Raw genomic sequence first — 72,089 nt, 5'->3', positions numbered from 1 at the left:
AGATATTAACTCACCCGTGAACCACTTGTTTTGGGGCTTTAACGTAGAAGTTGCCTGTAGTTAGTTACATGCCTAATACTTACTTTATGGGCTTGCGCCAACTATTCATAAGTCTTACTTTTACTCAGAGAAAAAAAGACAAAAGGCTTAAGGACTGGGTTGGATTTATGAAACTATTTCTTAATTGAATAATATAATATTTTTAATATTATATTATTATTTTGGCCAAAATAAAATTTTTATCACATTTATATTTTAAGTTTTAGGTTAATTATGTAAGTTTAAAATGTTTCACTTTGATCTTTTATAGTGTCTCTATTAGACCAAAATGATGTTTTTCATCATTGTTGTGGAACTAAGAATGTCAATTTTAATTTATATAGCATCTTTCACAATTTGCTATGTATCATCAATTAAATTAATTTGATAAATTAAAGAACTGATCAATTTGATCTAATAGAAAAAATTTAAAGATCAAAGTGAAACCGATCAATCTAAATCCTAAAAGGTAAATAAGAGATCAAAATTTTATTTTAGTCTATTATTTTTAATTGTATTGTATTATTTAATTATAAATTATTATTTTATCTTCTATTATACCTAAAAATATATTTATCATTACTTATTTCTACTAATAAAATCAACAACTTCATTATGCTAATTTAATGATATGTCAGATTTTAAATGCATTGATTATAAATACACACATATATACACTAAATTTAAAATTATAGAATTTAACTTATTGATTTTTAATTAATACTTATAATTAGATATGTTATTTTTTAGGATGCTCCTTAGTGCTTAACCTTAATGAATGATAAAAAAATACTAACAGTAATTACTTTTATATCTTATTTTAAAATTTATAATTAATATTTTACTCTATGTAATGCATAAAATAATAAATAACCATGTCTAAAAATTATATTATAATTAAAATTGACTATTTTTAATATATATTGTATTTTACGACAAATATTTGATTCCATGAGTGTACGTATGAAGAAGATTTTGTTATAATCATTGTTTTGAAAATTGGAACGGACAGGTTGGTTCGACTGGGAACGGGCCATGTGTGTGGTCCATTGTTTACTGAAAATCAGGGGAATTGCTACGTGCACCCAGTATTATTGCTGGGGCACCCAGCAAACAGTGAAGTGATGAAAATGCCCTTCAGAGAAATCCATTTCCAGAAGAAGCTTTTTCCGGAAACATTCCGGAAGACTATTTTTCTTGAAACTTTCCGGAAGAACCTTCTTCCGGAAGAAGAATCAGTGATTCCGGAAGTACTCAGAAACCCTTTCCGAAAGAACGTCATCCGGAATTTTTCTGGAAGAAGCTTCTTCTGGAAGATATCCTTTTACTTCCAGAAGAAGGATCTTCCGAAAAGTTAGTTTTTTTAAAAAATGATTTATTTTGTAATAATTTACCTTTAATGAATAAACTAAATTATAAAATAATTAATATTATTATACATAAATAATTAAATAATTAGTGAATGTAATTATGACTAATATTTATAATTTTTTTACGCGCATGTAAAATATTAATTTGTGTGACAATTTAGTATAATTTAAACCATAAAAATTAATTAATTCGTAAATTTTATTTAAAATATAAAATTTTTATTATGATAACATTTAATTTCTATTACAAAAGTTAATATATAATAAAAAAATGATAATTATTTTATAACAAAGTGAAGAAAAAATAATTTTCATTTTATAATAATAAGTATAAATAAAATAATATTTAATGCATATGTAATGACTATTTTGCCCCTGTGTAATTTTCTTTAAAGTTACGCGTTGCATGCTTCGATTTCACGCTTCCTTTACTCACTTTTTTTACTGCGCCTTCTTCCTTCTTTGCTTTCTTTCTTTCGTTTTGGTTGCTGTTGCTTTCGGTGGTGGTCCCTTTTGCGCTTTCCATTGGTGGTCTCGTGAAGTATTTGAAGATTTGGTGGTCCCCGTGTTCCGTATTTGAAGTTTTGTTAGTCGTTGTTCTTCCTATTTGTCGGAGGTACGCATTTATGAGTATTTTTTTCGTTTTCCGACTAGTTTTTAGAGAAGAAAAACAGTAAAAAGCTGTATCCGGAAGAAATTTTAGGCACAGCAGGAGGAAGTGCCGGAATGAGAATGTTAGTAACTTCCGAAAGAAGTGCTTCCGGAAGTTACTATGGTCCATTCCGGAAGAAGGTGTTCCGGAAGTGTTTTCCGGAATCACTTCTTCCGGAATAGGCCTTAGTAACTTCCGGAAGCACTTCTTCCGGAAGTTACTAAGGTCCATTCCGGAAGAAGGTCTTCCGGAAGTGTTTTCCGGAATAACTTCTTCCGGAATAGGCCTTAGTAACTTCCGGAAGAACTTCTTCCGGAATGTTAAATTATTAACAAATTTTTTATTTCTGTTTTAAAATTTATATATATATATGTTGTGAATTATTGGTTTAATTAGGTATAATGGTATAATATTAAATGATTTAGGTAAGTTAATTGTATTTTGTTGTAGTAGAAAAATGTTTTATTAGTTGTTTATTATAGTGATAAGTTTAGTTTAAGTAAATAATATAGTTATAAATTTAGAATATATTTGTATTAGTTGTTAGTATGTTTGTTAGTTAATAAGTAGTCAATTTATGGATGTGGTTATATGATAATTTGAATATACTTGTGTATGATGCATATGTGCTGTTAATATGTTTGTTATTTAATGTGTAGTAAATTTTTGGATGTGGTTATATGATAATTTGAATGTACTTGTGTATGATGCATATGTCCTTAAGATGGACGAAGATCAATGGAGGTATGACTTTGCGATGTCACAAGAAGTTCATATGGATTATGATTATGATAATCAAGAAGAATGTGGAATGAATGAACCACATGTGGATTGTTCAAATGCTTTTAATACGTCTCAGGTAATCATAGATAATTTGAGTCATTTGGTTGAATTGATGTTTTGTATGAAAATTAATATGTTAGGGTTGCGTTGTAGGTATTCGCTACTCGAGATGATGTTTTGCAATGGGCTCGAACAGTTGCCCATGAAAATGGATTTGTTGTAGTGATTATGAGGTCTGACACAGAGACCGGTAGCAGAGGAAGAAGTTCATTTGTCTTAATTGGATGTGAAAGGAGTGGTATGTACAAGTGTAGAAATAAAGAATTCGTTAGAAAAGACACTGGGAGTAGGAAATGTGGTTGTCCCTTCAGGCTTCGTGGGAAACCAGTGCGTGGAGGGGAAGGTTGGATGGTGAAGTTGATCTGTGGGATTCACAATCATGAATTGGCGAAGTCCTTAGTTAGACATCCATACGCCGGGCGATTGACTAAGGAAGAAAAGAAAATTATTGCTGATATGACAAAGTCGATGGTGAAACCGAAAAACATCTTGCTAACGTTGAAGGAACACAATGCCAACAGTTGCACCACAATAAAGAAAATTTACAATGCAAGAAGTGCATATCGTTCTTCAATAAGAGGAGCTGATACCGAAATGCAGCATCTGATGAAGCTTCTTGAACATGATCAATACATTCATTGGCATAGATTGAAGGATGAAGTTGTGGTGCGTGATCTGTTTTGGTATCACCCAGATGCAGTAAAGTTATGCAATGCATGTCATCTGGTGTTTTTTATAGACAGTACCTACAAAACAAACAGGTACAGACTCCCACTACTTGACTTTGTTGGAGTGACACCAACGGTGATGACATTCTCTGCTGGGTTTGCATATCTGGAGACTGAGCGTGTTAATAATATTGTATGGGTTTTGGAACGATTTCGAGGCCTATTTTTAAGAAACGATCGCCTCCCTCTTGTTATTGCCACTGACAGAGACCTAGCACTGATGAATGCAGTGAAAACTGTGTTTCCCGAGTCTACTAATTTGTTGTGCAGGTTTCATATCGATAAGAATGTGAAAGCGAAGTGTAAATCTTTAATCGGGGAAAAAATGCGTGGGACTATGTAATGGATAACTGGGGTACTTTGGTTGATTGTCTGTCCAAACACCAGTTCCATGAGTCACATCAGAAGTTTCAAGTTGCTTGTTCGCCTTGGCCGATGTTCATTGACTATGTTAACGACACATGGATTATCCCCCACAAGGAAAAATTTATTACAGCATGGACGAATAAGGTCATGCACCTAGGCAACACAACAACAAACAAGTATTAAGAACTGATTTTATTTGTTAGTAAGGATTATTAATAAATGGTATTTAATTGTTGTATATTTTCATGTTTGTTGTGTATTTTAAATGTAGGGTTGAATCAGCTCATTGGGCTCTCAAAAGAGTACTACAAAATAGCGTTGGAGACCTATGTAGTGTTTGGGATGCCATGAACAACATGATCACGCTGCAACACGTCGAAATTAAAGCATCCTTTGAAACCAGTACGCATGTGGTTGGGCATGTATTTAAAAAAACCTTATACAAGAGGCTTCTTGGGATGGTTTCAAGGGATGCTTTAAATCAGATTGCTTCTGAGGTTGACCGTCTACGTTATCTTGACAACAATCTCTCTTCTTGTGGTTGTGTGATGAGAAACACGCACGGTCTTCCTTGTGCATGTGAGCTTTCTAGGTATACTGCTGGCAACATCCTATTGGAGTCAGTCCATCTTTTCTGGAGGAGACTTTGCTTTTCAGACCAAGGGTTATGTGAGACGGAAGTCACCATCAAGGAAGATATAGAGATCATATCTAAAAGGTTTGATGAACTTGATATGGCTGGCAAAGTAACTCTGAAGAGTAAACTTTGAGAAATTGCATACCCTGATCATAACTCTATGTGCCCTCCTCCGTCAAAGGTCAACACTAAAGGTGCACCGAAGAAATCGATGAAAATAAGTCAAAGATCCACAAAGCGTGATCCGTCTTACTGGGAGTATGTTGATGCTCTTCATTCTGTTCAAAGCAGCAACTCTCTAGTGAAACGAAGTGCATCATGTTCTCAACCGCCTCAGCCAACAAGGATCATCCCGATGTTGGATAAATTTGCGCCATTCTTTCAAGGTTTCATTCGTGACGTTGTGGATGTGAAAGCGGACGGTAACTGTGGATATCGGTACATTGCCACTTTTTTAGGTATGGGGGGAAGATTCGTGGCCGTTAGTGCGTAATGAATTGATTAAAGAACTTGGCAGGTGGTCGCATGAGTACATGAACCTCTTCGGTGGCACAGAGAGATTTGAACAATTAAAGTTGTCCCTACTTGTTGATGGGTTTTCAAAGGTATGTTTTTAGGTTAATTTTTTTTTAATAACAATGTTTAAATTACTTACATGTGTATGTTTGGTTCATTCAGGTTAGTGTGGACAAGTGGATGGATATAACGAACATGGGATATGTGATTGCTTCACGGTATAACGTAATCCTTGTATCGTTGTCCCGACAACAAAGCATGACATTTTTCCCTCTTAGAAGTCAACTACCACCTGATTCTTCTGGCCACCACATGATATGTGTCGGTCACGTGTTTGGAAATCATTTTGTTCAGGTACATTGAATATAGTTAGTATAACAATTATGCAATGACTTCGCTGGTTCGTTTGACACGGTCATCGCATGATATAATGTTTGTTCATGTAAAACAGGTTTATTTGAAAGACCATTGTCCCTTGCCGTCTCCAGCGTTGTTGTGGTCAAGCAATTGTTATTCTCAGGCAAAATAGTGGACAATTCCATATATTAGTAGAATGCAACAATACACAAGCTTGATGTCATTCAAAACACACTATGTAGACCTAAATGAAGACTAAACATGCATTGTTTATGTAATTGTATTCATTATGCGATATAATTTGTTGTAACCCGTTACTAACCAATTAATATTATTAAGTACTCATTTGGTTAAGCAAGAAAATTTTTGGTCCAACAAAAATCATTTACGCGTGCAGCATACATCATTGTCATCATTGACAACACATAATGACATGCATGCATATTACAGTTTGAGCGCGACAACACATTGGCTGACTCTACACATTCTGAAGGAAACATAATCACGAAACATGTTCACGCGTGTCTATTTTTTTGTAAACAAAGTTAAGCAATCGCTCGGTCACAACCATCTATATATATGGCAGACTAGGCTAATAAATCACACATTATCATGATTTCAAATAGTCTCCCAATTGATACACAAAGTATGGCATTTTTAGGAGAAACTAGCAGTCAGACGATTGTCAACTCAAGGTTGGCTTTTATTTTTCCAAATGGATCGATTATTCACAATGATACTAGGGTTTACTTCCAAACTTCATCTCCGGTGCCCATTCGAGTATCAAATAGCTGTGATTTTGCAAGCCTAAAAACCAGAATACATAATACCCTTCAGCTATCCGACAAACAATTTTTGGATGAAATTCATTACCGGAAGCCATTCACCGATACAGGTAACCAAATTCGCTTTGAGTGTATGAAATTGATAAATGATGACGATGTCAACACAATGTTAATGTGTAATGATCAATTTTCTTGTGTTGGTCCGATTGAGTTATTATGCACTGTTGGAAGAACACCAGATGCAATAATAAACTTACTTGAACGCACTATGTCCCGTACTCATGACGCGATCCTGTATTACAACGGGAAATGGAACATGTCACCGCAGAACAAATTTTTTGGATGTGCGTTCACAGGAAAAAATCCTAAGAAATTTCAAATTCCTTCAACATGTACCATCGATGAACTGAAGAATTTAATCAAGCAAGTTGCACCTAAAGGGATTCCCTCTCTTGGAATTCACGAATCATAAACGGTAAGATGATTGTTTTTCTGCCAACCAGCTCGCTTTGAGTATTCAGATACGGTTATAAAATATGAAATAAATGAGCTGATGACCAACGAAGAACTGCTGAAGGTGTTAGTACAATCTAACTACTGGAAAAAATATGGACCAATAGAAATTTTAGCTATCTTTACTAAATGTGATGTTTATTTTTTTGCTTTTTCGTTGATGTAACCGTTATCTGTTTACGGCGTGTTTAATTCCCATAATAAAGTTGAATGTGTTGTTTCAGTGGTCCAAAAAATTAATTGTTAGAAGGGTCGATTTCCTTTTTTTTTTATTTTCAGGCTTTGTTTTTAGGTGTTAGTTGACGGAACCGGGGAACGAGACTATTTTTTTTGGTTCTTTGATGTCCAAACATGAGAAATGGCCGCCCTCCATTGTCTCACGGCACTGGCACACCCACGCAAAAAAATCCCAAACATGGGTACTTGAATATGGAAAAGGGTCGATTTCCTATTTTTTTGGATTTTCAGGATTTGTTTTTAGGTGTTAGTTGACGGAACCGGGAAACGGGACTATTTTTTTTGGGTTCTTTGACGTCCAAACATGAGAAATGGCTGCCCTCCATTGTCTCACGGCACTGGCACACCCACGCAAAAAAATCCCAAACATGGGTACTTGAACATGGAAAAGGGTCGATTTCCTATTATTTTTTTTATTTTCAGGCTTTGTTTTTAAGTGTTAGTTTACGGAACCGGGGAACGGGACTATTTTTTTTTGGTTCTTTGACGTCCAAACATGAGAAATGGCCGCCCTCCATTGTCTCACGGCACTGGCACACCCACGCAAAAAAATCCCAAACATGGGTACTTGAACATGAATTCTTTTTAAAGTCATCCTTGTAGTATCTTATATGGCGATTTCATTGTCATGTAATTTTTTTTTTAATATTTTGTTTTTGGTACGACCTTATTTATTAATGGTGCAAATTATGATCGAATCATAATTTATTATATATCATAATTACTTTAAAAATCTTACTAACACATAATTATGAATTATGAATGATTTTAAAAACATTTATTTTTTATGTAATTTTTACAAACAAAACTCATGATTTTAGGTTCACTTTTTTAAAAAATAAATTTAAAACACTCGTAAACTTCGCTTAACGACCACAAACAATCGGAATAATAAACTATATTATAAAATAATAAACCGTGCAAAACACGTCAACTATTAAACAAAAAACTGTAATAATTACAAATATTCATGTCAACTACAACACAAAATAAATACAATGATCAATGATCCGTGCGGCGTCTCTGACGAGCCCTGACAGTCCCATCAGCACTGGGTCCCCCTCTCGCGATCGTCAGACAATCCTGCATAATGTCATATAACTCTGTGCCTGCAGTGACTATCCTAAGGTTGAGCACACGCTCCAACCTCTATGCAATTGCCTCATATCCCTCGTAATCATCCTGCCAAAGTCATTAAAAACATTTATTATGAAATTTAAAATAAATAACAACTCATAAAACATTAAACGCACAAATAATCTTACCACATGTGGAGGGGGGTCAAATGCTACTCGAACCTGGGGGCTGGGCGGTTGTATGTAGTCCTCAGGGTCTGCAGCTGGTGCATCTCTCGGCTGGTCACCTTCCTGGGTCGGTATCATGAATGAGTGAGATATGCGGAAAAACCACTCCATGTAATCCGCAGATACCTGCCCAGGCACTAGACAAAGCTGACCCGCAGGTAGTAAGTGATCTGCAAACTGCATCCACCTGTCATCTATCTGATCGTGTGACAATCGTGCACTAATAGGCGGCAGAGGGATGCTCTGGATGTAACCGAACTGGCGTACCACCCTCTCCGGTCGAGTTGTGACAATTATAGGACCTCATCTCAGCTGACCCTGGAAAGATGAAATCTCCTGAAACGTCCTAACCCCCCGATGCTCCGTGTACGGCAACCAGGACACATCTGTGACGGTCAAACCATCACAACGTGCCCTGTAGGGTGCTCCTGTGATTCCCTTCATGTGCACCTTCAACGTCAACCACCGGGAAGCACGTGGGGACATCTCCTGGTATGTATCGTCAGTCACGCACTGGTGCACACTAGGGAAGTGCTCATAGATCCAGCACTACACAATAATTGAAGTTAACATAACATAAAAACATGTTTAAATCATAATCAAACGTAACATATTAATAAACACAAAATTTACCTGAAGTAGCGTCAAGTACCCTGCAAGCTGTCGGGTGGTGGTCCTACAAGCCTCATCTAACTGGTCATACATATGAACCAGTGCGGCAACTCCCCAAGCGTAACCACCACTATGAGTGAGGTCCCGGAAAGCGTCAAGGTGAACCACATGCACGTATGTTGCACTCTTATTAGCAAAAAGAGTGCAACCGACAAGGTGCAACAGATAAACGCGAGCTACGACAATCCACTGCTTGGCCTGACATCTCGTCTCATAAATGTCTCGAACCCATCCTAATCGTACATATGCCCCACGCATGAGTGTTGTCTCGGCTCTGGCCTCCTCAGCAGACACCTCCAGCAAATCCGTCAGCAAAAATCTGGCCTCCTCCGTAGAAAGAGCGTGGAAACTGTGCAAGGCGCCAGTGATGAGCAAATGTAGGATTGACGACACATCATCCAATGTGATCGTCAGCTCTCCTACAGGAAGGTGAAAGGTGCTAGTCTCACCGTGCCACCTCTCCACAAATGCGGATATCAGTCCAGGATCGCCAGTAATAACTGAATAATCTATCAGTGGACTTAATCCTGTGGCAGCCACCAAGCCTTCAATCTCAGGCACTGGCCTCCCAATCAGTGTCACCTTCCTCCCATGTGACACTAACTTCAAATCAGGACGTTCTTGATTTGAAGTACAAATTATACAATTATTAAATAAAATTAATCACAAACAAATAAATCAACAATGATAAATAATTAACAAATTAAAATATATGTCCACTCCAAACAGCATGTGCAACATGCTCGACAAATGATGTGAGCACTGACGGGTCACGTGGACCACTAGGGAATTCCTCAGCAGCATCATCACCATCTGACCCCTCACCACTATCAGCACCCTGTGCGTCCGCACGCATCTCAGGTGCCTCCGTAGCCTGCTCAGGGACATCGTCAGTCATGTCAGCGACGTCCTCAGCCATATCACGTCCCTCCGTAGTCATCTGATGAACGCGTAACCTACGGGCTGAGGCAGTAGGCCTACACCTCTCGGGAACATCAGCAGCATCCTGGTCAACAGGTTTATCTCTGACTACAAGTCTACCTATGGCACGACCTAAACCTCGTGTTCTGGCCATGATTTGCAAATCATGTCGAACACGTATTTTTTTCGGTCAAAATATACACAATTTTCTTTATAAAAAAAACAACTTTATTTATAAACAAATAAAACTAACTTAAATCAAATTATTTTCTTTATATAAAAAAATAAGAAACTTCATTTCTAAAAAAAAACACAACTAAATTATTTAGTAAACATCCACAACTTAATTTAAAAAAATAATAAGCAACTTCATTTATAAAAAAAACACAACTAATATAAAAATAATTCATTACTAAACATCCACAACTTAATTTTAAAAAAAAAAACTTCATTTATAAAAAACCACAACTAATGTAAAAACAAATTCATTAGTAAACATCCACAACTTAATTTAAATAACAATTTAAAAAACTTCATTTATAAAAAAAACACAACTAATGTAAAAATAATTAATTAGTAAACATCCACAACTTAGTTTAAAAAAACAACTTCATTTATAAAAATATCCACAACTTAATTTTAAAAAAAACAAACAACTTCATTTATAAAAATATCCACAACTTAATTTTTAAAAAAAAATAAAAAACTTCATTTATAAAATAAACACAACTAATGTAAAAAAAATTAATTAGTAAACATCCACAACTTTTTTTTAAAAAAAAAATACTTCATTTATAATAAAATAAACAACTTAATTTATATCATTTATAAAAAAAATTAGTATTTTTTAAAAATTTCCAAAACACGCACAACTTTATTTATAAAAATAAACAACTTCATTTATAAAGAAAAAACACTAATTTTAAAAAATAAACAATAAACAAAAACAAACACAACTACTTTTATAAACAAAAAAATAAATAATTTACAAATTAATATTTAGTAAAAATACACAATTTAAATTATAAAAAAAACATGACATCAAAAACCCAAACCTCATTTTTCATAAAATCTCAAAAACAAAATAACCAAAAAAAATATAATAATTCATTTTAAAAAAAAACAAAACAATTTCTGTTTTAAAAAAAAAAACACACTTTCCGGAAGAAATGGTTCTTCCGGAACAATTTCGGAAGAACCACTTCTTCCGGAAATTTGAAAGGTCATCCGGAAGAGCCCTTCTTCCGGAAGAACTACTTCTTCCAGAAAGTATCCGGAAGAGGTGTTCCGGGAGACTTCCGGAAGAAGACGTTTGGTTACTTCCGGAAGAACACTTCTTCCAGAAACTTTCCGGAACAGGTTCTTCCAGAACTTCCGGAACAACCCCTAACGGGTCTTCCGGAAGCCTCCGCCGTCAGCCATTTTCCCCATTTTTTTCGGCGTCTCCTGCTCTCGTCTTCTACCCTAAGGTTCCGCTAACCTAAGGTTCTTCTAACCTACCCTAAATGCTACAACTACAGTGCATAATAAAAGCAGAGGGAAGGTTAGGGACACCTACCTCGAACGGAAATGGCGTCCAACCGAAAGAAGCAGCAGCTGGGCTCGCGGTGGAGGAGAAGGCTTGCGGAAGAGGGAAGAAAAGGAAGAGAAGCAGAAGCAAGAAGAAGAGGCTGAGTGATTCCGGGAGAGGAGAGGGAAAGCTATTTAAATGTTTTAAACTTTTTTAATGAAGGGTAAAATGGTAGTTTCAATAAATTGCTGGGTGCACCAGCAATATTGCTGGGTGCACCTAGCATATCCCGAAAATCAGTGCATGCTAAATCGACTCAAAGCTGGTTTAACCTTCATCAGTTTAATGATTGATCCAATTTTAAGAACATTAGTTAGAATAATCAAAATTTACTTTCATTTATCTATATGCTTCATAGACAGTCTAGTAACTTTCAATTATAAGTATTTTTAAATATATCAAAAATAAATTAATGCATAAAATATAATATTACTATTAGATATGTAACTCGACAAGAGAGATACTAACTCTAAAAGTATTTTGATTGAAAAATAATTCCTAAAATTACTATTGCTCAAGATGATGATCGAAATTTATAGTATTGAAATAGCTTACCTTAATATATACTATATTTTTAAATTTATTTTATTATCTCATAAATTTTGGTTATAATATTGTTCTCTTCATAAATTTGATTTGAAAACACATAAATTGGAGAGTGAGACTTTCATCCTCACTCAATATTATCTTTCTCTCTTCTTTAGATGTACAATATTTCTGCAACAGTTTTAGAGAAAAATCTCTTAATTATTTCAAACTAGCATTCATTTTTTTATCTGTATATTTGATTCTTTTTTATTTTTTTATTGTTTATTTGTTTCAATCTACCCCTTTTTTTTAATCTTTAACTCCAAATTAAATTTTAGAAGGCTTTATTAAAGTAGTTATTGATAACTAATAATTCCATATCACAGTTAAATTATTTATGATAAAAAAATTAAATTTCAATTTATATGATTAAAAGTATTTTCAATGTAAAAATAGATATATTTTTCTGCATATATCTTGAAGGGATTCTTAAGATAATACTAAAATATAACCTTATAAAGATAATAATCTGGCTCAAAGAATCTCTGCACTTAATCTCCTCCATTTGTTGCGGACGAATCTGACCCTTGCCTCTTTGTTGACTATCTAGATCCCTTTTCCGAATTAGCCAAAATTTAGAGAGGAGCGTAATTTCTCTCTCCTTCTGTTCCTCTCTCTCATTCTTTTCTTGGCTACTTACAAACCCTAATTTTCCAAATCACGTTTTTTTTCTAACTATTTCTGCCTAACTTTCTTCTACCTCCTCTAGATCCACCCCCATTCCGCATCAACAACAACAACAACACATTGTTATCTCAATGATCCATTTGGTCCATACTCCACTTGGTTTTTTTTATCAATTCCCTTCATAAAAATATTCCCCTCTTTTTTCTGCAGCGATCTATTTGTGCGTTGGAGGTGCGTGTTTTTGTGATTTCCTCCAACCCAATTGAGAGAAAAAAAATGAGAAATTGGGCATTGCGGATTGATGGGGTTGTTCTTTTGAATCTCTGTTATTCTTTGTAGGGTTTGTGTTTCTCTCTGTTACAGTGACTTTTGATAGAACAAAAAAAAAAAGAATGGATTCTGTTGGGGAATCGAGCTTTTTGGTTCCTCAGGAGAAGGGTTCGTGCCCCTCTATTGGGTCAGTGTTGGATGGCTATTTGATCAATTGTTGCAGCCTGTGTGGTTTCAATGAGAAATTGGAAGGAGAGACATGTTTTGAGATGATCAATGCTTTGTTGGGTGATTTGGATGATACAGAAGAAGTCGTAATTGAAGATGATGTTCTTGATCGGTTGCCAATGGATCCCTTTGGAATGAACATAACGGCATTCTCAGATTGGATTGAGGATTTTGAATGGGGTTTCCGACCCCTGGATGTTGAGTTTGAGGTGGATGAAACGCATGAAAAGATTGGTGATCATGATCATCTCCACTTTTTGGGTCTTAGTTGGGATTTTAATGGCCCTGAGAATTTGCAGCCTCAGACGGTTGATGCTAAGGGGAACGATATGTTGGTTTCTGGTGATGTTTTCAATGGATATCAAAATTTTGATGTGGTGTTTGATGAGGGCATTGTGGCCGATGGAAGCACAAGGGGGTTTCTGAGTGTTAGCCAACGTCATGGGGACTATAGGGTTCAAAGCAAGGAAGCCGAGGAATCGCGAAACTACACCAAAATTGAATGTGATGCTGAAGGAGGTTTTCCACATGATGCTTTGTTTTTTGTGTTGGGTTATCTAGGTGTGAGGGACCTTCTCTCTGTTGAAGGGGTTTGCAAATCTTTGTGTGATGCTGTTAGAGGTGATCCTTTGTTATGGAGAACCATGCACATTGATCAGCCATTAAATGAGAGGATTACGGATGATTCACTAGTAAAGTTAACCAACAGGGCTCAAGGTACTCTTCAGCATCTGGCCCTAGTGAACTGCTTATGGATCACTGACAGTGGTCTTGGACGAGTTTTACAAAGTAACCCGAGATTGATGAAGGTTAGCATTTGTAACATGATCCAAAACCTAGCACGTACATATTTATTTATTGCTGTTGTTTTAACTTAAGAACTTATGCTAGGATGTTGAGTCATGTTTAGTCATATTAATCTCCTCCTTTTTATCAAACACCATACAAGAATATATGTTTGAGAACTATGATTTTTGTAAGTGTGGTGCTTGTATATTTTAGGTTTGTATTTATATGTTGTAAATATAATGGTGCCAATATACAATATCTTATCATGCCAAGGCCAAGCAAAGCTCAGCTGGATTGTTATTTTTATTTTAGCTTGTTATAAGAAACATAAAGATGAATGTGCTACTGTGCAAATGTGCTCTTTAGCTTCTGGTCTATAATGAAAAAGTGAACTGGTGTAGACCAGACTACCACTTCCTTTGCAGTGTTTATTAAAACATAGTTTTGTTTATGTACATGATGTTTTGATAGCTTAATTTATGTTGAAATAATATATCTTATAATTATGCTTGTATATGTGTACTTTTTAAACTGATAAATTTGCATGTACCTTTTTCAGCTAAGTGTGCCAGATTGTATTAGACTCACAATTGAGGGCATCTTATTCAACCTAAGGGCTCTAAAATCATCTGGAAAACTTGGTATAAAGCACTTGCGAATTGGTGGGCTTGCTGGTGTGTGTCATGTGACCGATCAGCAGTTTGAAGAGTTGAAGGAATTACTGGATGCAAGCAAGTATTTGCAACAGCAAGACCAGAAGCCACAATTCTACGGAGAGTATTCACATATCACATGTGAGGATGACCGTGCAATTGACATAGAGGTGTGTCCAAGATGCGAGAAACTGAGACCTGTTTATGATTGCCCCGCCGAGAGTTGTCAACCGAAACATCAGGCTTCTCAGCTGTGTAGGGGTTGCACAATATGCATAGCACGTTGCCTCCATTGTGGAAGATGCATTAAGGACTTTGATTATGAAGAGACATTTTGTTTGGACTTGCTTTGTTTAAATTGTTGGAACCAGTTCCTGCATTGTCCGGAAAAAGGGGGAAAGGAAGCTACAAAGTGTACTATTATTAGTCAGACAACCATGTATCAGTTTTGTCTCTATGGCTAGGAGTGCCCCTGGTCTGCATGGTCTTTTGACATACATTGGATCAGAATCTGCACATTTGGTTGTCTGGTAGTTTTTGATGTGCAAATTGAGCTGAGTGTGCATGGTAGAACATTCGTGGTGGTATTTTAATTACTCAACTGCTGAGCTTGAGTTGCATAACGTGTGGCTGAGCTTTTCTAAACTGTGATGAGGAAGAAGAAAAAAGGATTTTGGAGGTGAAAAATTATTGAGATCGAATAAGAAAAACAATTAAAAAAATACTTGGTGTTGAATATATGGGTGGATTAATGGAAAAAGAGAAGTGGGGGGTGGTCTCATGTATAGCATTTTCTGACCAAGCCCAGCTTCATGTTGTGACATCTTCTGCAGTGGAATCTGAGTTCATTTAAGTGAAGCATGTTAATTTTGCTTCATTTAATGATGTGGCATGTGTATAGATTTTTCCTAACATGAGTAGCTTTGTGACACACGGTGCCACTATCTCCTGCAGGTTTCAATGAAATCGCATTCATTGAAGTGAGAACGAACAATGTGTTTTACTTGATGTTTGATGTAGTGGTGATGCTGAAGAAGGGCATATGGTGGTGCTTGCAGTGGATCTTTTATCTTCTGTTCATTGCGTCAAGGAAAATGTTGCCATTGTTGGTTAGTGTGCTATTCTGCTTACAATAAATCATCTCAAAGAGAAGCTACATTGTCGAGCACAGTGGTCTGGCTTGTCTGGGGTTCTAGGAGAATAATTGAAGGTTTTTCTGCAGCTGTGTAATAATGGCTGAAGCAATAAGTTCAACCATTCTACGATATGATCATACGCAATAAGCCAGCCTGATTCAATGAAGAAAGATTCCCCTCCAATAAAAATAAATAAATGTACCTTTTCCCCAGTTGAGTCAATGTAAATACTGGTCTCAGGAAATTGAGACAATGTCACATTATCCTTGTTGCTAGAAACGGTTGATGTTTCATGTTTGACTCTTTATGATAAAGAAAAGGGGAAGAAAAATTCCAAATTTTAGTTGTGACTATTTGTTGCATTGTTTATTTGTTTTATTCAAGAGTTCTTTGCTTGTCATGTAAGTTTCTTGTCTTTTACCTCCTTCCATATATTGTCTTCTTTTGGTTCACGTGCATATGCTACACAACATGGGGCATTTCTTTTCTCAAAAATGTGGAAGAAGGAAGTGTGGCATCTTTTATTTTCCTGTTTTCATCAATCCGTGGATAAAAGCATGGCCACGTGTGTGTTCTGTCCTTTTTTGTTCACATATTCAAAACTTTAGGTCAATAATTTTTATTTGATGATTTTATGATATCAATTGTGTGTACCAAACAGGCAAGATTATCTTGTAATTTGTCATCCAATGAGGCAAATTGGTCTCAGGGGGTCAGTTTTATAAACTTTTTCCGTAATTGGGTCTGTTTTGAAAGTAATTATCAAGGGGGTCTATTTTTTCAAAGGTTTCCGTCATTATTATAAGCGAAACACAATGTGGCAGAGACAACATGGCATTTCGTCAGTGGGGTTGGCAAAACAGTCACCCATCACGTCGCAGGACAGCAGGCACGACAGTAGTGGGTTTCACTGGTGGTATTAGTGAAATAGGCTAGGTTGCATGGGTTTCGCCATTGTCACTGGCGAAACACGTGGTGCAGGTGAGGGTTTTGCTGTTGACGTGGCGCGCATGCAGTGGCCAAACAGGAAAGCTTTCACGTGAACGTGCATGCAGGCCTAAACGTTTCAGAAGTGTAGGATAGGATGTAGCCTTTCAGAAGGGTGTTGTGGAAAATTAATCCGGGTACCCTCTCCCCCTTTATATAATACCCTTCCCCACTCCCCCCCTTATGTGCATTTCAACATTTTTCTATAAGCATTTCAAAATTCTGGTGGTGGTTCCGCTTGTGGTGGTGGCAGTGAAAGGCTTCACAAATGTGAGTTTTTTTTGTTAAATATTTACAACAAGGAAATGAGAATATATATTTCAATTTTTGTTAGAAGATAATTAAAAAATCTTTTTTATTGCTAAGAAAATGAAATTCTCCTATTTATAATGATTTTATGTTGATTGATTTTATTTACATAAAATAAGATAAGGATGAGAGTATATTTTTTTTTATTCAATACTAAGAATATGAATTTGTTATAATGTGGTAGAAATTATATTTATTGTATAAAAATATTATAATGCGGTAGAAATTATATATAAATAAAGTAATAATATTTGGTATTAGTTTATTATTAATATGTTAATATTATAAAAATATTTATGCTAAATTATTAGTTTATATATATATATATATATATATATATATATATATATATTATATTATTTTTTTATTAATTTTTTGCATATATTAAATTTAGCTTTTATAATTTTTATCATGTTATTATTTGTTTAACTTCTTTGCATGCATTTTAATTTATTTTGTATAATATATTTATTGTGTCATTAATATTTTTGATATATATTTAATTTAATTTTTATAAATATACTTAATGGCATCTTCTAACAAAAATTGAAATATTTATTGTGTCGTTAATATTTGTGAAGTATATTTTAATTTAATTTTTGATATAAATATTTATTGTGTCGTTAATATTTGTGATATATATTTTAATTTTAATTTAATTTTTATTATATTATGTACAAAAATTTTAGAAACTTTTTTGTCACATATTATATTATATTGTATTTTGCAGTATTAATGATATCTTCTTCATCATATTCATCAAATATAAAAATTAAATCTAGTCCAATTGATGGGGACGTGTTATGGATGCAAGATAAACATGTCTCAGAACATACTTAAAATGAGGAAGAAGATAGAAAATTACATGTTAGACGAGCTGTCCCCACATATCAGGGTGAAGAACAAATACCAGAAGAAATTATTCCTCTAATTCGGCAATCTGATTTGAACTGAATTATGAAAATGAGATATTTAAAAATAAATGCAGCATTAATTAGCGCCTTGATAGAAAGATGGAGGCCAGAAACACATACTTTTCACATGAGATGCGGAGAGTGCACTATTACTCTTCAAGATGTATCTGTTTTATTAGGTCTCCGTGTGGATGGGTCACAATTAATTGGTCCAACAAATCTTATTTGGGTTGATTTATGTGAATAATTGTTAAGGATAACGCCAGAAGAAGGTGAACTTCAAGGTAGTTTGATTAAATTAAGTTATCTAGTTCAGTATTTTCCAGAAGTAAATAACCATGACGGTAACAAGTAGAAAGGTTTACACATGCATGACTCTTAAGATTCATTGGAGGTGTCTTATTTGTTGACAAAGGTAGTAGCAAGGTTTCACTAAGGTACCTACAATTTTTACGGGACTTTAGGAAGTGCAGCACGTATGCATGAGGGCCTGCCGTATTTGCTTATTTATATAGAGAGATGTGCAGCGCCACTGATTATAAAATTAAATCAATTGGAGATATGCGCATCTTAATACAAATGTGGACATGAGAACTATGTACAACTTTGGCTCCAAAGAAGACTCATCCCCTAATAGAAAATAAATCACTTGGACACAGGTTAGTCGTTTAAAAAATTAGATTTTATTTCAAAATAATTAATAATGTAACTTAATTAATTTATTATTTTTTTCAGGTGACTGTGACATGGAAATCAACATATCGGCAATGATGATTTGACAATTTTTCATCACAAATTAGATATTATGAAACAACATGAGGTAACCACATGTTAATGTATTGCTTAAATAATAAATAATATGTCATATTTCACTGAAAATAAACAATATTGAAATTATATCCAGTTTGTGTGGGAACCTTACACAACTAATGTTATGTCAGTATTGCCTCCAATTTGTTTAGTTCGAAGTGTAGCGTGGTGTGCGATGGTGCCACTAATTTGTTTTCAAGTTATTGAGTGGCACTAACCTGATAGAGTGTTGAGGGTTTTTATAATTAAATAAATAATGAGAAATAGTTTTATTAATTAAAATAATGGTTTGAAAAAAAATAAAAATAAAAGTATTTTATTTATTCATTTGATAGGGAATAAAATAGGATTTGTTTTTATAAAATAATAAAAATAAATAAATAGATTAAATAATAGGTTGTGAGTATCCAAGATATAAATAAGGAAATGTTAGGCCAGTATGACGCTTCTCAGCCTTCTCTTCCTCTCAATTTCGTTTTCTCTTATCTTTCTCCCAAAATCCTCTCTTTCTCGCAGACCACCAAACCTGTCTCAGAAAAATGATGATCTCTGACTCATTCACTGTTGGATCGTCGTGAAATTTAAGCACCAGGTTCGCAACTCAATTCTGAGGCTTTTAACCATTGAGAATTACGAGAAAATGTTGGAGCTGAGAGAAATACACTTCTCATTGTAGCCTTTTCTTTTTCCGCAGAAACCCATAATTGTCTCGGTAAACCTATGATCCCGGATTTTTTAACCGTTGGATTGTCATAAAAGTTTGGTACGTTGTTTGAGATTTAATTCCGCACACCTTCACTGTTGGGATTTGGCGATATAATATTCATGGAGGGAGATAACGGAATCGCACGAAGATAGTACAAATGGAGGCTTCAATCTCTTTCCCTTCTCTCTAACGTTTGGGAACCCTATCAGAGCAATCAAAGGAAAAAATTGAGGAATCTCAGGAAATTGCTAGAGATGCCGCTATCGCTGTCGGAAGACACGTGAGCCCGCTTAGAGATAAGAGATAAGTTATTCACAATTGGAGATTAGCGAGAACATGTATAGAGATACTTAGAGGATTAAATTGAGGTTTATTTTGGGGTGTTTATTAAATTATAATTTTTCCTTTACAATTATAAATAGAATATTATTTTCCTTACGTACCAATTGATGTTCTGATAATAATTAATTGATAAACCTTTTTGTATAAATTGTTATAGTGAGATTATGAAATGGTGATTCAAATTGTGAGTATGTAATAAATTAAACCTGTGATGAATGGTGAAATAAATGTGTATTGAGATGTGTGTATTGAGTTGTGAGTTATGAACTATGCAATCACACAATTGTAAGACCCTTTAAGGACGACGAGTATTGTGATGGGATCCACTGTGGAAACCCGACGAGATAAAATAATTTTGAAAAACAATTGAGTAGTTCTGTGTATTGCATAGTTTATAGGTAAAGTATATATGATTCATGAGGTGTGATAACGTGTTAAATTGAGATTATACCATTGTGATTGAGATCGAATGTAAGTGATAAATTGAGTATGCATATGATTGAGATATATATGTGCATTGAGATGTTGTGTGCATTGAGTTGTGAACTATGAATTGTACAATCATATGACCATAAGACCTTTTAAGGGCGATGAGTTAATGCTAAGATCCTTTAAGGGCGATGAGTTAATGCTAAGTCCTTTTTAGGGCGACGAGTTAATGCTAAGACCCTTTAAGGGAGACGAGTTAATGCTAAGACCCTTAAAGGGCGACAAGTTAAAATTATTTTGAGAACAACTGAGGAGTTGTGTGCTTTGTACAATTCATAGATAGAGTTTGTATGCTAAAATGTTTTTTGGGTTGGACTTGAATCAGGAGGGAGAGGCCCTGATGGACTCTTCAGAGTGTAGGCCTTGAGGGTCACCCGGTTTGAGTGCTCCTTTAAGCCTGTGTTGATCCCATATGATTGGAGCATTCTTGCAAAATACTGTGACCCTGACTGGTCTCCCTATGATCTTACCTAGTGAGAGTGACCTGACTTGCTAGTGTGTGATTTGTCTTGTCATGTACTCCTATGCGCCCGACGAGGTTTTTCACTGACATGGTACCACATTGCATATAGGATTGAGTCTTAGTGTATATGTTGCATAATGCTTGTGTATTGATCAATATTGATTTACTTGGTGATATTGTGTGTTGATCCTTGAGTACGTGAATGTTGTGAAAATGAATGAGACGTGTTGTGTTATGATGTGATGTTGGGTGACAAAGTGGCGAAATAATGTGAGCTATGTTTAAGTAAGTTTTATTTTGTTTTTATGATATTTATATCTACATGTTGTCTCGTCACTCTTCATTAGTTAGGAATGTGATAACTCACTCCCGGTGTGCTATTTGTGCTTGGATCCTATGATGATCTCGAACCTTGTGTTCGTGGGAGCAGATGAATAGGTGGATGACTATAAAGAACCTGATGCTAGAGGACACGGGAACACAATGTTCTGATAGGATGTGACATTAGGGTATAGGTTCTATATTAATTATATAAAGTTTTATACGACCTTGTTTTGAGCCGAAGTGCATTTATTATTTATTTAGACAAGTTTTATTATGATGTTAGAAAGGTGAATGTGAGCCTTCTATCCTCTTGAAAGGCTTGTATTTAAATGTGTTTTAAAAAAAATAATTAAGTTTGATTTCTTATTTCTTTTATTATTAGTACATATATGTATGGGGTGGAGGGTGTCACACAACAACCAATTCCACGGTGTCCTTCGCAGCCCTTTAATATTCATGACATAACATTGAAAGGAAAACATGATGAAAATTGGGGGCAACTGTTAGGCCCAATGATCAATCAATGGAACAATCGGGCTGATTTTAGGGTTGACGGTTATCCTCGACAAGAAGGCCTACTGAGCTTTAACTCTGACTATATGGTGTGGTATAGGCGAAAAACGAAGATGTTTGTTGACCCTAAAAATGCAAACACAGCTACATTTGTATTTTTTTTAATATTTAAGTTCAAATTATTTATGAAATTTTTTTCCATTAATTTGAACACATAATAATTGCAGGCTGAAGTTGCAGAGACATTACAGTATATGGTGTCTCCACAAGGGGGAAATACATGGACAGTGGATGATCTAGTGCCGTATGTGGAGAAAATAACCATTTTATCTGAAGAGCAAGAGCGAATCAGTAAACCTATGTCACATGGTCCAACAACAGAACATCAATTTGTAGCACAAGAGTTTAATATTAAAGGGAGACTGTTGAAGCGGAACCATATTTGTACCCATAGATGGTAGAGCGTGGGCATGGAATGTATTACACACCACAAGCATTTTCCTAATATCCGACACAGATGTATCAGTATCCATTCGAAGGTCATGAAAGTGATACCTCTGCAACCGAATTAAGTGGTGTTGCGGAAACATATCTCAATTTTTCATGGCCTACTATGACTCCTTCACAGCAACATGATGCTCCAATTCTAACACCTAATGCCCCATTAGCTACTCAATGGAATGTACCCGGAACAATACCTGATATGGGTGAATTATTAGGTGTTGATTTACGTCACCGATTTTCTGTTGAGGCTGACCAAGTTGAAGAAGGGAGACATCATGGCAGAAAAAATCTTGATAGACAAGCGCAGAGATGGGAACGCCCATGCGGCACATCCTCACGTCATCACGGACATTGAATATTACTATTTAAAATGCTATTTAAATTGCTTATTGTATGTTTTGAATTTAACTTGTAGACATGTACTATCGTTTATGTTATGAATATTTAGTGATAGATGTTGTTTATGTCGAAGGTCATCAAATTTAGTAATCAATAATTAAGAAAACAAATTGATCATGGATAGCTACAATTTCATTGAAGTAGACAAACAAAATACATAAATCAATTAATTTAACAACTTCCACATCTACTACATTTTTGTCGGTTCTGAGATGGTTCGACCCAATCTATCTCATTCCTTATCCTTATTGATTTTAGGCGACCTTTCACACGAATTGTACTTGGATCAGGTATAAGTGTCCATGAGTCATCAGAAGGAGGAATTGTCGCTTCATTCACAAGGGCCACCATTGTGCGGAGTACGCTTTTAAGATGTGTTCATTTGTGTAAATAACATCTACATATTGGAAGTAGTTGATGCTGACGTAACAACCACAAATAGCAATAATGTGTGAACATGGATAGTGAAGTGTAGAATACTTTCCGCATTGACAATAATGATCATTCAAGTTAACTGCCCACTTTTGTCCGTCACGTTGCGTTATAGGATTGAAGGTCTCCTTTACTTCAAATCATGTGGAGTGGATATCATAGATGCGGACAATGTGTGAACAAGCTTGTTCTTGATTTTTTTCAAAGTTCTTTAACAACCTTAGAACAATATACTTGTCCTTCTTTTAATTGTCTTTGGGCTTGGCGACCACAATCAACAAAGTACTTTCGACACCTACTATACGTTGATTTCATCAAAGTTGTTATCGGTATGTTGTGACAATCCTTCAATACCTTATTTACACATTCAGAGAGGTTGGTTGTCATGTGACCATATCTATGTCCTTCTTTATCATAAGCCATGGTCCATTTTTCCTTTGAAATGCAATCAATCCATGTTGCTATGACTGGACTCAATTGACGAAATTTTTCTAAATTTTGATCAAATGTATGCTTGCAAGGAGTGTAGGCTGCATGCATCAAATTAGTTAGCAACAACAATTTTAAGTATATATGATACATAAATTAACATTATATTAGAAATTAAATCTTACCCAATTTCTTCAACATTTCTTTTTGTTTGGCATTGTTGAATTTGTGATTGAAATTGCTTGCTATGTGTCGGACGCAGTAAACATGATCAGCGTGGGGAGGTTGCCAACCAAGTACTTCGTTAGCAACAACAGACTTTATACTCGCATGACGATCAAATATGAGATAAATACCATTTTTATCTGTCACGTGTTCATGTAAATGTGTCAAAAACCATGACCACGCTGTTAACGTTTCACCTTCGACTACGACGAATGCTAGAGGAAGAACACCACCATTTCTATCTTGTGATGTGGCCATTAACTGGGTCCCACGATATTTCCCGTATAAATGTGTGTCGTCAACTTGTATGATTGACTTACAATAATTAAAAGTCTTTTTACATTGACCGAATGCCCAAAATACTTTATGAAATTGACGGTGTTCACGACTCACCCGATTCCCAACAATAAAATCATCATGCAATATTTGAAAATAGGGTCCAGAAGAATTATTTTGCATGTGTTTTAGCCACAATGAAAGTTTGGCATATGACTCTTCCCAATCTCCATATTCAATTGAAATAGCTTTTTGCTTCGTCATCATGCTTTTTTGTACGAAACCTTATAGCCAAATCCACTGTTTATCCTTTCTTGAATCAAAGAAACTTTTATTGATGGATCTTCTCTAACCATGCCTTTTAATAAAATAAAATAAATTAAATAACAAAAAATGCAAAACTATGATAATATGAACATTAAAAATGTACCTATTACACAAGTGGAAATTAAATATAAATCAAGCTTGTCATGGTCTTGTATCACACTCATATTCAGACATGTGTGTGGTCCACCCCATTGTGTCAGTTTCCATGAATCAGTTTTTTAAGATAAAATTGCCCTCATATAAAAAGGGCAAGGACACTCTGCGCTTCTATTCGGGCAACAAACAATATATTTTTGCGATTTGATTTCAAGAACTTTAAAACTTTGATGCACCTTCATAACATATTGTTTCACTTCATTTTTTGCTGCATCTTTACTATCAAAATTCATACCAACATATAATTCTTGCCCAACATTAAAACTCGATGACATCTCTAAACCGTAAATGTCCTCCTCATCAGGATGACTCCAATTGATATTATTATAATGCAAAACATCATTCCAAAATGGATTATGAATTCCTTCGACACCTAATAGTTAAAAAAATAAAATTCAACTCAATGTGACAAGAATAACTATTTACCATTAAATAAAATTAATTAAATATACATTTTCTTGGTTGAACAATTGTAAGTGGTTCAATCATGTGGTTGACTTCTTCATCTATATCAGATATATCATCAACACTATTATCTTCATCTAAAGACTCTTCAACGTATGAATTAGACACAAGATGATCATCATCATCTAAATTGCTTACATTTCTTGGGGGTTCCGACTCATTATTAGATAAATTATTTCCACATGATCTAACAGCATTTGCAAAATGAAACGTAGAACCACCGGCAATATCCTTTTCTATGTACAATTCTATAACTGACATTTTTTCTTGTTGTTAAAAACTTTCGATCATAGTTTCAACATCTTCGTCATCACAAATTTGCAACGCAACATATTTTCCTGAAACTAAAAATCTACAAGTTGTACAAGAAATCATTTCATTATTTTCTAACTTTACCTTATCTCCAATTTTTTTTCAAAGCATTAAAACTTATTCCCCGTTTAATTTGAACCGTTTTTTTTACTGCCTTCAAATATTACACCATCATTCTCTTCATATACCCTTCCATTGAAATATAAGACTGTTATAACCGAATTCATCATATACCAAAATATACCTACAAAAAATATTATAAATAATTAATCATAACAACAAAAACTTCAAAATATAAAAATCTAATTATAAAAAATACTTCAGTTAAACTTCAGATTAAAAATTAATTCTAAAAAAAAATATTACTTGAAACAAAATCTATGAATTGAAGCGAGGATTCAAAGGGAGACATACCAAGATGAGAGATACTGCGGAGAAAGAATACTTGAATTGAAAGTGGTGCGAAACAATTTTCAAGCAATTTTCGGCAGAGGCAGAACAATTTTTTTTTATTATATACCCAACCATTTTCGCTGTTAGGGATAGCGGAATTGTTTTTAATTACAAGTATTTCGCCATCCGTACTGGCGAAATACACTATACCCAAAATCTCCTGCAAAAAGCTGAAGCACGCATCCCAATGCCATGGTTGTTTCGCCAACACCACTGGCGAAATGCCATGCTGTCCTGCCATGTGGTTGATTCACTTATGCTAATGGCGGAAAGCTTTGAAAACAGACCCCCTTCGTAATTACTTCCAAAACAGACCCATTTTGGGAATAACTTATTAAAACCAACCCAGTGGGGTCAAATTGCCCATCCAATGATCTTATAGCAAAAAGTTGGCATCATCTATGCTACATTTTATCTTTTGCCTAAGCGAATTGTGAGAATTGGGTAATGTTGCAATGATAAACACCGAAGTAACGACGACTTTCAGAAGTCACTTAAAGAATATACTGTATTCTTGCCTAAAAAGATTATTGGAAGTGAAATGTGAGTTTTAAGTGTGTATGATTTTTTGAATAATGTAACTCGTGAATTGTACATGATATTTTATCGTTTTATACTCTTTCATGTAATGGAATTTACATTTGTTACTTTAAGTATTTCAAGTAATTTTTTTTGCTAACCCATCAACTCTTGAATGTTTTCTGAAGGAAACCCACAATTTTTTTTAAAGCATTTTGATAGAACATTGAAATTTGAGATTTAGACACACACAAACCAAAAAATTACAATAGAAGTTGTCCCAAAGTTGTAATAACCTATATAACTCCTACAAATTATATGTAACTTGTAATTTTTTATCCAATTTTTATAAGAAAAATGATTGATTGATATTTCAAATTTAAAATTTTATTTCAAAAATTGTATTTTGCAAGGCGGCAAGTGCTACTTCCTGTTAGACGAAGCTTAATGTGTTTTCTATTGGACTTGGTTGAGTTGAAGAAGAAAAGAGAGTGAGTTTTATTCCTTTCCAAGGTTGAGGATTAAATATTTTTTAGTCATTGTAATTTAATATGTTTTTTGTCTTTTGTTCTTACAATTTTTTATTTTGTTTTAATTATTGTAAATTATGTTTGTTTTTCATTCTTAAATCGGTTTGGATTTGAATAATAATAAAAATGTTATCTAAATCACTTAAAAGATGAAAAATAAACAAATATAATTTATAATAACTGAAATTAAATTTTCTTAGCAAGAACGAAAAACAAAAAATATTAAATTATAAGGACTAAAAAGTATTTAATTCCAATCTTTACCAATAACTAGTCTTAATCTTGACTTTATTGTCACTTTGTTAGTTGAAAAATTAGTCTTGTTCTCAAGGTTGAATGCAAGAAATTGGTTCTTCCACATATGTTTATCTACTTAAGTAGCATTTATTTCATCATCTTTGTTTAAAGCTTCATCAACTCCTAATACTCATTCTTTACACATTTATGAAAATGATGAAACATTTCTCCCCACCTAAACCAAAACTCTTCATTTTATTCTTTCCATCACTTCTTGACATGTTAGATGTGGTAAACCTCTATTTTTTTTTTGTTGTTGTAGAGTTCATGATGCAATCCTCCCTAGGAAGGGACCAGTCACTAGAGCCATGAGCAAGAGGCTCCAAGAGGATTGAGCTAGAGCTGCTAAAGAAGGCCCTAGGGTTCTTATGAACCTCAGGGTAGATTTCTGAGCCCATGGGCCAAGTTTGGGTCCAATTCTCTTTATACATATTAGACTAGGATGCCATCATATTTGATCCTTGTATTTAGGGCTCCATATTGTAGGTAGGGTACCCTAGAAATATACGATTTTTCAGCCCTTGTATTTTAGGGCACCTAGACTAGTTTTTGTATTAGGGGTAGTTTTGTAATTTCACATGCACTAAGTGAATATTTGACGTGTGTGGTTAGAAATAAATTTAATTGAATTGGTAGAAACCCAATCCAATTAAATTTTAGAGGGGGAGGTGAGCATTTGCTTACTACACCCCATTGTCACATCATATAGTCACACTTTGTGCATGTCATTCATGCTTTACATGCCTCATGACACCTAAGCACACTTAGTGGAGAATCTTGGAATTGATCTTGGATTAGTGGGTTGAACCATAACTAAAATTCACTAATCATAATTAGTGAAATTTTGGCTCCAAAGTTTGGCTCCACAAATTCAATTTCAAATTCAAGTGAAATTTGAATAGAAATTTAAATTTCCCTCCAATTTTGTGTGACACTTAGGCTATAAATAGATGTCATGTGTGTGCATTTTTTTCAACTTTGATCATTTGAAAATTAAAGTTCATATTTCAGAGCTCTTTTAGAGCACAAAATTTCGTGCTCTTCTCTTCCTCTCCCTTCATTCATCTCCTTCTTCCTCCTAGCTCTTATCTGTGGCCTCCTATGGTGGTGAGCTTCTTCTAGACTCATCTTCTCTTTGAAGTGGCGTATCCTCTCTCTCTTCCTTCTCCATTCCGCTGCCATTCATCTTCCAAGAAGCAAAGGAATCCATTGATGAAGAAGATCCTAGGCCTACAAGCTCCAATGGAGCTTACATCATGTGGTATCAAGAGCATCTTCATCTAGGTGATGTTCTTTTGCTTCCTCTATCTTTTTGTTTGGTGAATTCTCTTTAATTCCTTGTTCTCCATCTTATTCTCCTTGTATATCCTCCATTGTCTTATGGTTTGGTGCTGTTTAGAGTAGATTCAAAAAAATAAACCGATTAAATCTTAGATCTACACTTGTTCTTGCATTTCTATGGTTCAAATTTTGTAGATCTACTCTTGAATCATGTTTTTTGTGTTGATTTTAGGTTATATCATTTTTCATTCATAATATTATTGTGCTGAACCTTTAGATCTAAATTTTCTTCCAAAATATTGATTAGAAAAAAAAACACAAAAATCTAAGTGTAAATCACTTAATCCAAGTTGTCTTAGAGTCATGTTTAGTCATAGTAATTGCCACATTATGTTCTAAGTTTGTGTTGAATTTTTATTTTGTTGATTGAATTCTAGATACATTTGTTCATGTATTCTTGTCATTCTTAGCCTATATTTTGAATTTTGAGTCTAATTCATGCATGTTATTTAGTTCATAACATGTTCTAAATCAATTCCTAGAAGTAGTCTTGTTCTTGAACTTTTTTTTGTTTTCAAAGTTTCCTACATGATGCCTATGATGAAGTTGAGTTGTGGTGCTAAGTTGTGGCTGGATTTGTGAATCAAAATAATTCTTAAGCTCTCCTGAATTGTGTTATTCAAGATAATTGAGCATAAGCAAACACAAATTGTAACTATCCAAGCCTTAAGCAACATAAACACTACTCTTGATTTCTAGGTTGAAATCGATGGTGCTGGCAGCTTGAACATACGAACTTGTATAAATTACTGGGAATTGGTCACTACGTTTTTTGAGCTGAAAGTTTTACTGAATTTTCTAGACATCTGGACCAAAATTATAAAAAAAGAACCAAGCGATTTGGATTAAAGGAAGAAATAATAAAAATCGCACAAGTTAGCATAAAAATCAGTGTCCAGTAAAAAAAAAAAGTGAAAGGAAAGTGTGCTTGTTGTTTTGGCTCAAAATTTGCTCTATAATTGGTGCCTATTTTATACCAATCCTAGTTCTGAAATTTCAATTGAAAATTATTGTGAAAACAAGTGCCAAAACTAGAGGTTTCTTGAGTCTGTTTTTTTAGTTTTTCTACTCTACTCTAGAGCCATTCTAGGTTTCTCTTTGAGTCCTAACTTGCTTTTTTTGTGCTTTTCATTGCTTTAATTGTTGAGTAATCCTTGGAAATTTGTCTTGTTAAAACTCTATTGGTTTAGCTTTCATTTCATTTTTTTTTGTCTTTGGTTATTGCTTGTCTCCTTGTTTCCTTGCTTGTGAGTTGCCATATAGGGAATTGGAAAGGAGTATTGGTGCCATATCTTGAAGAATTTGAGTAAAGAAGCAAGGGGCCAACCACCTTAAGAGCTATTGGACTAAGAAGCACTCCAAATTGAGTGAAACACTAAAGAGAGAATAACCACCACAATTGAGGACTTTTTTTTTTGTAATTGGCAATTTGTTTTGCTTTCAAATTTTGTAACAAAAAGGCCTTTCATTGGAAGTAAGTTGGGAGCCTCCAATAGGTCACCCTACTTCCATTTGTGTAATAATTTTAGGCAATTTTCCCTTAGGATAGTGAGTGTTTTGTTGGGAACCTTAAATGAGGTCATCCAAACACTCTTAGGATTCACCTAGTTTGCATTTCTTGCACTTTAATTTCTTGCTTACTTTCATAGCTTATTTCCTTTACCCTCCATTGTCAAACCGCCTAGATAACTTGCCTTTTACCAATTAGTTTTTACCTTATCTTTCACACCTCTTTTAGTGTTTATTTTGGCTAGTTTCAACCATAGTTTCTTTTACCTTTTTTTCAAACCCCCAACAAGAAAGAACCATAACTTAGGAACCAACTTGAGTCTTCATTCTTCATCTAGTGCTAATGGTGAGAGTTCTACTCCTAAGGACCCCTTGTATAAGATATTAGATGAGTTGAGATCCCTTAAGTTGTGGAAAGAAAAACAAGAGAGAAAAGAAAAAGGTAAAAAAAGAGTTGAAGAAATAAGTCAAGATGAAAGAGAGAAAATAAGAGAGGAAGAAAGAAGAAAAATAATGAAAGAAATGAAAAGAGAAAAGCATTCCTCCTATAGCGAAGAACATAGCGACTATTATAGAGGGCGTCATAGTTCACATACTAAACATCACTCGCAAAGAAGAGAAAAGGATAGAAGGCCTCAAGAGGTTAACATTAGCCTCCCATATTTCTATGGAAAAGATAATGTTGAGGCCTACTTAGATTGGGAAATGAAGGTTGAACAACTCTTTGCTTGCCATCATATTAGCGAAGAGAGAAAAGTTCCATTGGCTACCCTTAGCTTTCAAGGGTATGCCCTCTATTGGTGGACTTTCCTTGTTAGGGAACGAAGGATTCATGGGGATCCTCCAGTAGAGTATTGGAATGATCTTAAGAGTTCCCTTAGGAAGAGACACATTCCCTCCTACTATGAGAGGGAGCTTATGGACAAGCTCCAAAGGCTTAGATAAGGGAGTATGAGTGTTGAAGAATATAGACAACAAATGGAACTACTCCTTTTAAGAGCTGGACTTAGGGAGGAGGAAAGAACAAGCATAGCTAGGTTCCTTAGTGGGCTTAATATGGAAGTGAGGGACAAGGTTGAACTCCTTCCATATAGGGACCTAGATGAGCTAGTCCAACTTTGTATAAGAGTGGAGCAACAACTTAAAAGAAAGCCTTCTTCAAAATCTTATGACTCTCACTCTTATCCATGGAAGGACCAAGCCCATGGAATTTTAGGGGCTGCACCTTCAAAACCCAAGGAAGATAAGGGTAAGACCATAGAGAAATACACCCCTAAGACTAGTTCCCAAGAAAGGACTAGCAACATTAAATGCTTCAAATGTCTTGGGAGAGGTCACATTCCCTCTCAATGCCCCACAAAGAAAACCATGATCATGAGGGGTCAAGACATTTATAGTAGTCAAGAGGAGACTACTTCTTGCCCTTCCTCTAGTGGAAGTGAAGATGAAGTAAGGGGTGAAGAGTCTAGTGAGGAAGTCTACCCACATGAAGAAGGTGACCTCTTAATGGTTAGAAGGCTCCTTGGAGGTCAATCTTGTGATCTATCTCAATCCCAAAGAGAGAGCATCTTTCATACAAGATGCAAAATTTTAGATAAAACTTGTTCTCTCATTGTGGATAGTGGATCTTGTTGCAATTGTTGTAGCACAAGATTAGTTTCCAAGTTGAACCTCACTATCATTCCCCACCCAAAACCTTATAAACTTCAATGGCTCAATGAGCAAGGGGAAATGATAGTTAACCAACAAGTGAAGGTACCTTTCTCCATTGGGACATATAAGGATGAAGTTAATTGTGATATAGTTCCTATGGAGGCAGGACATATTCTTTTAGGAAGGTCGTGGCAATTTGATAGGAAGATCATTTATAATGGCCTAACTAATGAGATTACCCTCACCCATCTTGGCACTAAATTTTTGTTGCATCCTAAAACACCTTCACAGGTGGCCAAAGATCAACTAACTATGAAAGATAAGAGGGATGAGGAAGAAAAATTAGAAAAACAAAAGAAAAAGAAGGATAGTAAGGCCTTGTCTTCAAAGGCTAGGGGGAAGGAAAAAGAGGAAAAGGATTCCTCCAAGAAGATTGTTAAGAAGGAAAATCATTTTGCAACAAAAGGTGATATTAAAAGAGCACTCCTTCTTAAACAATCTTTCTACCTTCTCCTATCAAGGGAAACATCCCTTAGCACTGCCACAATTCCTACATTTGAGACCTTACCCCCAAAGGTCCAAGAACTCTTACATGAATTTGGTGATATATTTCCCAAAGAGATACCCCCTGGGCTACCTCCTTTAAGGGGAATAGAATACCAAATAGATTTAGTCCCAGGAGCAAGCCTTCCTAATAGGCCAGCCTATAGGACTAACCCTCAGGAGACTAAGGAGATAGAGTCTCAAGTTAAAGAATTGTTGGAGAAGGGCTGGGTCCAAGAGAGCCTAAGCCCATGTGTTGTGCCAGTGTTGTTGGTGCCCAAAAAGGATGGTACGTGGAGAATGTGTACAGATTGCAGGGTCATCAACAACATCACTGTAAAGTATAGGCACCCCATTCCTAGACTTGATGATTTGCTTGATGAGTTGCATGGTGCCAATATCTTTTCAAAAATTGATCTTAAAAGTGGTTATCACCAAATCAGGATGAAAAAGGGTGATGAGTGGAAAACCGCTTTTAAGACCAAGTTTGGTTTGTATGAATGGCTAGTGATGCCTTTTGGGCTCACTAATGCACCAAGCACCTTTATGAGGCTTATGCATCATGTCTTAAGGGATTTCATAGGTAGATTTGTAGTTGTTTATTTTGATGATATTTTAGTGTACAGTAGGAGCCTAGATGATCACTTAGGACATCTCCGGCAAGTTCTTTCAGTCCTTAGGAAAAACACCCTCTATGCAAATATACAGAAGTGTACCTTTTGTGTAGATAATATAGTCTTCTTAGGTTTTGTAGTTGGTAGAAATGGGGTCCAAGTGGACCCTGAGAAAATCAAGGTCATCCAAGAATGGCCCACCCCAAAAAAGTGTGGGAGATATTAGGAGCTTCCATGGGTTAGCAAGCTTCTATAGAAGGTTCGTTCCTAATTTCTCTACAATTGCATCACCTCTCAATGAGCTGGTGAAGAAGAATGTGGCATTTACCTGGGGTGAAAAACAAGAGCAAGCCTTTGCTTTGCTCAAAGAAAAGCTTACTAAGGCACCTGTTCTAGCTCTTCCTGACTTTTCTAAAACTTTTGAGCTAGAATGTGATGCCTCTGGTGTGGGAGTTGGAGCTGTATTGTTACAAGGTGGGCACCCTATTGCTTATTTTAGTGAAAAACTTCATAGTGCCACCCTTAACTACCCCACCTATGATAAAGAGCTTTATGCCTTAATAAGAGCCCTCCAAACTTGGGAACATTACCTTGTTTCCAAGGAATTTGTCATTCATAGTGATCATCAATCACTTAAGTACATTAGAGGGCAAAGCAAGTTAAACAAGAGGCATGCAAAATGGGTAGAGTACCTAGAGCAATTTCCATATGTTATCAAATACAAAAAGGGAGAAACAAATGTGGTAGCTGATGCCCTCTCTAGGAGACACACATTGTTTTACTCCCTAGGAGCTCAAATTTTAGGATTTGATAATATTAGGGACTTGTATGCTTTAGATGAACATTTCTCTCCCATTTATGAGAGTTGTGGGAAAAAGGCCCAAGATGGATTCTATTTGGCTGAGGGGTATTTGTTCAAAGAGGGAAAGCTTTGCATACCCCAAGGATCCATTAGATAATTACTTGTGAAAGAGAGCCATGAGGGTGGGCTCATGGGCCACTTTGGGATAGATAAGACCCTTGTCTTACTCAAAGAAAAGTTTTATTGGCCCCATATGAAGAAAGATGTCCATAAGCATTGCACTAGATGTGTGGCTTGTTTACAAGCCAAGTCTAGGGTGATGCCTCATGGGCTATACACACCCTTACCCATCCATCTGCACCTTGGGTAGACATTAGTATGGACTTTGTCCTTGGGCTTCCTAGAACCCAAAGAGGTGTAGACTCTATCTTTGTGGTGGTGGATAGGTTTAGCAAGATGGCACACTTTATACCATGCCACAAGGTGGATTATGCTTCCTATATCTCAAAACTCTTTTTTAGGGAAGTTGTGAGACTCCATGGTTTGCCTAGGACCATTGTGTCAGATAGAGATGCTAAGTTCCTTAGCCACTTTTGGAAAACCCTATGGGCTAAGCTAGGAACTAAACTTCTTTTCTATACCACTTGTCATCCACAAACTGATGGGCAAACATAGGTAGTGAATAGGTATTTATCCACCTTTTTAAGGGTTCTTCTGAAAGGCAACCATAAGTCTTGGGATGAGTGTCTTCCTCAGGTAGAATTTGCCTACAACAGGGGGGTTCATAGAACCACCAAGCAGTCCCCTTTTGAGGTTGTCTATGGGTTCAATCCCCTAACACCGTTAGACCTCATTCCCCTCCCACTAGACACTTCTTTTATACATAAAGAAGAGGAATCTAGGTCAGAGTTTGTAAAGAAGTTGCATGAGAGGGTTAAGAACCAAATAGAGAACCAAACAAAGGTGTATTCAACTAAAGGCAATAGAGGAAGAAAAGAGCTAGTTCTTAATAAGGGTGACTGGGTTTGGCTCCATCTTAGGAAGGATAGATTCCCTACTAAAAGAAAATCCAAGCTTATCCCTAGAGGGGATGGACCTTTTCAGGTTTTGGAGAGGATCAATAACAATGCCTATAGGTTGGACCTCCCAGAAGAGTATGGAGTCAGCACCACTTTTAACATTTCTGATTTAATTCCTTTTGCAGGTGGAGCTGATATTGAGGAGGAGGAACTAATAGATTTGAGGTCAAATCCTTTTCAAGGGGAAGGGGATGATGCAATCCTCCCTAGGAAGGGACCAGTCACTAGAGCCATGAGCAAGAGGCTCCAAGAGGATTGGGCTAGAGCTGTTGAAGAAGGCCCTAGGGTTCTTATGAACCTCAGGGTAGATTTTTGAGCCCATGGGCCAAGTTTGGGTCCAATTCTCTTTGTACATATTAGACTAGGATATCATTATATTTGATCCTTGTATTTAGGGCTCCATATTGTAGATAGGATACCCTAGAAATATAGGATTTTTCAGCCCTTGTATTTTAGGGCACCTAAACTAGTTTTTGTATTAGGGGTAGTTTTGTAATTTCACATGCGCTAAGTGAATATTTGATGTGTGTGGTTGGAAATAAATTTAATTGAATTGGTAGAAGCCCAATCCAATTAAATTTTAGAGGGGGAGGTGAGCATTTGCTTACTACACCCCATTGCCACATCATATAGTCACACTTTGTGCATGTCCTTCATGCTTTACATGCCTCATGACACCTAAGCACATTTAGTGGAGAATCTTGGAATTGATCTTGGATTAGTGGGCTAAACCATAACTAAAATTCACTAATCATAATTAGTGAAATTTTGGCTCCAAAGTTTGGCTCCACAAATTCAATTTCAAATTCAAGTGAAATTTGAATTGAAATTCAAATTTCCCTCCAATTTTGTGTGACACTTAGGCTATAAATAGAGGTCATGTGTGTGCATTTTTTTCAACTTTGATCATTTGAAAATTAAACTTCAGATTTCAGAGCTCTTTTAGAGTACAAAATTTTGTGCTCTTCTCTTCCTCTCCCTTCATTCATCTCCTTCTTCCTCCAAGCTCTTATCCGTGGCCTCCTATGGTGGTGAGCTTCTTCTAGACTCATCTTCTCTTTGAAGTGGCATCTCCTCTCTCTCTTCCTTCTCCATTCCGCTGCCATTCATCTTCCAAGAAGCAAAGGAATCCATTGATGAAGAAGATCTTAGGCCTACAAGCTCCAATGGAGCTTACATCAGTTCAATCCTTTTCTAGTTTTACTCAGTGTGGACATATTGGAAGGGGACCATTATGATTCCCTAAAGAGTTAACCAAACCTTACCCATAACTATTTTGATTTTACCCATTGCTCTAACCTCCTCCCTATGATTTAGAAGAAACACCTCTAATACAGGACTTCCATGATATTTCCTTCGTTCTTATGTATAAGACTCAATTATTTAATAAATCAAGATCAAGAAAATTGGTTAATTTAATTGGTAGCAATAAATTTATTTTAAATTGATAAATTTTTTTCAAGATTATCCCTATAACTAATATTTCTCTTTCTCTCTCTCTCTCTTCTAATTATTAACCAACACATTCTCTCTTTTCTTTAAATTAGGGCTATTTCTAGTCTAAAAATAATTAATGCAAGAAAAATTATAGATTGAGTCTTGTAAAAATGAATAAGCATCACTTCAAACTTGGGTCTTATGAATAGGAATGAAGGGAGTAATGGAATGACACTTTTTGCAAACACCAAGTTGTTGCCAATCATTATTTTTCCCCTTATATTTTTTGCTCTTTCTTTATGTGTGATTAAACCAATTCTTCTATGTCTCTTGCCAATAATTGCATGGTTTGAATGCCTGATTGGGGATGAAAAATATGAATCTGACATTTAATCTATCATTGAAGTCCACCAAGGAAGTACCTTAACTCATGCTCCTAAGGTAATCATTGAACTTAAGAGCAAACCTTTTCAAAGGCCTTAATGTATTCCTCCACTAGACCATTTTGTTTCACTTTTATCAATCTCTCAACCATCCTTAGTCTTCCAAATCTTGCAACCACAACCTTCTAAAATTTATCCAGTCAAAGGTTTCTTAGTTTCTCTTAAGAGATTGAACCAATTGATGATTGACCCCTCCATACCCAACTTTGCTAATTTAATTATGACATCTTCACTTGTGTTCTGCAATTTGAAAAAGGTTTAAGCCCTTGTGATCCATCTAATAGTGTCTTTTCAAAAAAAATTGAAAATATTTTTTTCATCATTTGAAGTTTATTGAAAATTGTAAAATTTGGTGAGTCTCACATTTTACTTAATGACTCTTTCTCCTAATTTTATAGTTTTTCTTATAATTTTAATCAATAAAAGAGAATGTGTTTCTAGCATTCCTTAATTTATCATATAAAGAACTCATAAAGACCATCAAAGTATAGTTCCCAAGTGTTTTGGGTTGCATCGACTATCATTTTGAGTATTTATCTTCTAAATGTTATTTCAGGCATTATTCTTTTTATCTTCCTAAAATATAGTGAATTTGATGAGATTTTTTACTAATATAGGAAGACAATGAAACTGGAAAACAAATATAGCTTTTACACTACAAAAAAGTGGGATTTAACACCGGTTAATCATGTCACTTATTGGCATTTATAACTGTCGCTAATCTAGAATTCTCACAGTTGTAAAACCGCCATTGAATTTGCATATGCAAAGATATTTACCGTCGGTTATCAATAACCGCTGCAAAAAAACTTAGCAGTGGTTTAAACCAACATTGAGCCAAAGTGTAGGATACAATGCATAGCATCTTAGTAGTGGTTTCAAATTGCCGTAAAGTAATTTTTTTATTTTTTACTTAATGGCGGTTAAAACCACTGCTGAATATGTTTGAAATCGTCGCTATGCAACAATTTTTTTTTAAAATTTTTGTTTCCTAACTACCTAATCTATCATGTGATGATCAATCATGTTTATATTCAACATACATATATAATTTGCATGTAAAAATGTAACATTTCTTTTGATGCCTCCTTTGTATTTGAGATATGCAGGGGCACTAGCATATTTATTGTTATGTGAATTTAGTAATAGAGAATTTAAATTGCTTTACTCCCTTATTGCTTCACGAAAATTCTATATTTATACTTTAAACTCAAGATTTATGAAATACCTAGTCCAATTAATTCATGAACAAATTGGATGCATTTGCCATCTCATATCATCAACAAGACAAATCATACAATACCTTTTGAAATAAAACATATCCACATTGATTCTTGAACCAATCAACCACTCACTCCTCACTACTATATATTTATTTATGGTGACAAAAAAATGTCAAGGAATGTTATCTATACTATATATTATCTGTACCATTTAAAGCAACATTTGTTTCACTCAATTTATAAACTTAGTGATGAGAATACCTATGTTGCAAGGTTAATGTGAGCAACCAAGTGTTGCCAACCACATACTCTAGCCACCCTTGCAACATTAAACACAAGCAATGTTGTCACTGAAACAAACTCCTCTTTAATTCCAGAAATGTCACTGAATCTATATATTATCACCAAATTCAAGTGCTTAAACAAAACAAAAACAAGGGAGGAAACCAAGAAAACGAAAATAACACAGTTGATAGAAAACAAAAACATGAATCAACACATCAAGGTGTTCTTTAACTTAGAACAAATGTCTCGAAATAATATCATAAGGTCTAAACAAAAATCAAATGTCTCAAAATAATATCATTAAGTATTAGGTCTAATTACAATTTCCAAAAGTAACTCTAATAGTTCAAATACTCAGTACTATAAGGACATAATAGTCTTGAGCATTGGTGAATTATTAAGGACTTGAGCAAACAGTGTTGCCATTGTCTGGATATTTGCATCCTTTGCCTTTAACTCACTTTTCAACTCATGAACTTCATTTTTAAGTTCTTGAGAAATACATTGTACTCCTATATTCATGGAAGTAAAAGTTCCACAGAATCATGGGTTAGAAGAACCAAATACCTGAGACAGGCAAACTTCATCTCCCACATCTCGTACTCAACCCGAATGTTATTTTCCAACTACTTGACCAAGAGAATAATTAGGTGAGATTTGCATTGGAGCAATTCCTTGACTCTCAATCTCAACAATTTTCTCCTACATCATTTATGTTATACGATGTTAATAAAAAATTTAAAGAATAAAAAAATTACAAAACACATAAAAAGAAATAATTGCTTACACAAACAATATGGGTCTCTTCACTTATATATATTTCATCTATTCTCTTATGAGTATGGATAAACAAAGTACTCTTACTTCCTGCCTAGTTTCACTAACCTATTGACGAGAATCACATTATCATGTTGACATTAACTTTATCCAACAAGTCCAATTTCACTATATTTATAACTTAAAGACTAGCAAAATGATTAGGAAGCTAAGATCTATAACATTGCAACACAATAGAGAGATTGTCACTATCAAATTCACAACCACGGTTTACAAAACATTTGGAGTATTCAAACTAAAAAAACACACTGACCAGTTGTTCACTTGCAATTGCAACCAGCCAAGCAACAAAAAATTGACAAACTAAAACACTAACAGAATAATAAAATAATAATGTATGTATGTAGTAGAAAATAACTCTTGAATTAATAATAAAATGCCTTAGTTTCCTATTTTATCCTACAATCAATAAATGTTGCCCACTCATTTTTTGCAACTAACACAAGACAGTTCTAGACATTATCATCTCTACTCTTATTTTCATCAAAGTGAGCATTAAACCATTTTAACTGGTTATCCTTCCATTTCCTGACTATTTCTTTCATTGTATGTATTTTTGCCACATTTTCATAAAAAGGATCCCACCAAAATTTATCCTAATCACTTATTGATGTTAATTATAACAATACATAGTAATAAAAATAGAGTATTATAGATAAGTAGCAATAAATTAGTCATTCCTTACCTTAATAATATCATTCCAAGCTTTATCCTTTTTTCTATTAAACACCTTAGGCCATTTGTCATAACAAACGGGAAACAAATTGTTATCTTGAGTCAATTTATCTAGAAATCTAGATAAGATCTCATAAACATTTGTGGGACTTGGTTGATTTCCCTCAAAAGATACCATAATCTTATCTCCAAGTGGAAGGTTGTAAACTTTTATAACCTTCATTGGGTATTCTTTTATCTCTCCTCCACTCTCTACAAAAACAAAATGTTAATGATTTGTATGAATAAATATTTTATTCAAATGCATGAAAATTAATTGAATTACTTTTCACTTGAACCATCCAATATTCTCTTTTTTTTCTATTAGTATGTGGACAATCATGTAGAGAATGCTCGTCATTGATTGAATCATCAAAAGTTTGTTGTGGCTCCATATGAGATGAATTTTGGTGTGACATACTTTGTGTAAAAAATAATATCAAAGAGAAATTATGTCATATTTCATAAAGTTTTCCAAGGATTATGTTAGAGAAGATAAAGTTTGTTTTTTTCATACACATCCGTGGGGGAGTATTGTATAGGATGAGAACTAATAGCCAAATACTATATCCATTGCCCAAATTTCCAAAGTCATTGAAGCCATCAGGTTCTAAGGTCAATCACACATTCTGAGGATCTGAAGCAAAATTCAGATATCTTAGATCAAAAGTTTTCCAAGCCTCTGGATCTCTAGGATGCCTCATCACCTCATCATTGTTATTCTTCTCACCATGCCAAACCATACTCTTAGTTTCCTTTGAAGACATCAACATCCTTTTCGACCTCGGTATCAATGGAAAGTATCGAAAAAATTTTGTGGATAATTTTTTTTGTCGCTCCCCAACCATTAAATCATGATCACTAGCATTTTCACGACCTTTTTTCTTCTATCTAGATGTATGACATGTTTTGCACTCATTTCTATTTGCATCTTCCCCCCAATATAACATACAATCCTTAAGACATCCATGTATCATAGTGTGATTAAGACCAATCTTGTTGGGGAGTTTCTTTGCATCATAGGGATGTTTGCATGTTTGAAGGCATCATGCAACAATTCAATGATCATGGTCATTACTTTGTCACTAACTCGACACAAGACTTTAATGTGATATAATTTTACCAAGAAAGACAAATTTGAATATTCAGCACACCCATCATAAAGAGGTTGCTCTCCATCTTTAAGTAAATCAAATAATTCCTTAGCCTCTCCATGATGCAATTCTGATATACCTCTTTCACCCCCACCACTATGTTTAGGTGATGATGGTAATGACTCTTTATTGGCACCCATTATAGACAATCGAAATGCATCATTTATCATTAGTTGCATTGGACCTTCATTTAGTGTCTCTAGCACCATGATCTTCATCTACCAATATGTCTTCAATCACAGGTAGGGAAAGTATAGGTTCCCCTAATACTGTCTAATATTGTCTGGTTATGGCGACAAAATTACATTGGCCAAATGAAGATTGTGAACAATCAAGTATATGCAAATACTTCACTTACTCAATATGTCTTCAATCAAGTATATATAAATACTTACTTGAGTAAGTGAAGTATTTATATATACTTGATTGTTCACAATCTTCATTTGGCAAATGTAATTTTGGTTAGATTTGAAAAATAGTAATTTATTTTTGGAAACTATTACCTTAAAAGTAAATGTATAATATAGCTTAATAAAAAAGTTACATTTTTTCTATTTCTTTTTTAAGAAGAGCAATCCGATAACCCCTAAATCTTATGCGTGTTTGTTTCACAAACTATTTATTTATTTTTGAGAATACAAGATAGGGAAAACTTATATTATCGCATTTGTTATGAGTTAATGCAATAATTATTATCGGTTATATTTAATTCCTTGAAAAGTCATAATCTTACATTCAACCAATATTTATTCCTAGACAAGGGGGCAAAGAAAATCTATTCTCATGTAACAAAAAATCATCTTTTTGAGTAAAAATAGGTATATACCCTCCTAATAGTTAACCAAACACAATTTTTTTTAAATACTTGATAATAACATTTCCATGTTATATTCCTAAAAATAATATTCCTAAAGTAAATAAATAGTCTATGAAACAAATGTCACCTGATAAGGAGGAAAAAAGGAATGCATTATGGGAATCAAATCCATACTCTTAATTCATATGATTTATGTCCTACGAGATATAAGATGAATTGAGTGGTTAAGAGAGAAAGAAATTTACGTTAACGATGATAAAATGTATAAAAATTAAAAACTTAAATAATAAAATTTACAAAATAAGGAAAGTTAAGTAATAAAATTTACGATTAAATTTAATTTCAGTCCTTAATTTTTCAATTAATAGTCATCAACACACTTTATTCTTCAAAATATCTTCCGTAATTTAAAATACCCGAATCCACAAGTAAAAGGTTAAAAAAAAATCAAGTAATTATATCACTGCATAAAATCTAAATCGTAAAGTTATCCGTTGTATTTCTAATGTGTCAGCTCCAATATTAATCCCACCTTATAATTGAAAAGGTAAATCGTCAGGCTAAACAACCATATTGCTGCCACCAAAATCAATTAGTTTTACATGGTTACATGAAATTCTTAAACTAGCATTTAAAGGTAAAGAAATTCTTAAGTAGGTATTATCAACTAAAAACATAATATACAACATACAACACGCGTGTAAGAGTATTTTAAAGGATTGCAAAATCCGTATTGTTATTTGGTGGAAAATATAATATTAATATATGTTTTATGTGAAAATGGTTCAAAATTTAAATTTTTTTTTTTTAATTTATTATATTTTTATAATCTTATATATTATTTTTTAAAATATATAAAATTAAATTTTATTTTCGCATAAATTAGAATATGTATACTTTATAAGTTTCATTTTTTATTTTATATATTATATTTTTATAATCTTATATTTTTTTATCACATTATTTAAAACTTATTTTATACAGTAAATATATAATATAAATTTTATCTTTAATGTATATTTTTTTATATAAATTTTATAATTTTATAAAATGACAATATTTATTATCTTTTAAAATATTTATATATATATATATATATATATAATTTAATGACAATATTTTTTAGTTATATTAATACATTTTTGTTATTTATTATAATATTATTTTTTATTTATATTACAATAAATAACATGAATATATTAATATAGATAAAAAAATGTTGTCATTAACTCACAAGCATTATTTTAAAATATAAATATAATTTATAAAATAAAAATAAAACTTATATAAATATACATATTCTAATTTATGTGAAAATATAATTTAATCTTATATATTATATTTTAAAAGATAATATACGAGATTATAAAAATATAATAAATTTAAAAAAAATAAAATTTGAATTTTGAATTATTTTCGCATAAGATTAAACCTATATTGACACTATATGTTGCATGAAATATTTAAATGAGTACTTAGGTAAAGAAATTCTTAAGTAGATACTATCAACTAAAAACATAATATAAAGCATACAACACGCGTGTAAGAGTATTTTAAAGGATTGCAAAATCCGTATTGTTATTTGGTGGAAAATGTAGTATTAATATATGTTTTATGTGAAAATGATTCAAAATTTAAATTTTATTTTTTTAATTTATTATATTTTTATAATCTTATATATTATCTTTTAAAATATATAAGATTAAATTTTATTTTCACATAAATTAGAATATGTATACTTTATAAGTTTTATTTTTTATTTTATATATTATATTTTTATAATCTTATATTTTTTTATCACATTATTCAAAACTTATTTTATACAGTAAATATATAATATAAATTTTATCTTTAATGTATATTTATTTTTTTATATAAATTTTATAATTTTATAAAATGACAATATTTATTATCTTTTAAAATATTTAATATATATATATATATATATATATATATATATATAATTTAATGACAATATTTTTTAGTTACATTAAGACATTTTTGTTATTTATTATAATAGTATTTTTTATTTATATTACAATAAATAACATGAATATCTTAATATAGATTAAAAATGTTGTCATTAACTCACAAGCGTTATTTTAAAATATAAATATAATTTATAAAATAAAAATAAAACTTATATAAATATACATATTTTAATTTATGTGAAAATAGAATTTAATCTTATATATTATATTTTAAAAGATAATATACGAGATTATAAAAATATAATAAATTTAAAGAGAATAAAATTTGAATTTTGAATTATTTTCGCATAAAATTAAACATATATTAACACTATATGTTGCATGAAATATTTAAATGAGTACTTAGGTGTAGTGATAAAAAAAATATGCTTCTCACTTCAAGGACCATGGTTTTAGTTATTTCTTACTTATTTTTAAAGTTCTTTTTTTTTTTTTTTAAAGAAAATGTTGATCAACTTTCTAATCTAGTCAACGTTTAAACTATAACGGTCGGTTAAAATCAGTTTTGAGACTTAGTGAATTTTGAAATATAAAAGAACTAAATTAAAAATTAAGAAGCCCGATTTAATAAAACAGAAAAAATAAAAAGACAAATTTCGCAATTAAGCCTATGTTAAAAAGGTACTTATTTCAAAATTAAAAAGACCAATTGTCAAGTAGGGGTGAGAATAGGTCAGGACAGGCCAGACTTTGAAAGGTGTGAGTCTAGCCTACGATAAATCTTTGAGGTTGAGCCTGGCCTATAGCCTATCAAAGGCTTTTATTTTGACTCGGTCTGACCTTTTTAAAAGTCTGGTCTGACCTGATAGTCTTTTTAAAAGTCTTCTTCACAATAAATATTTAATATTTTATGGAGTAGGAACGTAATAGGAAAGTTAAAGAAAAATAAAAGTCAATCAAAATAATGAGGAATATAAAAGGGCACATGATTCACACCTAAATTGTAATTAAAGTCCTTGATTATAGGAATAGAAGTTATGGAGCAGTAATGTGTAATAATCAAAGTCTAAGTCTGATAGCTTCAAAAAAAAATTAATTGTATCCAAAAAATTATATATATATATATATATATATATATATATATATATATATAGGTCGGCCTATCAGGCTTATAAGACTTTTTAATAAGCCTAAGTCTGGTCTATTTAATTTAATAGGTTTTTAAAAAAATTTAAGCCTAACATTTTATTTAAATAGATCAGTTCAGGTCAGGCTTTATGTAGGCCCCTGTAAACCGGCCGGACCTATTCCCACCCCTATTGTCAAGTGCACGGATAAATTTTCAAGCTACCCACGACCCGAGGATCACAATTCCATTTTTGTCTAAATTTCTGAGTAAATGGGTTTCTAGATGTGGAATTTTATTAGTGATTCTTTCAGAACCATAGCTTATCATATGAGTCTGAATTTCATATTTCCGTATGTGAAAAGAAGTATAAATATTTTCATAAAGCAGACGCTCATTAAAGTATTTAAGGTGCAGCTAAGCATTAACATAATCCAAAGTCCACGGTAACATTGCCAAAAGTAATCCTCTACAGATTTTCCTTGTATATACTTCTGAATTCTCAAGCCTAGTTGCAAAGAAAACGTGGAAGAACAAAAAACCTATTTAAGGAAAATCATTAACAATTAGACTGAGTGAAACATTATTCTAAATATGGTAATTACTTTTGCGTGATCTTTTTTTAATGGCACCTCCCTTATTTCTTTAAATATTATTATAAAATTATTCCTATTTTTTAAAAAATAAACTTCGCATCTTTTTTTCCAAACATATCAAAATCTCTTTTGAAATTTTAGATTACCCTGACACCAATAAGATTCTTAACATCAGTAACAGATAAAAAAGATATTCGAAAAGGAAAACCTTGACATTGGGCCTTTAATGGGTTTGCATTTACTGTCAAATCAGGCCCATAGAAAAGAAGCGGTTCAATTTTCAGATTCGGGTTTCGTTCCCATTTTTGGATCCCTTCAGAACTGAACCACACGCCGTTACGAAGCTTCGAGTTCAGAGGGTCGACGCATCATAGCATACAAGCAACGGCGGCGGAAACCACCGTTCGACGCCGATCTTTTTCCACCGTTTCTTCAAAGTGTAAAGTCTTCGCTTCTCCCGTTCATTTCTTCAGGTAGCATATGCTTTATGAGCTTTCTGGAAACTCTGATTATTTGATAGTGATATGTTAGCGTTTACTCTATAGTGTTGGAATTTGTATTCTTTTATATTTCGCTTCAGAAACATATATAGACCGGGAAATAGAATGTGAAGCTATTCAGTAGTAAGTTTTTTAGTTTCTGAATTGCAATTGTATTTAAAAACAATAGTTATGGTTCTCATTTTTTTTTTTTTTATAATTGATGATTTTGGTCCCTCTTGATGGAACTTAGGATTCTAGGGTGAGGTACAATTACAAAATTCACCAACTATAAAAAATACCACGAGCAAAATCATTGTTTTTAGGGATTAAGACCAATTTTGATTTTGATTGAAAAGTTAAGGGACTTAAAACACATCTTATCCTATATTACTTAAGAGCCTGTTTGGTGTAGATTACTTTTGAAGAAATAATTTTTTTTTTCAAGAAATCTCGTATGAAGCAGGAAAAAAAAAAGCAATTATTTCTCCTTGAATCACTAAGACGATACTGATAAACACTAAACAGTTATTCCTTTGGATAGAATATAGATGTTGCAGATGTATGCATGCGCACTGATTTTAGCCAAATTTATATGAAAAATGCATAAAAAATAGTTCTGTGGGATTGGGAAGGAGGGGGGAATGATACAATGTTCTTATAATTTCAGCTTTGTTAGTTTCCTGCTCTCCTTAAGCTCCAATAATTGATAGTTTTAAATTTATCAAACTCTCAAGTACAACCTTTAAAAGGGAAGGTAGAAGTTGAAGTTAGTTTATGCGTTGTACTGCATCGTATTGATAAACTAGGTATCTGAACTCTAAGCAATCAAGGGTGTTGAATTCAAGTTTGAAGAGATTACTCAGCTGACACAGGGTAGAATGTAGATCTGTACATGTATTCATATCGAGTTATTCTTCTATATAGTTGTGTTCCACCCTGAAGTGAAATAAATTTGTCTGAATCTTTCAGAAGAACGTCATGGCAATGAACCGTGCCAGGTATATTAGACACATTCTTACCACCAAAGAGGTAGTTGGGGTTGCATGCCAACGAACTTTTGCCACCGGTAAAGCAAAGAAAGGATCTAAAGGGGGTGCAGCTGCTGATGCGCCCAAAGCATCAACTCTTAGCAAGGAAGTCAAGTCTAGTACAGTTGTAGGTGCCAACATTCTCAAGGAAGGAACTGATCCAAAAATCCAGCCTGATTCAGAATACCCTGACTGGTTGTGGCATCTGCTTGATAAACGCCCTGCACTTAGTGAACTGCGTAGGAGGAATATTGATACACTATCTTATGAAGATCTAAAACGCTTTGTTAAGCTGGATACCCGAGCAAGGATCAAGGAGAATAACTCTGTCAAGGCAAAGAACTGATTCAATTGTCAAATGGAGAAATTAGGGGGAGGGGGGGGTTTGAAATAACAGTGTGGAGTTTTTCCATTTCTTTTATTATTTTGTGGTTCTCAGTCTTCTGGGATTCCTTTGAGTAATTAGCATACATGTATGCAAAACATTAAGCGGAACAAAAAGCCAAAGAATTGCATGGTTTAACACTTTTGTTGTTTCTTTTCTTTCTACTACTTTTGTGTCTATTTTTCCCCCCGGGATGCTTGTGGTAGATTAAATGTGATTGCTTTTGTTGATTGAACAGAACCTGGTCAACAATTTTTTTTCTTCTTTTCTTTGCTTTAGCTTTTCAAGACTGATTAGACATTTATAATGGTCATTCAAGAGGATTCTTATAGACGGCGAAGGAATGTCCTTCCCCTCTAACTCAAAATTGTGGTGACTGCAGAACGGTAATTGCACATTTGTGCGCATCAAATTTGCTTTCGTTCAAAACATTGTCTAAGTAAAGATTTGAAAAAAGTTTCCCATTACATACTTATTTTGTGAAAGATACATACGGAATTTTAAATTTTTGTAATCATTTCTGATAGAAATGCAATGAGATTTGTTGTGATTGGCATTGCTCCCATTATGTGATTCTTCTTACAAGAATGGTTTATTGTACTTTAGAAACATAAACTAGTTCCACTTAATGCAATTATGTATAAGTTATTTTTATTGCTTCATGTACATGGGCCATAGTTTTGACATTGCTATCGAACTTCATGGGTGTAAGCCACCATCTCTTGTCCCCCAGCCAGTGAACCTAACTTGTGGGTGATCCAATGGGTATCTCACTTTTGGAGGTTTACTAAAAATGCATATACTATTTCCCTTTACTATCATTGACTTGGTGGAGCCTTCTATTGAGGATTAGTCATATACCGGAATGGGTTGATGAACTTTTTAATTGCTTTATCTAAAAAGGAATTTACCCTTCTAAAGTGGGAATTGCTTTCTGTTTTCCTTTATTTTATTTTTAATTATGAAAATTCATTTTATTTTTATTTTTTTATACAATCTTTGAAAATAAAAAATAAAAAATAAAAAAATTGTTTCGATGTGAACAGTCCTTAGTGTGCATATATCTTTGATTTAATGTGAGTTAAATATACAGAGTACTTTTAATTAAAATAAATAATGATTTTTTTTATCTTCCCAATTTATACATTATATCAAAGTTAGAAGAGTTTAATCATTTTAAGATCTGGGGATAATGTGTATTGGTCATGGTTCAGTGGTCCCTGACTGGCTCCCTGCATCATTAATTTTTTTTTTCTTGATCGTGGTCCCTGTACTGTATCTACTTATCACATAGGAAAATGTTTAATGTTTTCTAAATGCAAAATTGGGACAAGGAAAAGTTGTTCTCTTTTATTTTAGAATTTATATTTGAGATGCATGTATATATAAAAACAATAAAAGTGAGAGATAGAGATAATATTATACCACATTACATATGGTATCAATTATTAGATGTTCAATCAAATAATTGAACTGTAATACTGAATCTCCATATGTTTAGATAGCATAATCTGGTGGTAAGAGCATATCCATGACCATGAATCAATGTTTATAATCCAACCTTGTTCAATAATCAGGATATTGTGAAGTTGTTAGTGAGGGTTGTCATGCTCCTAGAGCCCATGTGATGGTTTGGTTTTTCTGACCCCTCACTAAAGCAAGAAAGAGACTAGCTGAAGTTAAAAGAGGAGGCAAGAAAATGATACTAGTAGAGGGTGGAATTGGACATGACATGCATCATTGTTGTTAAAAGCTTTTGGATGTAATACCTATATGTTAAAAGCTGCCTTTCTCACATGGTCACTTTTGCTTTTTGAGAGTTGTGATTCCAAGATCAATGAACATGAGTGGTTTGGTTGGACTCAGGTCACTGTTGAGCACCTAGCACAGACAGCTCACCAAGATCTTTTAAACATAATACCTGCCAGCACCATGTCCTAAGCAAGGTGAACCACCACTGTCTGAAGGGATTACCAACCCTCATTAACTTGCATTATGGCCATTGATTCTCAAATAATTGTTCACCCCCTCAGTTTATACATTTCAGTTGTGATAATAAATTGTTGGCTTATGAGATATTGATGGCTTACCTGCAAGCATGAAGCATGTATCTTGAAATATTTTTTCTCTCTGTGGCTTAATTGCATTCAAAATTTGACCTGTGCTTCTTTTTTTTTAATGAAAGGTCAATATTAATTGTTAATTTATTAGTTTTTGTTATTGGAAGAGTTTTAAACCCACAACCTGGCTCTTCCTTTAACCACCAAGTCAACTTCTTAACTTTTCGTTCTTCTTCCTTTAATCACCAAATCAACTTCATAACTTCTTTGACATGTGTCTCTTAACTCTTATTTATTATGAGACATAAGAGCTGAAAAACTAGGATAATATGTTAGGATCAAAGAGGTTAGATATTAATAGCACAATATAATAATTGATGATGGTAATAAGAAAGGAGTATCTCTCAAGTCTCAATTATTCAACCAATATTGCTTTTGTTGAGTCCCTGGAAAATGTTTCTGGTCAATACTAGATAAGATCTTTGTGGAAGAAGGATAGAAACTTTATTGATGGTATATTCTCACGAGGGACACGTCAGCCATGTCCACCACGCGTGCTTGCTTTGCTTTCTTGTCATTTACATTTCTTAATATGATAATGTCAAATTACTTCATTACCTCATGTTTTTCGTACATTGATTTCTATTTTCTTTGTTTAACCTTGGCAAATAGTCCTAATAGTCATAGGCACATACTCATTAATTGTCTTTCTAAAAAAAATTAATTGGCATGAGCTGTGTTTCTCTATTTGTCGAATTATAACTTATAAGTGAAGAATAAATCTACAAGTTGTGGTAATAAAAACATTTGAAAAATGAGATTCTACCCAAGAATAGGAATGTATGAGAGAAGAAAATTCCAATAACAAAACTTTCAAAGTAGAAGTACTATTGCTCACGGCATAATTTCACATACAATATTACTTTTCTCTCCGAAACACTTTTTGTTTGCGAAAAAAGTATCCATTTATGGTATACGTTATCAGTTTATATAAACGTATAATAATTCTCGAGACCAAACTGAAAATTTCTAGCTTGTTCTTTTCATGTTGCCATGGTACCAAATCATTGGTTAATTAGGCCGACAAATTTTGATTTATTTGTTTTAATTTTTGATAGTTGAAACTTTTAGGCCAATCGCTAAATTTAGGTTCCCAAACACAAAGAATTCAACTACTTTTAGAGAGGCCGGTGGGATAGGGAGACAGACTATTACTCAGAAACCCCCAAACAATATTTTGCTGCTAAATAAAAGTTAATATTTGCAGTTTTGCACACTTACTTTTCATACCTTTTTTTGGCACCTCCACTCCAATCACATAATACTCTTTTCTATTAATTATATACATATATATTTTTCTTTTGTAAAATATGTTTTTAGTTTCTATAAGTTTGGTAAAACTTTATTATAACTTTCGAATTTTAACTTCTTTGAATTTAGTTTCTAAATTTTATAAAAGTAGTAATTTTTTTTATTTTTCAAAAATTCAAGAATTTAATTAATCAAAGTTAAAATATGAGTACTTATACTAATTTTTACCAAAAACACAATGACTAAAAACAAATATATTTTCCTTTTTGCTAGAAATTTAGGATGTCTGGGGATCTCCATACTTAACGAATGTTTATAATAATATACATAACCTACCAATAACCGACTTTGGTAAGATTTAAATTCTGGTCAACTCAGTTAATGCATTTGCCAAGGTAAGATTTGAACCCCCACCTCTCTCTGATGCAAGGCCTACCATTGTAGGCCATTCATATATACACATAATTTGTTTATATTAAATTAATAAATGAGAAAGAAGAATAGAAAAATTTGTTTAGTGAAAGCAAGTAGAATTTCCTTTAAAAGATAGCGTGAACCGACAACCTACCATTTTTATTTTCATAGATGCTATATTCTATATTGCAAACGTGTGGCTGTATAATATGCTGCTAAGTTTTGATAAAGGAAAAGAAAAAGGTCAATTTTAATAAACTTTGCCAAAACATTCCGAAGAAATGAGTAAGCACATTATTAAGATGTGAATTGTGGAACTAAACTATCACTTTAACCACATCTTTATAGAATATAATTGATTGATTGTCCAAAAGACTGATAATTTATTTTAATTACAAGTTGCACACAACATTTGATGGTCACATGAGTTCTGTCCCTGAAAGTGTGATGTAAAGCACCCTGCTTCAGTTTAGCCTTCTATAATTACTTAAATACCTTTGTGAACAGTGAAATCTCATTACCATTGGTTGAACTTCCCTACTTCTACCATCATTGCATCCAACCCCTCTTTCATTATTATTAATGTCCTTTGCATCCTACAAAGGGTTCAATGTTCTAAACCATAATCATCAATGAGATTTTAATTGGCATCTTAGAGTTCCCTTTTAAGATTCCAAGTTGAACTGATTTTTTTTTCTTCCTTCTGGAATACAACATTCCTTTCTCATGTTAACTTCTGCAAATGGTCTTGTGATCACTTTTATAAACAATATTCTTCTTTGAAGTGCCTCTTACCTTTTGTGTTAACTTTGTGAGAACAATTATGGCTGTTTCCATTCTCATTCTATTATTTACTTGGTATTATTGATTATGATCACACCACCATCCAACGTAACCAACCTTAGGGGACCCTTCTTTTTCCCCTTGAGCTTGTGATACTTATCATATTTAATTACCAAGTGTTTTAATGGAATTTTGCAACTAGTACAAATCAACCCTTTAATTAGTCTCATGCGTTGTCTTTATGTGTATGCTTTAGTGATTTTCTACATTTCTCAGATGTGAATTATTTTGGTTCCCTTTTATACTCACTTAATTACTTGTTCATTGTCATAATTCCCATGCAAGCTTTCTTGTGCTGTATCAGTTTTCTATATTCCTCACACAGGTCCAGCTTCCCTACTCTTATTTTGTGCTCTATCAGTTTCATCCTCAATTACTTTCTTTCTCTCTTTCTTTCTTTTCCCTTTCAACTTTTCCATCATTAGTTTTAGTGTGAGGTTGAGTTGATTTTAGTTTGTTCTTCTCAATTTCAATTATTATCTAGCTTTCATTTTGTTAAAGTTGTTACTTGTGTTAGAGTTTTCAAATCACTAGTGTGTTTTTTTAGCCTTTTCAATCTTGTCAATGCCTCCTACATACTTTCCTCTTCGTTGGGAGAGCACTGGGGACCAGTGGTGGTATGCATCACCAATTGATTGGGCTGCTGCTAATGGCCACTATGATTTGGTCCGTGAGCTGCTCAGAATGGACAGTAATCACCTTTTCAAGCTCACTTCCCTGCGCCGAATTCGGCGCTTGGAAGTGGTGTGGGATGATGAAGAACAATTCAATGATGTTGCGAAGTTTCGGAGCGAGGTGGCACAGAAACTGCTTCTTGAATCTGAGTCCAAGAGAGGGAAGAACTCTCTAATTCGTGCTGGATACGGTGGATGGCTAATGTATACCGCTGCCTCGGCCGGGGACTTAGGTTTTGTTCAAGTTCTTCTTGAGAGGAACTCTTTGCTGGTTTTTGGTGAGGGGGAGTATGGTGTTACTGACATACTCTATGCTGCTGCAAGGAGCAAGAATTGTGAGGTTTTTAGGCTGCTATTTGATTTTGCTGTTTCACCAAGGTTTTTGAGTGGCAAAGGTGGGATGGTGGAGGAGCATGTTGGGGACATTCCTTCTGTTTACAGGTGGGAAATGACCAATAGGGCTGTTCATGCTGCTGCTAGAGGTGGAAATCTGAAGATTTTGGAGGAGCTTCTTGCCAATTGCTCTGATGTTTTGGCTTATAGAGATGCTGATGGGTCTACTGTTTTGCATGCAGCTGCAGGCAGAGGGCAAGTTGAGGTGATAATCTTGTCTTTCATTATGAGTTTTGTTTCTTTTTTATGCACCAAATGTTTGAAGCTACTGCTACTCTTTAGCCTTCTTTCTCATAACCCCTTTCAGATGACTATTCTGGTGTAGTAGTAGAGGAATTCTAAAAGTTCTCAATATATAAAGTTTTGTTTGGTGTTGATTGAACATAGATTATTTCTTGATATGTACAATGAAGACACCCCTCACAGAATATTTGGTATGGAATATCAGTTAGCAGTAGAATTATTCTAATCTTAGTAAGATCCTTATTATTGTGAGTAATTCTTTCATGATCACATAGACTATGTCCACAGGCACAAGTAATTAAAAGCTCAAAGTAATATTAAAATACTCTCTTTGGTCCTGGTCCTGGTCCTGGTCCTATATATTAAGGATCCTTTTAGCCACTTTACAAAGCATTAAGGAATGTAGTTACTGGTATTAGATTTATCAACAATTTATTTAATTTTCCTAGAATCACCCTTAAATTATTAAGACCTCATTCTATTTAACATTTTTGCAGCTAATTAATTAATATATCTCATCTAATGTAATAACTTTTTGCATTGTATAGGAAAAGGAAAAGTGAATGAGAGTAAGTTTGCCAAGTGAACTTCCCTTATCCTCATGAGAGAGTCCAAGAAATTAATTAATATATTATATATATTTTTTATTTACCAAAACAAATTGTTGAATAATTAAGGGTATTTTTGTAAAAATATTAGTAATACAGTAGACAATCTTGAGGTTCCTTATAAAAAAAGACCAAGGTAAACTTTTCAAAAAAGGTTTCCATCAAAAGGATTGGAAGGAGTAATTTTACCAGAGATTTTTGAATCATTTTTATAATTACTTTAATGCATTAGAGCTTTTGATTGGTTTTTCCTATAGGCTATAGGCACTGTTCAAGAATTACTCTATTGTTATTGAGCTTCCCATATTAATGCAATTATGGTCTCAGAAAGGAAGATCAACCACTTCTTTTATCTTGTCATTTGATTTTGTTGTAATGATATGACGTTAAATCTGAATTAGTATTGCCTCTTATGCAGGTAGTTAAATACCTTACATCATCCTTTGACATGATCAACTCCACAGACCATCAGGGTAACACTGCTTTGCATGTGGCTGCTTCCAGGGGCCAATTACCTACAGCTGAAGCTCTAGTCTCAGCATTTCCCTCACTGATCTCTCTGAGAAACAACTCTGGAGAAATTTTTCTCCACAAGGCAGTGTCTGGTTTTAAATCTCATGCATTCAGAAGATTGGACAAGCAGGTTGAACTTTTGAGAAACATGCTAAGTGGTAAGAACTTTCATTTGGCAGACATCATCAATGTCAAGAACAATGATGGAAGAACTGCTCTTCACATGGCCATCATAGGCAACATTCACACTGATCTTGTGCAGCTCCTGATGACTGCACCATCAATAAATGTGAATATATGTGATGTTGATGGCATGACCCCACTAGATTACCTTAGGCAACACCCCAAATCTGCATCATCAGATATACTAATTAAAAAATTAATCTCAGCTGGGGGAATGTTTGGTTGTCAAGGCCATAGTTCAAGAAAAGCCATAGCATCACACTTGAGAATGCAAAGCATTGGAAGCAGTCCTGGGACATCATTCAGAGTCTCAGACACTGAGATATTTTTGTACACTGGCATTGAGAATGTGTCAGATGCTAGTGCTGCTGATCATGGAAGTGGGGGAATGAGTTCATCTTCATCAGAACACATTCCATACGATCCGAATCCGACCGAGAATCGCGTACCAATCGCAACCAAAAGGCATAGTACTGTCAACCATGCAGCAGCAAGGTTGAAGAGAGTTCTTCTGTGGCCTAGAGTGAAGGACAGGAAATCTGAAGGGTTCAAGAAGCCTTGTACAACAGATGAGGGTTCAGTGGACTCATGCAGGAAATGGAATAACAGCTTTGATGAAACTCCAACACCACTTAGACAAAGATTTTCTAGGCCATCTTCACTTCCCAACAACAAAAGAACTCTTTCTGTCAGGAGTCACCAATCAAGTCCAAATGCCAAGAAGAGGTTTGCTTCAGGACTAGTGCATGGAGTCATGCAATCATTGCCACATGCAAAGGTTTCTGGCAGATCCAGGTCTAGTTCCTTTTCAAAGTCATCAATTTCTTCACCTAGATCAATAGACAAGCAAAAGGGAATTTTCATTGACAATGACATCGCCGGGCCGTCTTGTTCAAGTGAACAACAACTACCACCACCACCACCACCACAACCTGATGATGATGAATCACCAAAGTTGGTAAAGAGAACTTCTGTTGGAAGGAAGTTGAGGGGCCATTATTTCTGTTTTGGTGCACCTGGCCTTAATGTCAAAAACTCAGTTCACAGGCAGCAAGAAAGCCAGAGTTACAAGGCTCATGTTGTTGCAGTGGCTTAATTGGAATTGGATGAGCTTACATAGATAATTCTCCTGACCAGGCTAATTCAACAAAATAAGGGAAAAAAAGGTGATTCATCAACTTGAAACTTCCCTGTTAAGGATCCCTAGGTGGTTCCATAGTTGTAAGTTTTTTCTAGATTATATTTTGTTACTTAAGGATTAGCTCATCCTCGACTGCACTTGTTAATGGTAAAATGCTATGTTAAAATATGCTTCTTATCAATTGGCATCAAATTAGCTCAATTTGGTGCCTAGTAATGTAAGAATTAGGTATTGCCAATGCACTCAATAAACCTTTTGGATTATGCACTATGCAGTCATCTGCATTTTTGTTAGATGATTGACTACTAATTCCATTTATAAGATTAATTCCATTTTGAATTTGGTAATTAATTCCATTTTAATTAAAAAAGATGATTTATATGATACCGATTGTTATTAAAAAAGGTAGATTGTATCTTATTTAATTTATTTTTAATTTTAAAACAAGGATAATTTATATCTATAATTAGTTATAATTTTTTCATAAAACTTTAACAAAATAGAAATATAGGTTATGTTCGGCAAGTCAATTCAGTTAATTTTTATTTTTTTTACTAGTTGAAAACTTGTTTGATAGTTTGGTAAATAAGTTTTTTTTAAGTAACTTCTAATGTTTTTTTTAAAATGTTACTTGAGGTAGTATTTTTTTAAAATGTTAATTTCTAGCTTTTTATATTTTATTCTCTTTTTATCCATAAAATATTTATTCAATTTCTTTACTACCACTTTTTAAATATGTCATTTATGTCATTTTATATTTTTTAGCTACTTCAATAGTTAATTTTACCAACACTTATGATTTAAGGTGTGTTTGTTCAAACTTAAAAAAATAACTTTAAAATAAACGCTTTTTATATAAACACTTTTTTAAGAATCACCCATTTTTCGAAAAACCAATAAGAAGAGTTTTATTTAAAAATAAATAGAGTTTTAAAAAAAACAATGATGTTTTTGTATTTAAGTGAATGATAGAAAATAGTTTTTATTAATTAAAATAATGGATTTGAGGTAAATAAAATAAATATATGTTTTAGAAAATTAAAAATAGTGTTTTAAAAAATAAAATGATGTTTTATTTATTTATTTATTTATTTAATAGGGAGTAAATAGATCTCTCTTTTTATGAAATAATAAAATAAAATAAAAAGAATAAATAGTAGACTCAAAATTCTAACAATAAATAGAAACATATTAGGTCGATTTTTACAATTATGATACGTCTATACGCTTCTTCTTCCTTCCAAATTCGTTCTCCCTTCTTCCTCTTTCAAAACTCTCTCTTTTTATGCATACATCCAAACCTGTTCCAGAAAAACTACAATCATGGAATCGTTAACCATTAGATCGTCCTAAAATTTGGATAGCACCTTCGAAACTCATTTTCACACATTCTCACCTTTGGGATGTGTGAAATAATGTCTGTAGAGAGAGAAATACCCTCGCATAGAGATAGTAAAATTGAAGCTTCGATCCCTTCTCCTTCTCTCTAACGCTTAGAAACCCTAACAGAACAACTAGAGGAAAAACTTGAAGAATATTAAGAAATTGCCAGAGACGCTGCTATTGTTGTTGGACTACACATGTGAACCCACTTAGAGGTAATAAATAAGTTTATCGTAGTTGGGGTTAGAGTGAACGTATGTAGGGATCCTTAGAGGATCAATTAGGATTTATTTTGGGGTGTTTTATGCGTTTTAATTTTACCTGTACAATGATAACTACGAATTGCTGATGTTTGATGGGTCAATTGATGCTCTAATGCGAATTGGATGGTTTAATTGAGTGTTTGGCTTCGAATGTTAGAAACCTAGAAATTTGGGAATTCTTGATTCTTGCATGTTTTCTCGAAATTGATTGAGGAGTTTTGTTTCCCATGATGTGCTCACATGTTTTGTGCTATTCATTTTGAATTTGGGTGTGTTTTGAGGTATGAATTGTGCCTCTTTTACTCCACGAAACAGAGGTTTTTCGCGAAGCACAACCGTGCTTGATGAGAGTACGTTCATGCTTAGTGAAAATCAGTTGATTTAAGCCCGTGTTATTTTCCTGACAATGTGAGTTAACGTGTAGCCTAATAATGAATGAGAAAATGATTGCATTAGGTTTTGTGGTCTTCATAAAATTTGTATCCCTAGATGTTATCTAACAAATGTAGTTGGTTTCACCCAATTTGGAGTTGTATAGCCCCCTAGAGAGTCAAATTACTGAGCAAAGGTTGAGCTTTTAGCATTAAGCAATGATCCAATGTTTACCTTAGCTTTAGACATAGTTAATGGTCAACTAATTTTTTTCATCAACATAAGAGTTGTAAATAATTGTCTTAGCTTTCAAAGAAGATAAGTATGAACTTAATAGGATTAGTACATCCCTTGTAATTTTAATTTTACTCTACAAAGGTCGTAGTAACTTAGGAGGAAAGGTAAGGATATACTTGTTTACTATACATGTATGTGTGGTTGCTATTAACTGAATGAATATGTGAATGATTATATATATATATATATATGATGTATGAGAAGTAATAATGTGTTAGTGAGAAGGTGTGATGAGACATGTGTTGTGAACAAGTGTGAGATTAATAAGTTCTACAATGTGATTATACATGTTATTGTGAAATGTAAAGTAATGACATTGAGTTATGAGCTATGAACTGTATAATCACATAATTGTAAGACCCTTTAACATGTCATTTTAGGATTATGAAATTGTGATTGAGATTGAGTATAAGTGACAAGTTGAGCATGTGTTAATTTGTGAGATACACGTGAACATGTGATGATGGATTGTGACGTTGTGAGATGTTAAATTGTGGACATGAGATATGGTTGTGAATAAGTGTTTGGTTAATACTTGATTTGATATTACTTGTGTTGTGAATTGTGAATTATACAATAATCTGACTGGTGTTTACCATGAGAAAAATGTTTATGTGTGATGTGTAAAAAGGAAAGTGTAGGGTTCCAAGTTAGGAACCTGAGGTGTTGAATTGTAGCGCAATGTGTTAAACATGTTTGAAAACAAGTGTGAGGTCGTGGGTATTGTATAATTCATTAGCAATGCCTGTGTGCAAAAGTTGTTTTAGTGGTTAGACCTGAATTAGAAAGGTGAGGCCTTAACGGATTCTTCAGAGTCTAGGCCTTGGGGGTAAATACACTCGGCTTGAATGCTCCTTAAAACCTATGTTGATCCCATATGGTTGAAGCATTCTCACAAAACAGAGTGATCCTGACTGATCACCTTATGATTTCACTTAGTGAGAGTGACCTGATATACCCATTGTGTGGTGTGTCTTGTTATGTACTCCTAGGAACCCTGGTGTTGTTTTTCATTGACATGGTACCACATTGCATATAGGCTTGAGTCTTAGTATAATTGTTGCATAACGCTTGTGAATCGTTTATTATGAAATTGATAAGTCTTGTTACATCTTGAGTTGAGTGTGTGATTTATGTGTAATGTGATTGGTGATTGAAAAATTAATTTTAAATGATAAAGTGGTGAAATGACATGGATTGTATTAAGTTGAGCTATGTGATAAATATTTTCATAATGTATTTTGCTTATGTCTTTGTTTATCTGTATTTTATTTAGAAATGTGATAATTCACTCATTGTGTGTTGTTTTTGTTTGGATCCTGTGATGATCTCGAATCGTGTGTTTGTGGGAGCAGATGATTAGATGAATGACTTTAAAGAATCTTGTGCTAGAGGACGTTGGGATACAATGCTCTGATAGGATGTGACATTGGGACAAGCGTTTTTGTTTCAATTGCATGATGTTCTTAACATGTTTAAACAAACATAGTTATAGTTTAAACACACTAAAATCCAAAAAGCTACTTACACTACTAGAATTTATAGATTTAACATCGCACAGTTAACATCGGTTATTGAAAAAACCGATGTTAACAAAAGCACGATTGCATTTTTGTAAATAACTTGAGTTAAGTAACATCGGTTTTGAAAAACCGATGTTAACATGAGATCGTTAACATCAGTTTTTTATAAAACCAATGTTAACTAGTTGATGTTAACATCGGTTTTCTTTAAAAAACCGATGTTGTATTATACATAAATTAAAACCCAAAACCCTTTTTCCCCCCTCACGCTTAGTCTCGTAAACCCTTTCACTTCTCCCTCACCCGCAAGACCTTGCTCGTCACTGTCGTCTCCTCCTCGCCATCGTTGCCGCTAAACTGCTCCATGAGTTGGGGTTCATCACTATCGCGAGGTTGAGCATTCGTTGGAGTCCGACATCAACGCAAGGTACGTGGTTGCTTCTTTTCTCATTCTTGTGAGGTTTTGCAAGGTTCTTTTTTTTCAATAGATGTTTTTATGTCACTAGGTCTTTGAATGACATTAGATGCTTTGATGTTTGAACTTATTTGTTATTCTCTATAACTATCGACTGTTGCCACTGTTTGGCTTTTACCTTGCTTTATCACTTTGCCAGGCCCTGTGTTGAACACAATAAGAATGTTAAAATATCATATTAGATACTTGTTCTAAGACCTGTTATTTCAACTTTGAAGGAAAAAGATAATCTAAGACCTATTTGTTAGTAGATGGGAATATTAGAGTGGTCACAAGTGTTAAACTTGGGTACTTAGGCCATCTCCAACTGTGATTCTTATAGGGATTCTTAGAAATAAAAACTCTAGCTTATGAATTTATACTATTGAAGTTAATATATTGGCATCCCCTCCTACCTTGAAGCAGACAAGAAAAGTGACACACCTAGATCATTGGCTACTAGACCAGTTGGGGCAAAGAGACCCCTGGTCCATGTGGATCCTGCGACTGGGAAAGCTGATGGTTCCCACAGAAAGAAGTTAAGAACATATTTGGGGATTATCGCTCGTGATAAGGTGGATATGACATACGAGAATTGGAAACAAGTCCCTATTGCGTAGAAGGATATGATATGGAAGGATATTCAGGTATTTTACTTAAATGTTGCATGTGGATGATTAACAATAAAATTGTAATTTAGTAACAACAAATTAATATTTAATTTTCATTTGTCAGGCTGAAATTGATATCCCTGAAGCATCTGATTTGTGGACAAAAAGAAAATACTTCAGACTGTAAGGGAGTGGTGGAGACAGTTTAAGTCTAATTTGATATCAAAATGGGCACTTGCAGCCGACAAGGACAATGTAGATGACACTGTATGCAAAAAGTACGACATTAACAAGGAGAAGTGAACCCAATTTTGTCAGAGTCGCAGAGACCCTTTGTGGGAGGTAACTTTGTGATTTTCATTGTTTTAAACTTTAAATTTAATTATTATTTTCATTAATCATAACTTTCAATAATCTTTAATTTTTACAGGATGTGCGAAAGAAGGCACAAGCCATTCAAAAATAAAACACTGCCCCTTACGTGTTGTCTCGTGGGGGTTATAAGTTTCTTGAAAAGAAGTTGATGGATGAAAAGAAAAAGAAACAACTGGAGGAAGCTTCTCAATCCAGAAGCACTGACACTATGATTGATCCTCCATCTCCCATCAAACGACACGTGAAATGGAAGATGGCCCGCACCAAGAAAACTAGGCAAATGACGTCTAAGGCAACAAAGGAAATTGTTGGCAAGATTATAAGTCACTTTCAATTGTTAATTACAATTATTTATGTTTATTGCGTGATTGAGTAAACAAATAAATGTGTTCTTTACAGGATTTGTTGGAGGAGCAGGCCTCACAAGGTTCCTTTGTCGCCCATGGGCGTTAGGATGTACTGACTGCTGCCATTGGGCGACTAGAACACCCTGGTCGTGTGTGTGTTGTTGGAGCCAGTGTCACAATCAAACAATACTTTGGACTGGCTCCAACGACCTCCTACACTTCTTTGGCCATGGCTCCCGAAGACCAAGAGTAGTTGATGCAATAGATTAGGGACCAGTTGGAGGAGTCGATCACAGAAAAAGTGACTCGACAACTAATGTTGTTCTTCAGCCAGATGCAGTCCTAGTTTCAATCGCAGATGCAGTGGAAAAAGTGACTTGCACTGCCTCCTGAGCCAGAGGTTGGTCCTTCAACTACTTGTGTCAACATAAAGGAGAGTTGTATTGATCCCTCAGGGAATGACCCAGACATGAGTGACTCAAAGAAATGTGGGTTGTACGTTGAAGAAAATCCTTCCTGCCTGGTTGCCCTAGGAAGACTTTATGAAGGGTCCACAACCGTTCACAACATGCCTTTGCGCCATGATCAACTCAAGGTTGATGTTGAGGAAGTTAAAGATATTTTTGTACCCACTCAAGAGGTTCAGCTAGTGGGGCAGACACTTAATACCTTTGTTACTTGGCCGATACATCTTGTAAAGCGTTTACTGGAACAAGTATTTCACTGTGATTAATTTTTTTTTTCCAATTAAAGTGTTCATTGTATATATGTTATGTTAATTAACTATGTTTGATAAACAAGGAGTTGTGGGATCGGCGAAACCTGCAAATAGGTCGGATCATGATGTCAATGATCCCTTATATCTAATGACATTGATCATCCCACAACTTTTTCTAAGGCTATTGCAGGTTATGTGGGATGCTACCATGTTTGGGAAGTTTAATGACGACTTCCACTTGTATATAAAGCATGAAGATCTGTCCGAAATAGCACACGGTGGTCGATGTCTCAACATCTCTGTTATACAATTATTGATTTTGTAAGTCACTTTAAATTATTTTTTATTACCTAACTTATTGTTTTAAATTCATACATAATTTACTTTATTTTAACAACAATAGGCATATGATTGAAAAAGGTATGCGAGCGGGGAATTCCGATGTTTATGGATTCCTCGAGCCACAGTTCATACAAAGATCTGAGCAATCACAATTTGAATCAGAAAGTTACATTAAGAATTTGATGCATAATTTAAAGAGGGATGTGTACCTAGGAGCCTACTTGGCTGAGTAATTTAAACTGAACAAATGAATTTAAGTAATGTATAATAGTATAATAACTTATATTGTTTTCCACTGCAGTGCACATTGGCAAATGGTCGTCATTTTGCCTAAGGAAAATGTTGTCATCTGGTTTTGTTCGTTTCATAATAGGCCAGACAACTACCTCAAGGGAATTATTAACAGGTTAGTTATATTTTTCAATACATTTGCATTAGCATTAGTTGAAAACATCAATATATTAATTGTACAATACACATCCATGTTTGTATTGAATAGTGCTTTGAAAGGACTTGACGATACTCCACAAAGTAAATCCAAGACTGCTACTAAGTGGATTGTTGTTAAAGGTAGTCATTTAAACAATATTTCTAGTTATATTTTAATACTCTGTAGACTAATTTGTACTTAACATTGAATATCTAAACTTCATAATGTATTTAGTGTAATAGACAAAAAGGAAGCACTGAATGTGGGTATTACGTCATGCACTGGATGTCAACTATAATCTTAGGAAGTTTCAAGAATAATTGGTAAACGGTAATTGTTTAATTCAAACATATTTCATTATGTTATAATTGGTATTATATATTATTGACTTATATTTTATTATATCATGCAATATTTCAATGATACTTGACCATTAGAAGCAAAGAGATTGAAGGCGCTTCACTTCCAGTGGGCAACCTATTATTTGAAATTTAAAAATGAAACAATTAGCGTTTAGGCAATTTTGGAATTGTAGTTTAGTTACTTTACATTTTTTATAATTCATGTCTCCTTAACATTTAATATTCTTTTAATTCATAGTAAATAATAAATTTTTTATGGAATTTCTGGTAAAAACTATTTCAAAACAAAATGAAAATTATATGTTGTGGTTCTACTTTTAAATTTACAGGTTAATTTGGGATTATTAAAAAAAACAGACAGCATATTAAAAAAATCCTAAAAAATAACATCGATTATATATATATATATATATATATATTAACATCAGTTTTTTTAAAAAATTGATGTTAAGCTTCATCAACAACATTGATATTTCCAAAAACCGATGTTGCTGGTAATAAAACAACATCGGTTCTTACCAAAAATTGATGTCTGTTATCAGAAAATAACATCGATTTTTAAAAATCGATGTTATTTTGTTACTAGCAACATCGGTTTTTGGAAAAATTGATGTTAACATATGCAGACAACATCAATTTTTACTAACCGATGTTGTCTACATATATTAACATCGGTTTTGGTAAAAATAGATGTTGTTAAGAAGATATATGACTTTTTTGTGATAATTCTTACTATATAACATCGGTTATTTAAATAACCGATGTTGTAATTTTATGTTAACATCGGTTTTGGAAAATCGATGTTAATGGTATTACTTTCATCATTGGTACTTTCAATATCGGTTAATAACCGATGTTTAAAGTCCTTAATAACTGATGTTGAAACCCTATTTTTTAGTAGTGTTATTTTATTAAAACAAACACTTATTTCAACAAATAAGATTAAACAAACTGGTTCTTAATAACCTAGCTTAAAAGCTTTCTCAGCTTTCAGCTACTAGCTAGCTTTTCAGTTAGTTTTGTCGTACATAACTATAGTTTCGTTATGAAATAGAGAAAGTACAAAAAAATAAACAACAGAAATATATTTTTACTGCATACAAAAATATAAAACAAAAATACCTTTAAGTATAAACTTTATACCATGGAATTGTATTTCAGTTGTAATTATATGGTGTGTTAAAAAAAATCACAATGAAAATATGTTTTGATTGTATAAAGTATACAACATAAATATATTTTTGTTGTTTATTTTTGCCCATCCCCTCATACTTAATGAAAGCATATTTTTGTTGTATATTTATATAATGGAAGCATATTTCTGTTATAAGGATATTTTGTGAAAAAAAATTTAAAGCACCTTAGTTTGTGAATAGTAAAAATTAGGTTAAGAATAACAATTCCCTAAGAGAATCAGTTGGGCTAGAAGTAAGCCCAACTCATCCAAATTTATTTAAACAATGTCACTACAAACATATTATTAACTTTTACATTTTTTTAAAATCATAACTAAACACTAAAAATAGTACAATTATTATATATCCCATCACTATTCAGTTTAATATTATTTTTTATTTTAATAATAATTTTATTATTAATATAATGACTTAGTCTTAATAGAAGACCCATTTAAAACTAAATGAAAATAATAGATAATAAAATAAAATAATTTAATATGGCACGCCTGCTCATGGGTTTCTTATCTCGATATGTTGCAAGAGGACTTGAAATGAATCGAGCCAAGTCGAGCTCGATTTAACTTGACTTGACTAGATAAGAAATGGTTCAACACGAAGCTCAACTCGAGTTTGATATGAATTTTTATTTTTAGTTCAAATTTGATTCGACTAAAACTCGCAAACAACTTAGTTCAACTCATAACTTAACTCGATTTTAAATTGCAATTAATTTACATATTTTTATTTATTTATTTTATGAAAAAAATAATATGAAATTAATCAAAAAAATTAATTATATCAATTTAATAATATAAAATATATTACTATACATATGTGTATGTTAAATTTATAATGGTTTAAATACTTTTTTTGTTCCTGCAATTTAGCGTTTTTTCAATTTTGTCCTTGCAAAAAAAAAAAATTGTTTTAGTCCTTGTAAAATATATTTGTTTTGTTTTTCGTCCTTAAAGTGTTATCTATAACGATTTGAATGGTAAAAAAAGTGCTTGTATTGGAAAACCAAGGGGGGTAAATACTAAACACTTGGGGGAGATTTACACTAATGGGTCTCGAGTATATAAGTGAACTTGACACCACACTTTAATCTAAAATCTTAAGGTTCAGTTTTGTGGGTCTTATTTTCACTTATATGGTGTTCGACCTTCTCATTCTTACCTGATGTCGGACTTCACCTCATACTTGTACTCCAATAATCTCTTCCTTAAGTGTGAGTCTATTTCACATGATAGTCTCCCCTTTAAGCGAAAGTCATTTTCACCCACGAGAGTATTTCATGGTGATCTTTAAAGCTTAATCGTTGTTACTCCAGCACACCTAGTTATTATTGCCAACATGCTCTAATACATTGCACCCCCATGCTCTCTAGAGTTCCACGACCACGGGACACGCTATTTGGCCTCCATGCATATACTCACTAATCGAGGCCGTACTCGAATCAAATAGACATTAAAAATGTAGTATCTAGGAAGTGATCCTAGGTCGTCTCCCAACGAGCAATGGTCAACCAAACGTTCATAACAGATAGTAATAAAACAGTAACAAATTGGGGGGGTGTTTGTTTTTGTAAATTAAACAGCAAGCAATTTTGAATTAGAAAATAACATAATTAAAACATGTTTTTTCTCCTTGATTCACAAGCAAGTCTCTTATCCAAGGTTACGAGGATTTATCCCTAACCAGTTCAACCACTTAATCCAACCCTAAATTAAATTACTAAGTGAAAATTAACATAAGGTTATCATTATGTGATTAAGCAACACATACACCAATTAATCATGAACAAATCTGATCATTAAGCATGAACGTAAATTAAGCGCAGAGACAATTAATCAAGCACTAAGCATGCATGAATTAATAACAACAAATACAAAGTAATTGGTGAAGAGGAAAAACTGATCAGTATTCAATAGTAATAACAAAACCTCAAAGAGAGTTGTGCTTGATCCTCAAGAGAAAACAACGCTGGAGACTTAGCCTTCCATTAATCAGTAGAAACGAAATTGTAGATTGAAGCAGAAACGAAATTGCAGAAAACGAATTTTATTCTACATGAATAGTGTGCATGAACAGTAATAAAAATTGGAATTGTAAAACCCTAAAATTATTCTCCTCTCGCCAAAAACTCCTAAACCAAAACCTTGGTGCTGTTATATATGTCCTCAGCCCCAAAGCTTACAAATCTATTTTAAGTCCAAGACCATAAATAAAATAAAATCTGGACGAAATAAAATATAAATGAAATAAAATTTGGATACGATAAGATTTGATAAAATAAAATTGTCTGCTCTCTTCAAGTCCAAGCCCAATTCCGGATTCAAGTCCAATTGCTTATAATTCTCCTGAAATTAAATTAAAAACACAAAATTAGTCAAGTAGGCCCAAATGATAAAACTGCATAATTAATTTGACAATTAAGGCTAATCAGTAATTAAAATGGTGACAAAAAGGGTTAAGAAATAGGAGAAAATAATGACACATCACTCACTCATCAGGAAGACTTTTGATACAAATTATCCCATGTCCATCGATTCATCACCGCCATCTTAATTGTCTAACCCGATCACCAAGTCAAATTATTGGCTCTGATACCAATTGTTGGGAAACCGAAGGGGGTAAACACCAAAGAAATTTACACCAATGGGCCTCAAGTGTAACACCCCAGATGAATCACACCAGAAAATGAGAGGGATTTAAAGGCTGTGCAAGTATAGGACTGTACAGTTGAGGATAACTTTTAGGAATTAATTAGTACTACTTATACCAACAAGATCCATCTACTTTTCAGTAGCCTATCACTTAAGTGTCATAGTTAACCTTTTGGAAAGTTTCTCAAAAAGCTTGTGAGTAAGGACAAAGTACGCAAAAAAGTCTCGTGTTGATTTATGGGGTCAGACATTGATCTTGGAAGCAAACAAAATTGATTCTCAAAGTCTTGAAAATAGCTACCTACGAAAGTTCTGACCGGTGGAGGGTTCTGACCAACAAGGATGTTGAGTGAAGTGTCATAGTGTGTGAGCCGCTGAGAAGTCGATAACCAGGGGCGCTACATCGAGCATATAAAGTGTTTTAAAGATAAAAAATAAAACAAATACATTTTACAAGGACGAAAATGAGAAAAAATGTTAAATTGCAAGAACAAAAAAGTTATTTAAACCATTTATAATTATTGTACATGTTTTTATTTATTCATTTAATGCAAAAAATATATTAAATTAACTAAAAATCATTATAGGAATTCAATAATATAAAATATTTAATATATGTATAGATTAATAGATAGGTATATCTAATCTAGATATAATAATAGATAGATTTATATATCAAGTTGGTTCATGAATCAATCGAATCAAGTTATATGACTTAAGTTTATCTTATTTGTTTAATGAGCTCAACTTTAAATTTAAATTTAACTCATTTGGTTCATGAACCAAGCTCAATGAGTCAAATATCAAATCAAATCTCAAATTATGTTCGAATTGATTCAATTCATTCTTAGTCCTAATTGTTAGGGAGCATAATGGTGTAGTTGATGCTTTGGTTAAAAGGACTTTGGAAATGAGTCTAACCTCACTTTTTATGAAGAGCCTCCCAAATTTTTCCACATAATGTTGGTTGTTGGTGTTCCAAGCTTTATGCTTTTGATTCTTAGTTTCTGTTTTGGGTTGTAGCCCCTTGTTCCCATAAAAAAAAAATATAATGAAATATAATATAATGTCAAATTCATAATAAAGGAGGACAAAGTATTTTTAAGCCAAATTATATATGAGATTTGGGCCGTAGTTGATGCTTTGGTTAAAAGGACTTTGGAAATGAGTCTAACCTCATTAATAATATATCATCAGTGACTAAATCTTATTTTGTCACTAATATTATTTACAATAGTGACAAAAAAGAAGTTGTCACTATAATTTTATTATTAGTGACAAAAAAATATTTGTCACTAATATCTACATATTTTATTTCCATATTTAAAATTATTACTAATGCACATTCTAGTAATCAACATTATTAAGGTATTTATGGAAAAAAAAATTAGTTTGTCATAAATATTATATTTTATTAGCCTATTTATTTTCAATTACAATTGACAAATTATTCATCATTAAAAATTTAAAGTAAAAAGAAGAATTTAACTTATAACCTCTTACTATAAGATAATATAAATAATAAAAATAAATAAAAATATAAATGAAATATATAAATAATAACATATAAATAAAAAATATAATGATGCAAAGATAAATAATAACATAAAAATAAGAAAACATAAATAACATCATATAAATAATAAAAAATATAATGATTCAAATATAAACAATAAAATGTAATTAATGAAATATTAGTTATCTTCTAAATGTAATTTTTAAAATTATTTGAGTACAAATATTTATCTACAGGTAGAATTGCTAAGTGTGTTGAGATTTGAGATAAGTAGTTAAAAATACTTATTACATGCAAAAAAAAACTTAAAATATTAAAATATTTCATGACTATTTTGGTTATCACATAATTTATTCAAACTTCATCCATTTCAATTTTCTCTGTATTAATTAATTATCACTAACAATTGAATTTTTTAATTTTTGCTATAAAATTGTTTTAAATTATTTATTATCATTTAAATTATTTATTGGAGTTTTAAAACACATATATATTAATTTTTTTTACCTTAAGATATTATTAGAATAAAATATTATATTTTGATTTTATTGGCATTTTTGTACTAGAATGTCACGAGGTCACTACCAACAAATCTTGTACCCTTAACTTTAAAAATATAGACCACTAGAATATAGTTAAAGTAGAATTTTAACGACATGGTACTCTTCTGTTTTTTTTTTTTCACTACCCACCTTGTAGGGGTGCATTTGAGGGTAGTTAAAACATTAACTACCTTTTAATATTAGTATATTAAATCAAATATTTCATCTATTATTTCTATCAAACTAAAAATTAAAATTAAAATTTTAAATTCAGTTTTATTATGCAGAGTAAATGTCAAGAAAGGAACATGTATAATCTTCAGCATAACAATTATTATAGCAAGCAACAAACATACTATATGACTAAAATAAATACAAAAGTAACTAATAATAAATTTTGGTGTAGAAAAATTAAAATAAATACATACAATAATAGTTTTTATCTTTCCTAATTTTTCTCAATATCTTTTTATCTTTATCTCTTTTGCTTTATCAATAACTATTATTTTATCATTTTTATATATTTGTTCTCATTTTATATTAATTATTATTACTCATTATTTAATTGGTTGAAAATAAATATGTACTTTTTTTAAAAAATATTTTTAACAAAATTGTGTCATAAGAAAAAATTTTAACCCAAAAATAAAATAAAAATTAAATTTTAAGTAAATAATTTGATTTTTTTGTACTTTTTAAAATATTTTTAAATACATAATATTTATTTAGTCTAATTACAATTTAATATTTTAATGATAACTATATATTTTATACATTAAAATAGACTTATGTAATGCACATTGATAAAATAATAGTCAAAAAAATGTATATTGAATAAATTAATTATGATGATAAAGTTATCTTGTTTAAGAAAATAACATTAACAACATTTTAAAAAATTAAAAGGTAATTTATGACATTAAATTTAATGATTTGGATTTATCTTTTCTTTTAATCCAACTAAAAGTCTAGTTTCATTTTTTATTTAATTATCTAAATTTATGATTATTTTTAGATAATTTTTTAACTTAGTGCACTTTGAGGGTTCAATGCCGTTATATATATATAAAGTATCTTATATTTTTTTATGCTTGTATAGTATTTAATGGTTTCTTTAATTTTTTATACAATTTTATTAGTCACCTCTTTAAATAGTTTATATTATAAGAGTATTTTCTAAAGGTCATAGTTATCTTTTGTTTGTTTTTTCTTTGTTGCTACTCCAACTAAATTTATTTGATTTTGTGTTACTTTTAACAAAAGATAGTTTGAATTTAAACTTGAAATAATACTTATTCGAGTAGTTTGAATTTAAACTTCAAATAATACTTATTGGAGTAGTTTTCCCTCGTGTTAATTAAAATTTGAAAATTCTTGTAACATGGAGTATATACCATATATGGATTTGAATATATTTTTTGGACTTGAATATATTTTTTGTCTTTGATAAATTTATCCACCAAATTAGAGGTTTTTTTTGGACTTGAATATATTTTTTGTCCTTGATAAATTAACAAATTTTATTTTTGGTTCCTAATAAAATTATTTTTTGTCTTAAGTCCCTAATAAAATAAGAAAATTAATTTTTGGTCCATGTTTTATGTTTTAATCCTTCTAATATATCTATTTTTTTGTCTGTATAGTATGTAGATAATTTTTTATTAGTATCTATCGAGTATTTTTTTTAAAGGGACTAATAAAAAATGAACAAAATTTTATAAGGACTAAAATAAAATAAAAATAACTAAAAATAAAATTTTTGTATTAATAGGAACTCGATGAAAAAAAATTATTAGAAATCCAAAATAAAATTTAACTAATTTATTATGGACTAAAATCATATTTAAACTTTTTTTTTATAAAATTAGAACTCTCTCGTGCCTCATTGATAAAAAAATAATTCTCCATTCACCACTCTATCATTCATGCTAATGAATGAGATAATTTGATTTTATGAATGTTTGTTACAAATTAAAATATTTTGTTTGTTTTAAAGATCAGGTGGACCTCATTCTTTGGTCATTCAATTTCCTCTCATTCCACCTCCCCAACGTAAAATATTATGTGAATCAATTAGATAAAGGAGGAAGTTATAACTTCCCCATTATTAATTAACCTCTCTCACCCACTCTTAAACAATCCATTCTCTATAAAGACTCACCTATAACCGTCTACCTACTTACGTCCCAAAAGCACCCACACAAAGAAGTTACCTTCCCTCATAGTGAGGAAGGAGAGGAAGGAGAAAATAATGTCAAAGGTTGAAGGTTCCAAGTACAAGGAGCTTAGGCGACATATGAAGGTTAGTATATAATTATGTCAATTATATTTAATTTATTTATATATTTGAATATTAGTTATATCTTCAAATTGGTTTAATAATGTATCTTGATAGTATTTAATTTTTACTTTTTCTAGTGAAAATGTATGATATAAGGATGATTTTAGTTTATCTGACTAGGTGAAGGAATATGCAATGAAGCAAATTCAATCTCAATATAAGAATAAGCTTTATTATTTACATCAAGCTTATCTTAAAGAAAATGATAGACCAAAATTCGTATCTTGGAATTGGCTAATTAAAAACAAGTGGAGTGGTTCAAAATTTCAAGTAAAGTTATTTTATTATTTTGAACATAATTTTTTAATAGTTTTATACTTATAATATAAAATCATTGATACTTTGATGTAGGAAAGAAGCTTGACAAACAAAGTTAATCGAAGCAAGCAAGAAATAAAATCAATTATTGGCACAAAATCAATCATGCAAAAGGCATTTGAAATGGTAACATCTTTTAATATTTTATATTCATTTTCTTATAAGTTATATAATAATAACTCATTTTTTTTATTTTGTGATTGTTTTTATATGATATATGAAAGTTTGGTGAAATTTATATAAAGGCATCATGCATTAGATTATATTGTTTTTATATTATTTAATTTGTCTTTTACTATATTTAATTTTAATAGAAAGAAGATTCAAAATCTGGTGAATGGCCCGATGCTGTGGAAGTTTGGAAGGCCACACACATGAGATCTAATGGAATTTGGTGCATTCCAAAAGGAGAAGAAATGATGGTAAAGAAAAAATTCATTTTAAAGTCTTTATGTCAATATTAGAATTAAAGACATTAATTGTATTATGATATCATATCTAGTTATATTTTTGTGAAATATTTTTCTTTCCATTTGTCAACTAATAATGTGAAGATTTTAATGTAAGTATGAAAAATTATACATATTTTTTCTACATTATACAGGAAGCTTTGGAAAATATGGGTGATATATACCTACTAACTTAAGTGCTCAGGTTAGTAATACGAAACTCTTTTATTGAATATTT

General features: G+C 32.9%; 3 protein-coding genes across 4 annotated transcripts; all 3 read left to right on the top strand.

Annotated features, from left to right (window-relative positions):
• Window positions 1-12,596: 12,596 nt before the first annotated feature.
• Window positions 12,597-16,201, top strand: LOC114400461 (F-box protein SKIP14-like). The gene is made up of 2 exons (XM_028362917.1): window positions 12,597-14,032; window positions 14,572-16,201. The coding sequence occupies exons 1-2, from the start codon at window positions 13,118-13,120 to the stop codon at window positions 15,127-15,129; spliced, it is 1,473 nt and encodes a 490-aa protein (XP_028218718.1). The 5' UTR covers window positions 12,597-13,117; the 3' UTR covers window positions 15,130-16,201.
• Window positions 16,202-45,366: 29,165 nt separating this feature from the next.
• Window positions 45,367-47,216, top strand: LOC114398943 (39S ribosomal protein L54, mitochondrial-like). 2 transcript variants are annotated; one of them, XM_028361033.1, is made up of 2 exons: window positions 45,367-45,525; window positions 46,538-47,216. In XM_028361033.1, exon 2 carries the CDS (start codon window positions 46,547-46,549, stop codon window positions 46,940-46,942), a length of 396 nt encoding a protein of 131 aa, XP_028216834.1. In that variant the 5' UTR covers window positions 45,367-45,525; window positions 46,538-46,546; the 3' UTR covers window positions 46,943-47,216. The 2 variants fall into 2 exon arrangements, with proteins under 2 accessions (XP_028216834.1, XP_028216833.1); XM_028361032.1 differs by having other exon boundaries at window positions 45,369-45,559.
• Window positions 47,217-51,182: 3,966 nt separating this feature from the next.
• On the top strand, window positions 51,183-55,685 carry LOC114400105 (kinase D-interacting substrate of 220 kDa-like). Its single transcript, XM_028362387.1, has 2 exons — window positions 51,183-52,881; window positions 53,946-55,685. Exons 1-2 carry the CDS (start codon window positions 52,174-52,176, stop codon window positions 55,317-55,319), a joined length of 2,082 nt encoding a protein of 693 aa, XP_028218188.1. The 5' UTR covers window positions 51,183-52,173; the 3' UTR covers window positions 55,320-55,685.
• The last annotated feature ends 16,404 nt before the right edge of the window (window positions 55,686-72,089 follow it).

This window comes from Glycine soja, chromosome 19 (genome assembly GCF_004193775.1).
Source record: "Glycine soja cultivar W05 chromosome 19, ASM419377v2, whole genome shotgun sequence".
Classification (NCBI taxonomy): domain Eukaryota; kingdom Viridiplantae; phylum Streptophyta; class Magnoliopsida; order Fabales; family Fabaceae; genus Glycine; species Glycine soja.
Note: the sequence above shows the minus strand (reverse complement) of the source record. Positions and strands in the feature narration are given on the sequence as shown.

What these genes read in the sequence shown, in the direction of transcription:
- LOC114400461 (XM_028362917.1), top strand. Translation starts at nt 13,118, where the DNA reads ATGGATTCTGTTGGGGAATCGAGCTTTTTGGTTCCTCAGGAGAAGGGT. An exon ending in GTAACCCGAGATTGATGAAG is followed by an intron (nt 14,033 to 14,571) that starts GTTAGCATTTGT and finishes TACCTTTTTCAG; the next exon opens with CTAAGTGTGCCAGATTGTAT.
- LOC114398943 (XM_028361033.1), top strand. Translation starts at nt 46,547, where the DNA reads ATGGCAATGAACCGTGCCAGGTATATTAGACACATTCTTACCACCAAA.
- LOC114400105 (XM_028362387.1), top strand. Translation starts at nt 52,174, where the DNA reads ATGCCTCCTACATACTTTCCTCTTCGTTGGGAGAGCACTGGGGACCAG. An exon ending in CAGGCAGAGGGCAAGTTGAG is followed by an intron (nt 52,882 to 53,945) that starts GTGATAATCTTG and finishes CCTCTTATGCAG; the next exon opens with GTAGTTAAATACCTTACATC.